This window comes from Tachyglossus aculeatus, chromosome X3 (genome assembly GCF_015852505.1).
Source record: "Tachyglossus aculeatus isolate mTacAcu1 chromosome X3, mTacAcu1.pri, whole genome shotgun sequence".
Taxonomy (NCBI): domain Eukaryota; kingdom Metazoa; phylum Chordata; class Mammalia; order Monotremata; family Tachyglossidae; genus Tachyglossus; species Tachyglossus aculeatus.
Genome location: NC_052099.1, coordinates 599,064 through 656,605, shown reverse-complemented (window position 1 = coordinate 656,605; position 57,542 = coordinate 599,064). Strand labels below are relative to the sequence as shown.

Genomic DNA, 57,542 nt, shown 5'->3' with positions numbered 1-57,542 from the left:
AGCGGAGGTGGATGGGCAACAACTGGAGTTTTTTGAGGAGCAGGATGACATGTCCAGAACGTTTTTGTAGAAAAACAATCCATCCAGCAGGGTGAAGTATGGACTGGAGTGGGGAGAGACAGGAGGCTGGGAGGTCAGCAAGAAGGCTGATGCAGTAGTCCAGGAGGGATAGGATAAGTGATTGTATTAAGAAACTGAATCCCAAGGGAGCTATGTAACTTGCCTAACCACACAGCATACAGATGGCAGAGCTGGGATTAGAACCCAGGTCCTCTGATTCTCACATTTGGGCTCCACGAGGCTGTGTTGTGTGGGGACTTATGATGTCCTAACTTACATAGCATAAATTGCATTTTGATTGTTGCTTGTGCCAAGATTAACATGAGAGCAGTTTTCTTTTTGGTTACTGTGGTGACCCAACAACAAGTTGCCTTGTTAATGATTGCTTGTGATTGTGCGAACAAAAACAAGAAGGAAGAGACTGGTGAAGGCACTAATGTGCTCTACCTGAGGCAGGTGATTGCGGGCCTATGGGGGCAGAGCATGGAGGGAGGTGTGGCTTTCTTTCCCTGCTCTACCCAGAAACGGCCCTGGACCACTCAATGACTGTCAAGTAGAGTTCCAGCTGTGCCGCCTAAGGCAGATAAAAGGTGCTCATTTTAGGGCACCTAGAGACACAAAGAGGCAAACATCAGGAGCAGAAGCATGCAGAGAAGCAAGAAGGAAGCATGCTGAGAACAGCAGAAGAGACCAGGGGAGCCTCAGTAACACAGAGTAGACTTCAAACCACACCTCTAATCACCAAGGTTACTGTGGAAAGTTTTTTACTTTGTTTTACCAGCGGGCAAGGGAGTGACATAGACACACACTCACTCACTCCACCACCTAAGGGTCCAAATACCAGTCTGTGGCCAAAGGAGCCCATTCTGCCACTACTTCTTTCTGCTTTCAAGTGCTGCTGCCTCCGAGTGCTGCTCTCCTACTGCTCTCAGTGTGCTTCCTTCTTGCTTCTCTGCATGCTTCTGCTCCTGATGCTTGCCTCTGTCTGTCTCCAGGTGCCCTAAAATGAGCATCTTTTATCTGCCTTGGGCATTGCAGCTGGGGATCTACTTGAGTCACTGATGGGTCCAGGCCCGTTGCTGGGTAGTGCAGGGAGAGAAAGCCACGCCTCCCTCCATGTTCTGCCCCCACTGGCCCAAAATCACCTGCTTCAGGTAGAGCACAGCAGTGCCTTCACCAGCCTCTTCCTTCTTGTTGCTGCCGTTCACGGGATCACAAACAGTCCCTAACAAGGCAGCTTGTTGTGGGCTCACTACAGTTACAATAGCAAAAAATCCCTGAACCTTGTCAGGACTGGCATTCGCAGTTCTGCCATAACTCAGGTTCATTACACATGACACAGGGAGATTGGGTGTAGTATGAAGCTAGTAGAAAGAACATAGGTGTGGGATGAGTCAGGAGTCCACCAACTCTGTTGTATTGTACTTTCTCAAGAGCTTAGGACAGTGCACTGCAGACAACAAGCACTCAATAAATATCACTGATTGACAAGTGTTGTGGGTTCTAATTCTGGCTCAGTCACCTGCTGAGTGACCTTGGGCAAGTCTCTTGGCCTCTCTGGGCCTCAGTTTCCTCATCTGTAAAATGGGGATGAAATAGCTATTCTCCCTCTCCCTTAGACTCTGAGCCCCATGTAGGACAAGAACTGAGTCAAATCTGAGTGTATTGGATCCACTGCAGTGTTTGGCACATAATAATTACTTAACCAATACCACAATAATAATAATAATAATAATTTTTATGGCATTTATTAAGTGCTTACTATGTGCAAAGCACTGTTCTAAGCACTGGGGAGGTTACAAGGTGATCAGGTTGTCCCACAGGGAGCTCACAGTCTTAATCCCCATTTTACAAATGAGGAAACTGGGGCATGGAGAAGTTAAGTGACTTGCCCAAAGTCACACAGCTGATAACTGACAGAGCCGGGATTTGAACCCATGACCTTTGACTCCAAAGCCCGTGCTCTTTCCACTGAGCCACACTTATATGTAAAAAATTAGGGAATGCTCTTCCCACAACTGGAATCTGTTTTGGTATAACACAAATTCACAAGTTAGAGCAGATATATTGGGTGTAAGAAGAAGTGGTTTTGTCCAGGGGTGTACTTTCCAGCCTCTGCTTCAGCCTTGTTGTACTGAATAGTACTTTTTGTTACTTTGTATTTTCACAGTTTTAGGATATTTGATACAGTAAATAACGAGTGGCACATATTTAAAGTATTCTAAGAGTGGTGGGCATAATGAACAATAAAGTGCTCCATTGAAAAAATATCAGTCCCAAGGGTATCTTTGAACCAGTCATCTACCTCCTAACCCATAATCCCCATTGAATCAATGTTTTGTCTAATACTATTTTACCATAACGTGAAGTTCTTTAAGAGCACAACCTCGAGGTTATGAGAGGACATTCTGTAGTTTACATTATTTTTGTTTAAAGACAAATGTATGTGTTGTGGAGATGTTGTTGTCACAGTTCAAGGTGGACTAGCCCCACACCCTGAGGACAGGGCAAGTTAGAAGTTTCTGGCAGTCACTCACTCACTCATTCCTGAACAAGGGGAAAGCTCATCTAAATAGGGTGAGAATCACTTACCTGTTGGCATCAGTGGGAATGACATCAGTCTACTAAAGGAGAGAATTAAAGAACCGGAAGGGGGAAGGCCTAGGGGAGCCATAAGGAAGCTCCAACTCCATTTTATGGTGCAGAGGGTAAGGCCCAGGGAGCAGGGTCTCTGCTGCAAAATCAGCTGGAGTCATTCACAGAGCAGGGGGTGGGCCAGGACAGCTGCAGATAAGAAGGACCACCGGGAAAGGCCAGGGGACGGTGAGGAGAGAGGGAGAGATGGTTCAATTCCAGACATTATTTAAAGCCTATGTCATAACAAATGAGTGTTAACAGTAAATCCCCAAATCATTCAAACCTGGTTATGATTCATAACCCTTAGAGTCAGTGTTTGGTGGGGAGGTCCGGTGGGGGACTGGGGAGGGACGACAGAGCACTTTGGAGACAGAGAGGGCAGGGAAAAGAAAGGTTTCCTTGAAACCCAAGGAATTGGCCCTCGGGAGTAGGACTGGCTAGCTTGCTTCCCATGCGGTCTGGGAGTGGTATCCTGATGACCGGGGAATGATTGCAGCAACTTAAGGGGTGCATTTTGTGGGGGATGCCCTAGTGGGAGTCCCAAAATCATTCCTTCCTTGGCAGGAAAGACTGAGGGTGCTTAGGACCCTGGGGACTCCTCTGGGCATTCCATCGCTTAGAAGGGGCTTGGCTAGGGAAGTGGCTGAAGTCACCTATGGGTTGCCCCACGTTGGCAAAGTGGTGTCTGGAATCCTTTGTCCTGCCAGTGAACACCCTGTTGCTGACTCACTTGGGCTGTATTTAGTCCCATCCTTAAGGTCAACAGTCACTACCATTGAAACAAGTGAGAAAACATTCTCAATGCTTGGAAACTGGGACAGGTGGGCAGGAGGTGTGGACTGGTATTAATAATTTACAAGCATTGTGCTAAAAGCTGGGGAGATAGACTCAAATCAGACATGGTCCTAGTGCTACATAGTGCTCACAGACTAAGGGGGGAAGAGAACAGGTCTTTTGTTCACATTTTACAGATTAATTAATGGTATTTATTGAGCTCTTACTGTAGGCAGAGCACTGTACTAAGTACTTGCAGCGTGGCTCAGTGGAAGGAGCCCGGGCTTTGGAGTCAGAGGTCATGGATTCAAATCCCGGGTTCACCACTTGTCAGCTGTGTGACTTTGGGCAAGTCACTTCACTTCTCTGGGCCTCAGTTCCCTCATCTGTAAAATGGGGATTAAGACTGTGAGCCCACATGGGACAACCTGACCACCTTGTAACCTCCCCAGCGCTTAGAACAGTGCTTTGCACATAAGTGCATAATAAATGCCATTATTATTATTATTATTATTACTTGGGAGAGTACAATACAACAGAGTTGGTGGACACCTTCTCTGCCAACAAGGAGCTTACAGACTAGATGGAGAGACAGATAGTAATATAAAGAACTGAGGCAGAGTAAAATCAAGTGACTTGCTCAGGATCACACGGTAGGCAAGTGGCCAAACTGAGATTAGAACTCAGGTCTCCTGACTGCCAGTCCTGTGCTTTCTACTAAAGAGGTGGGGTGTCTAAGCTCATCTCTTCTGCCTTATTGCTGTGAGCTAGAGACCCAGTGCCCTCTGCCCCACCACCCACCCCACCCCTCAATAGGGATCATTTCTGCTGGAGCCAGGAATGAGGAGAAGTTTGCTCTGCAGGGCAGATGGAAATTGGGGAGGAGGTAAGGTATAGCCTGCCCCAGATTGCCATGCTTTGGGGGCAGGATTCAACATAGAAAGGGCAATGCTTAGCCCAAATTTGAGGATGTGAGTCCCAGGGAGTGGCAGCCAGAGTCCATTGCCAATTAACTCCCTGGCATTCCAAATTACCATTTGGGTTTGGGTCTGGATTGACACTGGCCATTTGGGATCTCTAGTCTACCCTAGATTAGCACCCTGGCTCTAAAGTGAAGAGCTAAAGTTAGTTGTGGGTTACTTTGAGATTTTACTCCACTATGCCAAAGGCTGAACTGGACCCCCTTGGGCTAGTAGACCATAGAGCAGAATGAGCCCAAAGCTCTGGAGTCCTTGAGATTTGGCATCTGGCAGGATCAGTGCAGAGCAGAACCACTTCCAGGGCTCTGGACTTCATGGGTCTCAACCTAAGAGTATTGAATGAAACTAGACAAGCGTCAAGGCTGCAGTGGTCCCAGATGGCAATCTGATGGTCACTTCACTCTCTGCAACCAATTCCCAAGCAGACACAGTTCATAATCTCAGTGGGTTTCCTGGAGGAGGGATCTGTTGTGTAATAAGGCTAGGAAAACAGCTAGACAGATGGAAGTAAGAAGTGATCTCATACATGAGGAGGTGCTTGGAGGGAGGAGGGATGTGGGGGGAGGAGAGACTAAGAAATTGTGGGTAAAATCAGTGCACCTTTTCACTAGTGGTTTGCTCCACAGGTTAAGAGCCAATTCCCTGAAGCTGTTGTTCAAACCAAGGCTAGTTATACCTAAAGAAAAATTGAGTGTGGGGCTGACAGGTAGCCAAACTCAGTTTTGTCCAATCGTCTGAATAGTCTGCTTCCTACAGAAATAGGAAGTAATAGCCTCACTAAGTTAACAGTGTAATGTGTAGGCCCAGGTCAGGTTGAGGGTCTCTTTTCTCCAGTCCAAGAGAGAACTCCAGGGTCTTCTCCTCCTTCTCTGGCTGCTCTTTTTGCAGTTGTTTTCACGGGCTCCTCTTCACTTTTTCAGTCCCAACTATGGGTAGCCCTCAGAGCTGTTCTGTGTGTCTTCCTCTTAGTCTACACTCACTCCCCTAGGGGTTCAACTATCACCTCTATGCAGATGAATTCCAAATCAACCTAAGCCCTGACCCCTCTCATCTGCAATTTCACATTTTCTCCTCCACCGGCACCTCAAGCTCAATATGGCCCAAACAGAACTCTTCTTCCCTCTCAAATCCTCTCCTCCACCTAATTTTTCCATTATAGTTGACAATAACACCACCCTCCCCAGCTCTCAATCCGTTGTATTTATTAATTACTGTGTGCAGAGCACTGTACTAAGCACTTAGAAGAGTACAATGCAACAGAGTTGGTGGACACATTCCCTGCCCACAATGGCCTTACAGCCTTGTGAGGGAGACAAGCATTAATATAAACAAATAAATTATGGATATATACATAAGTGCTGTGGGGCTGAGGATGGAGTGAACATCAAGTGCTTAAAGGGTAAAAAGCCAAGTGCAAGGGTGATGCAGAAGGGAAAGGGAGTAGGGGAAATGTAGGTTTAGTTGGGTAAGGTCTCTTGGAGGAGAAGGCACAGAGAAGTTAAGTAATTTGTCCAAGCTCATACAGCAGACAAGTGGTAGAGTCAGGATTAGAACCCAGGTCCTTCTGACCCCCAGGCCAATGCAGTTTCCATAGGCCACATTGCTTCTTGTGAAACAGGGAGGGTAATGATGGGAAAGACGGGGGAAGGGAACTAATGTAGCAGCAGTTTGGATGGAGAGGATGTAGTGAATTCTGGAGATGTTGTGGAGATAGAATAGGCAAGATGTAGTGACTGACTGAATATGTGGGTTGAAGGCAAGAGATGAGTCAATGATAATGCCAAGGTAGTGAGCTTGTGAGACAGGAAGGATGGTGAGCCTCTTTTTCGATTCTCAAATCCCGTCTATTGCTATTTCCTGTTGGGTTTTCCTCCACAACATTTCCCGGATTCACCTCTTCCTTGACATCCAAACATCCACCACCCTTGTTCAGACACTTGTCATTGTGACTTGATTGTGGTATTTGGTAAACGCTTTACTATATGCCTAGCACTTTATTAAATAATCAGATCAGACAAAAATCTCTGTCCCACATAGGGCTCATAGTTTAAATAGGCAGGTGAATTGATTTTGAATCTCCATTTTATAGATGAGGAAATTGAGACAGAGGAAATAAAGTGATTTGCCCAAGGTCACACAGCAAGCAAGTGGTAGAGCAGGGAATTTAGAACCCAAGTCCTCTGATTCCCAGGCCTATGCTGTTTCCACTAGGCCATGCTGCTCCTGACTTAATTACTGTGCCAGCCTCATTATGGGGTCTTCTTGCCTCCTGCCCCCGACCCTTCTCCAGTCCACACTTCACTGTGCTGCCTTGATCGACTTTTTATAATGTCATTCTCTATCCACCTCCCCACTCCTTACAATATCAAGTCATTCCTCTCCATGTCAAATCCCTAGGTGATCCCTCCAAACTACCACCCCAGCACTATTGTACTCATTCCTACTGTAGTAATAATAATAATAATAATTGCGATATTTGTTAAATGCTTACTATGTGCCAGGCACTGGATTACACTCTGGGGTGGATATGAGCAAATCAGGTTGGACACAGTCCCTTCTCCATATGGGCCTCCTGCCTCAATCCCCATTTTACAGATGAGGTAACTGAGGCACGGAGAAATTCAGTGACTTGCCAAAGGTCACACAGCAGAGAAGTGGTGGAGCCAGGATTAGAACCCATGACCTTCTGCTTCCCAGGCCCATGCTCTATCCTTTGCACCATGCTGCTTCCTACAGAATAATACCTTGGTATCAAGCCGTGCTTTTATTATCCAAGCATTCTCACATTAATTAGTTCATTTCAGCCCTCAACAACCATGTGAGATAGAGAGAGATGGCTGATATTATTCTCCCCATTTTACAGATGGGGAAAATGAGGTAAGGGGATGTTAAGTGGCTTGCCCACGATCATACGGCAGGCTAATAGCACAGCTCAAACTTGAACCCAGGTCCTCTGGCTTCAAGACCGGCACTCTGCTGCTTCACCACACCACTTCATCATCATCATCAACTGTATTTAATGAGCAGAGTATGCAAAGCATTGTACTAAGCACTTGGGAGAGTACAACAAAATTGATAACCATGTTCTATGCCCACAACAGACATTAATTAAAATGATTTATAATATATAATTTATAGATAATAATAATAATAACCACCTTGGGCTTATCCTTGACTCTTCCCTCTCTTTCAACCCACATATTCAATCCGTCACCAGATCCTGTTGGTTCCACCTTCACATCACTAAAATTTGCTCTGTCCTTTCCATCCAAACTGCTACCACATTAATACAATCACATCCTATTCTACCTAGATTACTGCATCAGCCTCCTTGCTGACCTCCCAACCTCCTGCCTCTCCCTACTCCCATCCATACTTCACTCTGCTGCCCAGATCATCTTTCTAAAGAAATGTTCAGGACATGTCACCCCCCTCCTCAAAAATTTCCAGTGGTTGCCTATCCACCTCTGTATCAAACAAAAACTCCTCACCGTTGGCTTTAAAGGAGAAGTAGTGTGGCTCAGTGGAAAGAGCACAGGCTTGGGAGTCAGAGGTCATGGGTTCTAATCCTGGCTCTGCCACTTTTCAGCTGTGTGACTTTGGGCAAGTCACTTAACTTCTCTGTGCCTCAGTTCCCTCATCTGTAAAATGGAGATTAAGGCTGTGAGTCCCATGTGGGACAATCTGATTACCTTGTATTCCACCCCCCCAGTGCTTAGAACAGTGCTTGGCACATAGTAAATGCTTAACAAATGCCATTATTATTATTATTATTTAAAGCACTCCATCACCTTACCCTCTTCTACTTCACCTCACTTTTCTCCTACAACCTAGCCCACACACTACGCTGCTCCGGTGCTAATCTTCACTGTGCCTCCATCTCGCCTAACTTGCCACCAACTCCTGGCCCATTTCCGGCCTGGGACACCCTCCCTCCTCAAATCTGCCAATTACTCTCCCCCACTTCAAAGCCCTACTGAAGACACATCTCCTCCAAGAGGCCTTCCCAGACTAAGCCCCTCTTTTCCTCATCTCCCACTTCCTTCTGCATTGCCCTGGCTTGCTCCCTTTGCTCTTCTCCCCTCTCCCCGCCCCACAGCACTTATGTATATATCTGTAATTTTATTTATTTATATTGATGTTGGTTTATTTGTACTGATGCCTGCCTCCCCTCCTCTAGACTGTGAGCTCATTGTGGGCAGGGATTGTCACTCTTTATTGCTGTATTGTACTTTCCAAAGAGCTTAGTACAGTGCTTTGCACACATTAAACACTTAATACGATTGAATAAATGAATGAATATAATTTGTAGAAATGTACATAAGTGCTGTGGGGTTGAGCGTGGGGCAAATATCAGAGTGCTTTACAGGTGGGGAAACTGGGGCCTGGGGCACTTACTCATCCACACATCCAACTTTCCATTCTCCCTCCTATCTGTAACTTATTTTAGTTTGTCACCCTGTTAGACTGTAGACTGTAAGCTCCTTGTGGGCAGGGAACGTGTCCACCAACATCGTTATATTGTACTCTCCCAAGCACTTAGTATAGTGCTCTTCACACAGTAAATGCTCAATAGATATAACTGATTCTAAGGTCTCTGTGGGCAGGGTTCAAGTCTTCTTCCTCTACTGTACAATCTCAAGTGCTTTGTATAATGCTCTGCACAGAGTGTAAGGTCCTTGAGGGCAGGGCTTATGTTTACCAACTCTATTATACTCTCCCAGTGGCTTAGTGCAAGTTTCTGCATACCATAAGCACTCAATAAATACCACTCAGTAAGCATTCAGTCAGTATTATGGATGGATTGATAGACTACTTCACCTGCCCTGAATCAAGACTGTCCCTGACCTGAATGATCCAAGGTCAAAGAGGCAATGGAGAAACTACCAAACCCCAGGACTGACTTCAGTGAGGAAGGTAAGCGGTTAAACTGCAGCCCACTCTCCCAAGATGGCAGCCACTTGCAATTCTCAAGATGGCACCTGTATCAGTGCTCCTTAGCAAGATGGCTGCTGCTGTGTGTGTGCCAAGTCACCACTGTCCCCCTACTCCCTCTGAATATGCCTGACAGACATCTTGAGTTGTATCCTTACAAGGTTCCTCTGCTTCCTCACCCTTAAAAATCAAGTAGTCTTTTAAAGGTTTAAGGCTGAGGAGCATGCCTTCCATTGTTCCTTGGGTCCCTGGGAAAGCTGGATGTCACTTGATTTGGAAGGCATGGAAAGTCTCCTTCTCTGGGGCTGGACTGGCTCCTTGCCCTGAAGAGGGAGGCAGATAAGCCATTTGGACTTAGGAAGCAGGGCTTAGAGAAGATGAGATTAGATGGGTGGATGACAGCAGCGGAGGAACATGCCTTACCCAATTCACACTGGGGGACACTGAGGCCTGGGAGAGAGGGGGTGAGGGTTAACTCTCTGAGCTTGGGAGGGGGTGTGGTTTAGGGTCATCTGAAGTCAACTTGTCCATCTGAGGGTGCTCAGAGCCTGACCAATCTGCACTCCCTTGCTGTCACCAAGACAGAAGCAGCTGAGGGGAGTGAGTGGAAGGTATGCCGGTTGGAGCCTTGAGATTCCAACCAAGGTATCCTTCTTGCCAAATCCAATCCATTCTAATCCTCCTTGACCTCTCAGCTGCCTTTGACACTGTAGACCACCCCCTTCTCCTGGAAACATTATACAACCTTCACTTCACTGACACTGTCACTTCCTGGTTCTCTTCTGATCTTTTTGGCTGCCCATTCTCAGTTTCCTTTGCGGCCTCCTTCTCTGCCTCCCATCCCCTAACTGTGGGGGTCCTCAATGTTCAGTTCTGGGTCCTCTTCTGTTCTCCATCTACACCCCTTGATAAACTCATTCACTCCCATGGCTTTAACTACCACCTCTATGCAGATGATACCCAAATCTACACCTCCAGCCCTGATCTCTCTCCCTCTCTCCTGTCTCACATCTCATCCTGCCTTCAAGACACTTATACTTAGATTTCCTCCCATTATCTCAAGCTTAACATGTCCAAACTGAACTCCTTATCTTTTCACCCAAACCCTGCCGTACTCCTCCCTTTCCCATCCCTGTAGATGACACCACCATCCTTCCTGTCTCACAAGCCCATAACCCTGGAGTTATCCTTGACTTCGCTCATTCAACCCACATATTCAATCCATCAGTAAATCCTGTCGGTTCCACCTTCACAACAATGCTAAAATCTGCCCTTTCCTCTCCATCCACTTTAACACAATCTACCGCCTTGATTATCCTATCAGCCTCCTTGCTGACCTCCCAACTTCCTATCTCTCCTCACATTAGTCCTTACTTCACTCTGCTGCCCAAATTATTTTTCTATAAAAATGTTCCGGACATATTTCCCCACTCCTCAAGAAACTCCAGTGATTGCTCATCTACCTCCGCATCAAACAAGAACTCCTTACCATTGGCTTTAAAGCACTCACTAACCTTGTCCGCTCCTACTTCACCTCACTACTCTCCCACTACAACCCAGACCACACGCTTGCTCCTCTAACACCAAAGTTCTCACTGTACCACAATCTCATCTTTCTTGCCACTGACCCCTCATCCACGTCCTGCCTCTGGCCTGGAAGGCCCTGCCTCCCCAAATCCAACAATTACTCTCCCTGCCTCCAAAGTTTTACTGAAGGCACATCTCCAAGAGGCCTCCCCTAAGCTCTCCTTTCCTCTTTTTCCACTCCCTTCTGTGTTGCCCTGATTTGTTCCTTTTATTCATCCCCCTTCCCAGCACCATAGCACTTGTGTACATATCTGTAGTTTATATTAACACTTCTCTCCCCCTCTAGACTATAAGCTCGTTGTGGGCAGGGAATGTGTTCTGTTTATTGTTATATTATACTCTCCCAAGTGCTTAGAACAATAGTCTGCACACAGTAAGTGCTCAGGAAATACGATTGAATGAATGGTGTCCCCAGGCCTGGGTCCCTGGGTGGGGAGCAGAATAGAGAGGGAGGAGCATTAATGGGCAGAACTGAGGGCAGTGCAGTCAAGCCCATGGGAATTGATGCAAACGATTCAGAGACCTGAGGAACTCCAAATGTGAGTAGCCAGTAAATCAGTAAATGGAATGAGCTCCCTCTCAGCCCAAATTTTTAAGTCTTTTTGGCTTGGCAAAGAATTTGGGAAGTGTCATGTTTGAGTTAATATGGAACTGAGAAATCTCATGGGGAAGGAATTTGGGCATTGTGGGAGGGCTACCTTGTGATATGAGTAAGGGCTAATAATTCTCCTGGCTGAGGGACTCTCAGTGAAGAAATAATTTCCACTTCAGAGACTTTAGGATTTAGAGGAGACAGCTGCATCCCTCTGGACTGTAAGCTCCTTGTGGACAGGGAATGTCAACTCTGTTGTATCATTCTCCCAAGTGCTCAGAGCAGGGCTCTGCCTACAGTAAGTGCTCAATAAATAGCAGTGACTGTTGTAGTAGTATCCCAAGTAGAAGCTGGCTTATGCATGGGGTGTGGGGATGAGGAGGTTGGAGATGGAGGTCTTTCCTAGAGTGACTCACCAGGGAGAACTTTCACCTCCGCCCCCCACAGCAAGTGGGCTACAGAGTCACCCTCAAAATTGGACAAATCCTGGCTCTGTTAGTTGCTTGCTGTGTGAGCTTGGGCAAGTCACTTTACATCTCTGTGCCCCAGGTTCCTCAACTGTGAAATGGGGATTGAATCCTCCTCCCTCCAACTTAGACTGGGAGCTCCATGTGGGACAGGGACTGTGTAATAAATAATAATAATAATAATAATAATAATAATAATTCTGGTATCTGTTAAATGCTTACTATGTGCCTAGCACTGTACTAGATCTACAAAATTATCAAGTTCCACAGGGGCTCACAGTCTAAGTAGGAGGGAAAACAGGTATTGAATGCCCATTTTGCAGATAAGGGAACTGAGGCAGAGAGAAGTTAAGTGCCAGAGCCAGGATTAGAACCCAGATCCTCTGACTCCCAGGCCGGTGCTCTTTCCACTAGGCCACGCTGCTTCTCAACCTGATAAACTTGTATCCACCCCAGTGCTTAAAACAGTGCTTGATAATCAATCAATCAATTGTATTTATTGAGTGCTTACTATATGCAAAGCACTGTACTAAGTGCTTAGGAGAATACAATACAACAGAATTAGTAGACATGTTCCCTGCTCATAACAAGTTTATAGTCTATAGGGGGAGACAGACATTAATATAAATAAATACACCATAATAATAATAATTTTGGTATTTAAGTGCTTGCTATGTGCCAAGCACTGTTCTAAGCACTGGGGGAGATACAAGGTGATCAGGATGTCCCACATAGGGCTCACAGTCTTAATCCCCATTTTCCAGATGAGGGAACTGAGGCACAGAGAAGTTGTGACTTGCTCAAAGTCACACAGCTGACCAGCGGTGGAGCTGGGATTAGAACCCATGACCTCTGACTCCCAAGCCCATGCTGTTTCCACTGTCACACTGCTTCTCTTTCCATGGTAGGGGCTTAACAAATGCCATACAAAAAAAGAGGAGAACCAGGAGAGGACGGAGTCTGTGAAGCCAAGGTTGGATAGCGTATTGAGGAGAAGGGGGTGGTCCACAGTGTCGAAGGCAGCTGAGAGGTCGAGGAGGATTAGGATAGAGTATGAGCCATTGGATTTGGCAAGCAGGAGGTATTATGTGCCCAATGCTGGGGTAGATACAGGGTTGTCCCACGTGGGGTTCACAGTCTTAATCTCCATTTTACAGATGAGGTAACTGTGAGGCCCAGAGACATGAAGTGAATTGCCCAAGGTCACACAGCAGACAAGTGGAGGAGCCGGGATTAGAACCCATGTTCTCTGACTCCCAAGCCCATGCTCTTTTTACTAAGCCACTCTTCTTCTCTTAATGTGCATAATTAACGAGACACAGACTGGTCTGTTATTATTATCACTTCCTAGAGAGGTGTAGCCCATCAGTAGTTGCCGCCATCAGCGTCCACTCCACCCTGTCGGGATCACTGCCACAGGGCCAGGGTCCCGCCTCCAGAGTGTGGGTTCCCTCCACCACGGGGCTGAGCGCTGGGGGGTGGGAGGGAAAGAAGACCCTCAGCAAGTTCGAGTCAACCTCCTCCCACCGCTCGACTCCAGCACGTGTCGGAGCAGGGGAGAAATGGGTGAAGGGGTTGGATCACCGAGGAGAAGGGGCAGGGGATGTCCCCCACCGTGGCAGTGACAGCCCGAGCTCTCCCGGTGATGAGTGTACCCCCTCCTACTCCCTGTCTTCATACTAGCCCTAAAGAAGGCAGAGAGACTCCCTCCATTAACTCTCCTGCCACAGTCACCACCATCTCATATCCCAGACCTCAGAGAGAGTGAAAGCCCTTCCTCTTATCTTTCCACCACGGCAGAGTCCGCTTACCTGTACGCCAGGAAAGCTGCAACCTCCTACTTCTCCTCTATGCAGCTGCAGGTTCTCCTTCAGCATTATCATTATTATTATTATTATTTTTGTTAAGCACTTACTATGAATCAAGCACTGTTCTGAGTGCCGAACCCAGTCAGATTGGGATCCTGGGTTCTGCCTGAAACTGAAGCCAGCACATTTTTGGTGGATGGTCAGTGCCACCCTCAAAATCGGACAGCAGTTATATTTCCTGATTAATTGCTGTTTCTGGAATTGCAGTTTAGCAAATAGTGGGAATGAAGGGCCCGTTAGCTCATCTTTGAGACTTTCCTACAATTACAGGTACACACAAACCCAGGTACAGGTGAAGACGTTTGACAGCAGTGCCGTTTTTTAGTTTTTAGTTTTTTAAATGTACTTTTAGAATACCATTGGCAGGGGAATATAGTTCACTCCAAGAGAGATACAATTTAGCAATTAAGTGTTCTTCTCAAGTCTTTTCCTCAAAACAGTAATTATGATGACATGCTGTTTAGGGAAGATGTCAAATTTAATTGCTGAAATATTTTTGCTTCACACAGACATTTCAAGCTTTAAAAAAAATCCCTTATGTGTTTGTACTGTAATGTGGCATCTAGACTTGATTTTAAAAAAATGTTTATTTAGCATTAATTCTTTTTCTATAAAAACTAATCAGAGTAGATCAAATCTATGTCTGACAGATAACTGACATGAAGAGGCATGATTTTTGAAACCTGGGTTATCATTCCACCTCCATCACTAGTCTGCTCTGTGACCCTGGGCAAGTCCCTTAACTTCTCTGCACTTCAGTTACCTCATCTGTAAAATAGGGATTAAGACTGTGAGCCCCATCTGGGACAAGGACTGTGCCCAACCTGGTAAACTTGTATCTACCCCAGTGCTTTTGTACAGTGCCTGGCACAAAGTAAGCACTTAAAAAATACCATTAAAAAAACCCAATTTATAGGTTTCTCAGATATATAATCAGGTGGGAAGGTAAGGTTCATTTACTCTACTGATGAGAGAGATCTCTAGGTAAACCATCAATTATGGTATGTATTGAGCACTATGTGCAGAGCACTAAGCTAAGTGTTTGGGAAAGGATGATAAAACAAATTGGCAGACAAGATACCTGCCCATAGGGAGCTTGCTGCCTACAGAGACTGTCCTTGATTGCCTGCAGTCAGCATGGAGCATTTTATCAGAGCAAGGACGAGTGTCTTGGAAGGTGGGCCTTTGGACACCAGTCCCCTGGGTGACTGAGTTGCACTGTTGTAAAATAGGATGACCACTGATAGCCCTCGTGACTACCAGCCAAAGAGATGTCCTTAGGAAGGCAGTACAATGACATGACGGTGCCATTTTGTGGAAGTTCACTGAATTTACCTGAAAGCATTTCTCTGAGGGTTTCCAGTGACCTTCTTAAATTTCTTCCTCTCTCCTTTCCCCCTTCCCATTCAAGAAGCCATGCCTCCTGCTTAAGACAGGACAGCCCAGGAATATGTAGGTCTCTACTGCTTCCTCTTTTGGAGTCTTCAAAGATGGCCTCTGCAAGGGCCAGCCTTGGGGTGAGCTATGGGGTTTCTGAGGGGCCATACCTTGAGAACCTGTGCCACTGCCCTGGCCTTCCAGCAAGTATCTGTCCTCTCGCCCCTTCCTCCCACGTGCCCCTCCCCAGCTGCACACTCTAGGTAGGAGAATGTCCTCAGAGATGTCTGGAGCTGCTTCTCCCTAGGCCATGCTGCTTCTCGTAATGTGCACTCTCTCCCTCTCTCTCCTCCCTATACCTCTCCTTCTTCCTCACTCTATTTCCCTAGCTGGGCCCGGGAATGCCCAGGAAATACACGTGGGAGGGCACTTATAGAACCAGGTGGTATGTTTGGTGAGGAGGGGTCCCTGTGCGCTACACTGAGAAGGGGTAAAGCAAAGTTGGCATGGATTTTGGCAACCCGTGGTGAAGAAAAGCACCGTGGCCTAGTGGAAAAAGCACGGACTTGGGAGTCGGAGGACCTGGGTTCTAATCCCGGTTCTGCCACTTGTCTGCTCTGTGACCTTGGACAAGTCACCAAACTTTTCTCTCCTTCAGTTATCTCACCTGTAAAATTGGGATTAAGACTGTGAGCCCCATGGACTGTGTCTAACCTGATTATCTACCCCCGCACTTAGTCAGTGCCTTCCCTAAACCCTCCTCTCCTCTTCTGTGACGCCCTGACTCGCTCCCTTCATTCATTCTTCCTCCCAGCCCCACGGCACATATGTATGAATCTGTAATTTATTTATTTGTTTATATTAATGTCTGTCTCCTTCTCTAGACTGAGCTCGTTGTGGGCAGGGAATGTGTCTGTTGTACCCTCCCAAGTGCTTAGTACAGTGCTTTGTACACAGTAAGCAGTCAATAAATATGATTGAATGATTGAAAAAATGAATGAACATGTGTCAGTCACCCCCACCTCTGACCTAAATATTGCTGTCCAACTGAATAACGTTTCTCATGGCACTGCCAGGAGCAGTTTTGTGATTTGGGGGCCATACCATAGAAGGGAAAATTCCTCCTCACGACTCTTTGGTGGAGGCGGAAGCAGATGTCTGAGCATTCAACCCCAGAGGAAGGGCAAGAAATCTGCCTTATCTTTAGATTTTTCAAAGAAATGTCCAACATTACTACAGTTAAAATTTAGATATCTATGAGTTCTTTGCTGTTTCAGGTTTCATGAGAGGATGGCTGGAAATTGGCTTGATTGTAGTATTCGTTAAATACATGTTTTGCATAGAGCACTGTATGAGGTGAGATGCTGGATACATACAGAGTATTGTGGCAATTTATTGCTTTGCTTTAAAAAAACTAACTGTAAAGACTGGTATCTCACTCCAAAATCTCCCTCTTCGGCAGAAATCACTCTTTAAGAGCAGTGCCAAAAGCAAAATCACTTTATACACGCTGTAGTTTCCTTGAGAAATATTTCAAAAGATCATTTGGACTTGGGACTGCCAGGCAGAACTATTTCTCCTCCCTTATTGACACCCACGACCATCATCCCTGTCAGCTCTTCCATACATTTAACTCCCTTCTCAGGCCCCCTGTTCCTCCCCCATCCCTCACCCTCAGTGATCTGGCCTCCTACTTCATTAGTAAAATTAACTCCATCAGGTCTGAGCTCCCCAAAGTCACTCTTCCCCCTTCTCCAACCCCCCTGCTCTCAACCCGCTCCACTACTCTCCCATCCTTCCCAGCAGTATCTTAAGATGAGATCTCCTCCCACCTCTCAAGTGCAACTCCATCCATCTGTGCTTCAGACCCCATTCCCTCTCATCGTATGAAATCTCTCGCCCTTTCTCTCCTCCCCTCCTTAACTTCCATCTTCAACCGCTCACTCTCCACTGGTTCCTTCCCCTCTGCCTTCAAACATGTCCACGTCTACCCCATCCTAAAAAAACCCTCTCGACCCCATCTCCCCTTCTAGTTATCACCCTATCTCCCTCCTACCATTTGTTTCCAAACTCCTAGAATGGGTCATCTACACCTGCTGCCTCGAATCCTCAACGCCAACTCTCTCCTTGACCCCCTCCAATCTGGCTTCCGTCCCCTACACTCCACCGAAACTGCCCTCTCAAAGGTCACCAATTACCTCCTTCTTGCCAAATCCAACAGCTCCTACTCTAACCTAATCCTCCTCGACCTCTCAGCTGCCTTCGACACTGTGGACCACCCCCTTCTCCTCAACACACTATCCAACCTTGGCTTCACAGACTCTGTCCTCTCCTGGTTCTCCTCTTATCTCTCTGGCCGTTCATTCTCAGTCTCCTTTGTGGGCCTCTCCTCCCCCTCCCATCCCCTTACTGTAGGGGTTCCTCAAAGGTCAGTTTTTGGTCCCCTTCTGTTCTCTATCTACACTCACTCCCTTGGTGAACTCATTTGCTCCCATGGCTTCAACTATCATCTCTACGCTGATGACACCCAAATCTACATCTCTGCCTCTGCTCTCTCTCCATCCCTTCAGGCTCGTGCCTTCTCCTGCCTTCAGGACATCTCCATCTGGATGTCTGCCCACCATCTAAAACTCAATATGTCCAAGACTGAACTCCTTATCTTCCTTCCCAAACCCTGCCTTCTCCCTAACTTTACCATCACTGTAGACGGCACTACCATCCTTCCCATCTCACAAGTCCGCAACCTTGGTGTCATCTTCGACTCTGCTCTCTCGTTCACCCCTCACATCCAATCCATCACCAAAACCTGCCGGTCTCGCCTCCGCAACATCGTCAAGGTCCACCCTATCCTCTCCATCCAAACTGCTACCTTGCTGGTTCAATCTCTCATCCTATCCTGACTGGATTACTGCATCAGCCTCCTCTCTGATCCCCCATCCTCCTGTCTCTCCCCACTTCAGTCTATACTTCACGCTGCTGCCTGGATCATCTTTGTGTAGTAATGCTCTGGGCATGTTACTCCCCTCCTCAAAAATCTCCAGTGGCTCCTTGTCAACCTACACATTAAGCAAAAACTCCTTACTCTCGGCTTCAAGGCTCTCCATCACCTCACCCCCTCCTACCTCACCTCCCTTCTCTCCTTCTACAGCCCAGCCCGCACCCTCCACTCCTCTGCCACTAACCTCCTCACTGGACCTCATTCTCACCTGTCCAGCCGTCAACCCCCGGCCTTCCCCTGGCCTGGAATGCCCTACCTTTGCACATCCACCAAGCTAGCTCTCTTCCTCCCTTTAAAGCCCTACTGAGAGCTCACCTCCTCCAGGAGGCCTTCCCAGACTGAGCTCCCTTTTTCCTCTCCTCCTCCCCATCCCCCCCGCCCTACCTCCTTCCTCTCCCCACAGCACCTGTATATATGTTTGTACAGATTTATTACTCTATTTTACTTGTACATATTTACTAGTCTATTTATTTTGTTAATATGCATCTAGCTTTAATTCTATTTGTTCTGACGACTTGACAACTATCCACGTTTTGTTTTGTTGTCTGTCTCCCCCTTCTAGACTGTGAGCCCACTGTTGGGTAGGGACCGTCTCTATATGTTGCCAACTTGTACTTCCCAAGCACTCAGTACAGTGCTCTGCACACAGTAAGTGCTCAATAAATATAATTGAATGAATGAATGAATGAAGGACCTGGCCTACACCCAGAGCCAGGAGCATTGTGGCCCAAGATGGGACTAGTGCTGTCAAACTCACTGCTTTGCCATGAAGTAAAACAGTGATTTTGATGGCATTGCATGGTGCCCTGTATGGCAAAACTACGTGGTTTGATGATGTCACATTTCACCATGTGACATCATCCTAAAATGCCTGGTTTGGGCCACGGCATCACATCATCTTTCACATTAGGGGCAGCAGCTTGAACTGTCACATCAGAGCGCAGGGCCAGCTGAAGACGTTCCTGCAGATCCCTTCATTGCTCCTTCCGATCTGGTCCCAGCAGGCGCATCCTGCCCCGCCCCCCACCCCCCTTTCGCAGCTATCATCCCAAAGTCTTTTCTGAAAGAGGCCCTCCTATAGATGGGCAGGGGTGCCCCATGAATCAGGTCTACCCCCTCCTGGGGTCCAGCAAATGAGGTTGGGGAGAAATTTCAATCCTAACTTGTTTTTAATGATATTTGCTAAGTGCTTATTTTATGATATGAACTATACTAAGCACTGGGTTAGGTACAACCTAACTGGGTTAGAGAAGCAGCGTGGCTCAGTGGAAAAGAGCATGGGCTTTGGAGTCAGCGGTCATGGGTTCAAATCCTGGCTCTGCCAATTGTCAGCTGTGTGACTTTGGGCAAGTCACAACTTCTCTGGGCCTCAGTTACCTCATCTGTAAAAAATGGGGATTAAGACTGTGAGCCCCCCGTGGGACAACCTGATCACCTTGTAACCTCCCCAGCGCTTAGAACAGTGCTTTGCACATAGTAAGTGCTTAATAAATGCCATCATCATTATTATTATTACAAGATAATTAGGTTCAAAATGGTCCATGTCCCACATAGGGCTCAGTCAATCCCCATTTTACAGATGAGGTAACTGAGGCACAAAGAAGTTATGTGTCTTGACCAAAGGTCACACAGAGGGATTAGAACCCAGGTCCTCTGACTCCCATGCCCAAGCTATTTCCACTAGGCCAAACTGCTTCCCCTAATGGCTAATCTTCATCTTTGAATGCTGTGGAACCATTTCTGACCCATAGCGACTCCATGGATGCACCTTCTTCAGAACATCCCACATTCTGTCAAAGTCATTCTGGTATGTGTATCCATGCCAGTGGATAGAGCACGGGACTGGAAGTCATAAGGTCATGGGTTCTAATCCCAGCTCTGCCACTTGTCTGCTGTGTGACCATGGGCAAGTCATTTCATTTCTCTGTGCCTCAGTTTTATCTCATCTGTAAAATGGGGGTTGAGAATGTGAGCCCCTGTATGGGGCAGGGACTATCCAACCTGATTAGCTTGTATCCACCCCAGTGCTTAATACAGTGCTTGGCACATAGTAAGAGCTTAACAAATAGCACAATTATTACTATTATCTACAGAGTTTTTCTTGGTAAAGATACAGAAGTGGTTTACCATTACCTTCTTCCGTGGAGTAAAAAAGTCTCTGCCGTTGCCTTTGATCAACATTTTGATCACCCCCTTTAGACACTCTCATGCTGCTGCTGCCCAGGACCGGTGAAGCGACTTTCGGGCGCTTCAGCCTAGACATTTCCATTATGGGTAACCCTATATGGCATAGCTCTAAGCTTCATCAACATATGAAAAACTCTCCTGCCACGATAAAGCCTCGATTAATAGTAGCTAATCCAGTTCCCCAAACAATAGAGTGGTCTGCTGGTTCCCATTAGCACTGAAATCACCATCTCTGTATAGTTCTCACTCCTGAAGTCTGAAGCCCAAGGCTCATCCATCTCACTGAGTCAGCAGGGTTCATAGCATACCAAAACCCCGGCACGAACTTTATTCATAACACAGGGACTTGGCTACAGAATAGGATCAGTATAGAATTAAGGTAGCAATTAGGATGTTACAGTGGTTACTGACAGCCCAGTAACTGAACAATTAGAACATAGGATGTCCTGCACCTGGACATTTCTAAATCACACCCTGTTTCAGTTTTACAGGACTGAGGCTGACTTTTTGGCATTAGCTCTATTTACTGTCTACAGTGAATCACTAAAGCCAGGTGGGAGTACGAACTTTGTTTCTGGTGATTCAGTTTGGTGACCAGGTGTCTAAGTAGCATAGAAAAAGTGGTATGGCATACTGGTTCTAATCCCAGCTCTGCCACGTGTCTGCTGTGACCTTGGGCAAGTCACTTCACTTCTTTGTGCTTCGTTATCCCATTTGTAAAATGGGGATGTAGACTGTTGAACCCCACAGGTGACAGGGACTGTGTCCAACCCGATTTGCTGGTATCCACCCCAGCGCTCCGTACAATTCCTGGCATGTAGTAAGCACTTCAATGCCATCATTTTTTTAAAACTCTTCCCTTCCTGTTCCACAGACTTTCTCACCCTGCCCTCTAATTCCTCTAAAAGCTTCTTTCCCCTTTCCGCCCAATATTTTCTCATTTTCCAGCAACTGTGCACAATTGGGCCTCCTTGACCCCCCCCCCCCCCCCCCAACCCCTTCACCCTCCTCATCCCCTCTTCTCTCCTCTCCTGCCCAGAACCTCAGTGGTACATGGCCACCACCACTGGTCTCTGGCCATCCCTATTTGTAGCCCTTGGGACTACCACAGCCATGGGAAACGGCCTGGAACAGGGACGGGATAGGGAGGAGGCACAGCATGGCCTAATGGAGAGCATTGACCTGGGAGTTAGAAGGACCTGGGTTCTAATTCTAGACTGGGTTCTTCTAGACTATGAGCCCACTGTTGGGTAGGGACCATCTCTATATGTTGCCAACTTGTACTTCCCAAGCGCTTAGTACAGTGCTCTGCACAGTAAGTGCTCAATAAATACGATTGAATGAATTGAATGGTTGAATAATCCCTGCTCCACTTGTCTCCTCTGTGACCTTGGGTGAATCACTTAACTTCTTGGTCTCTCATTTCCCTCATCTGTAAAGTGGGGATAAAGACTGTGAGCTCCACATGGGACACGGATTGTGTCCAACTTGATTAGCTTGTATCTATCCCCAAAGTTAATACAATGCCTGGCACATAGTAAGTGCTTAAATAACATTAAAAAAAAAAAAAAAGAGGGAGGTGTTGGTGCGCTCCGCGCGCCCCCCCCCCCCCCCCCCCCCCAACCCAGGCCTCCTCCCCTACCTGGACTGGCTGGTCCCCAAGGCTATGGCAATTTCAGCGGCTTCAAGCTGGGCCGAGGGGCAGGGGAAATCGTGAAGAGCAATCATTCAATGGCATTTATTGAGCACTTACTGTGTGCAAAGGACAGTACTAAGTGCTTGGGAGAGTACAATATAACAGACACATTCCCCACCCACCACAGACTCACCCTTCGTCCCCATCCCCACTCCCCCGGAGCCAGGCCAGCCCTTGGAATTGTGGTGGGGCTACAGCTAGGGGTTGTCCCAGGTGGGTACAATCATCTCTAAGAGAAAAGTTCCAAAAGCAGAGGTGGGGGAAAGGGGCAGTACGCAGGACTTACACTGAAATGGAGAACAGATTCTTCCGCAATCACCACTGATGGAAGAGATCCAGCTGGCAATTCTCCTCCCTTGGCCTCTGTGCCCTCCTCTCGCCCCCTCCCCAACTAAAGTGTTGGTCGACAATGGGACCCCACCAGTGACACACAGCCCCAATCTTACCCCTTATAAAAGTGGAGGCATGGTACTGGCAAAAATCCGCCATAAATAGCATAGAATATTTGTTTTTAGTAACCCAGGGAATTGTTCAGAGATGATACAGGACAACCTAATTCAATGTGCTTGTAATAAGTGCACCAAATGGCAGAGTAGTGAATTTCTCTTACCCTTATGCTCTGCCATCACCCCTATCTGTAGTTTATTTTAATGCCACTCCCCACCTCCCCAATATACTGTACGCTCCTTGTGGGCAGGGAATGTGTTTACCAACTCTGTAACAGCCTGTCGGTACCTGAGCAGGGGATGTCAACCACATGCCAGGTCCAAGGGGGTGGGGAGAAATGTCCCCGGCCCTGGAGTTCTCAACTCGTTGAGCCTATTGCGTGCAACACTGGGGAGAATGCAATAGAAGTACCCTCTAACCTTTCTCTTCCTTCTCCCCAACTTTTCCCCTGCTCCCTTCATTGCTAGACTTAATTCCTGGCATAACAGCCCCTCCCCAACTTTGGGTTGCAAAAATTATAGCAATTATGCAGGTGGATACAGTACTTTATTGGCCATAGGTATATAAGTACCATCCTAGCTGAACTGCAGTTCTGTGATGACAAAAAGCCTGTTGGATGTCCATCTGTGTGTAGGCTGGCTCTCCTTTCCACCCAGAGAGGATGTTCTGGTTTCCATACACTCATGCATTACTGGAGTGTATGGAAACAGCATGTTGCTATTGCACACTGCTCAAGCAGAAGTAATTTTTTGGCAGCTTATATGATAGCCACATATATAGCCACACACTATCAGTGTGACTGAAGCATGACTTTTTCATATTGGTCAGCCTTTAAAAGTTTAGCCTTTCCTGCTTTGGAGAGTGATGGCCATAGTGCACAATCATCAGCAAATATTATCCCAAAGGTGAGTCTTTGCCATTTCTGCCTCTGCCCAAGTCACCGTGAATTCAAGCATCCAGCGGTGATCCTGTATGTGGACCCCATGTTCCATGCCTTTGGACTCTTCACTCAATAAGGCCAAAAAAAAAATGGTGAAAAGCTCCAGTCCACCACCACAGCCTTTTGTGAATGGAAAGGGGGTTCAAAAAGCAGCCTTGAACCACAACTCTGACCATCATTCCATCGTGGAGCAATGCTAATAGCCAAACTTGTGATGAACATCCCACAGGCCCTAGCGATTTATGGAGTCAAAAGTTGGTGCTTTTCTTACATCTGTGTACACTGGGACCAATCTACCCCACACATCCAATCCGTCACCAAAACCTGCCTGTCTCATCTCCACAACATTGCCAAGATCCATCCTTTCCTCTCCATCCAAACTGCTACCTTGCTGATTCAATCTTTCATCCTATCCTGACTGGATTACTGCATCAGTCTCCTCTCTGATCTCCCATCCTGTCTCTCCCCACTTCAGTCTATACTTCACTCTGTTGCCCGGATTATCTTTGTACAGAAACGCTCTGGACATGTTACTCCCTTCCTCAAAAACCTCCAGTGGCTGCCTGTCAACCTATGAATCAAGCAAAAATTCCTCACTCTCAGCTTCAAGGCTCTCCATCAGCTCATCCCCTCCTACCTCACCTTCTTCTACAGCCCAGCCCACACCCTCCGCTCCTCTGCTGCTAACCTCCTCACTGTGCTTCGTTCTCGCCTGTCCCACCATCAACCCCTGGCCCACACATCCTTCCCCGGCCTGGAATGCCCTCCCTCCACACACCCGCCAAGATAGCTCTCTTCCTCCCTTCAAAGCCCTACTGAGAGCTCACCTCCTCCAGGAGGCCTTCCCAGACTGAGCCCCCTTTTACCTTTCCTCCTCCCCATCCCCCCTGCCTTACCTCCTTCCCCTCCCCACAGCACTTGTATATATTTGTAAAGATTTATTACTCTATTCATTTTACTTGTACATATTTACTATTCCATTTATTTTGTTAATGATGTGCATATAGCTTTAATTCAATTTGTTCTGATGATTTTTACACCTGTCTACATATTTTGTTTTGTTGTCTGTCTCCCCCCCTAGACTGTAAGCCTGTTGTTGGGTAGGGACCGTTTCTATATGTTGCCGACTTGTACTTCCCAAGGGCTTAGTACAGTGCTCTGCACACAGTAAGCGCTCAATATGATTGAATGAATGCATGAATCTCATAATTTAGCTCGCCTACCTTCCCATTCCCCCATTCTTCAAGGAATTTCACTAAAAATGATCCTGTCTCTTGAGTCATGCTAACAAGAGTATTGTACTTTTTGTTCCAGGAGTCATCTCACTTGTAGAAATACGCAACTCAAAGTCATTAATTCATCTATTAGAACACTTGAGTTAATATGCCCTCGATTTCTAATCCTTGAAATGCTGAGATCCAAAGACTCAAGTGAAACTGGAGTCTTATTTTTGAATTGCAGCATCCATGTTAAAATAGCAAGGATCTAGGTTTGAACTATTATGAAATGAAGATGTCATTTCAACAAGGTCATTAGTGCGAAGGGCCTTTTAACTGAGTAGGAAGTTTTGTGTGAGTCTTCAGAAGTAATGTCAAATATATCTTCATTTAATTTGGTGGAGGGAAGCAGTGTGGCCTAGTGGAAAGAGCATGGGCCTGGGAGTCAAAGGACCTGGGTTCTAATTCTGGCTCTGCCACTTGCCTGCTTTGTGACCTTGGGCAAGTCACTTAACTTCGCTGTAATTAATTTACCTCATCTGTAAAATGGGGACTCAGTACCTGTACTCTCTCTTCCTTAGCCTATGAGCCCCATGTCAAACTTGGTCTGGGTCCGTACAACTTTTTTTAATAGTATTTATAATGATGGTATTTGTTAAGCGCTTACTATGCGTGAAGCACTGTTCTAAGCGCTGGTATTTGTTAAGTGCTTAAGTGTTAAGGCATCGTATTAAGTACTGAGGTAGATATAAGCTAAGCAGGTTGGACACAGTCCCTATCCCACCTGGGGCTCATAGTCTAAATAGGAGAGAATAGGAGAACTGAGGCAAAAAGAAGTTAAGTGACTTGCCCAAGATCACACAACAAGCAATTGGCAGAGCCAAGATTAGAATCCAGGCCCTCTGATTCCTAGGCCCGTGCTCTTTCCACTACACCATGCTGCTTCTCATCTTGCATCTGATTTTATTATCTACCCCAATACTTAGTATAGTGCTTGACACAAAGGAAGCACTTAACGAAGACCACAATTTTTATTACCAGATGAAGCCTGTGCTCTTTTTCCTTAGGTCACACTGCTCCTCAAAGCCTCAGGAGTGAGAAGTGGAAGTCTTATTTCTCTATTCAAAGAGCAGATTTTAATTTTCTTTGGACTATGCACATTGAGCAGGCACACAATACTAGTATGTTGTAAATGATGAGTACCAACATTTTATAATAATTAATATATTACCGCATCTTTGGCTTCATAAAAGAAAGCACTGTGACATGAGACAGATCCTCAACACATGTCAAAGACTTCCAGGACACATTTTTCATTAAGGCATGCTACAAGGAAAAACCAGGTTTTATTCCTGAGTTCTTCCTGGGCAAACATATCTTCAAGGACAGTTCTTTCACAGTCCAAAAGTTGGAATGCCAGAAAAAAACATTTTCTGAATTCTAGTTATCTGAACCACTAGTGAGCCAAATCAATAGTGAACGTCCAATTTTCTTAATACTTGGAAATTCCAATTACTTTTAATTTCCCAGACCCTACTCCCATCAAGAGCCAAATTAAATTTTAGTCTCCACTCACTCCTCCAAAAATCAAGATGCTATTTCTTAAATGCCTCAAAACATCCAGGAAGAATTCTTGGAATCTGGAGGCTCTCATTATTTCCCTTCTTAGGATCGCGCCTGGAGAGTTTCCAGTCTCGGCTATGGGAGGGAGAGTCAAGCAGAGACATACCCATTCCAGTCCTAGCTTGGGCAGTGGATAGTGAGTGGAAGGCAATCTGCTACAAGTCAAAACTCACCTGTGCTGGGCAGCAGCAGCAGCAGCATGGCAGAGAGTCAAGGGCAGAGACTCATGGTTGCTGTGTGGAAGGAGGCAATGGAAACCATTTCCGTGCTCTGAAAAAGAAAACCCTATGGGTACAGTACCAAAACGATTGCAGGTGGAGGTGGGGTGTCTGGGAGAGATGTATCCATGGAGTTGCTATGGGTCGGAGAGGACTCGACAGCATAAGACGAGACTTTCCTCTTGTTTCTTCTCAGTTTTTTTTCTTTGTGCTCACTTCGCTACAACCATGGCCCATACACCTTTTCTATTAACTTCCTGTCCTCCCCATCTCCATCCCATCACTCTTCTGCTCTCCCATAGCTGCTCCTTCCCCATCAACATAGAAGTGTTGTCTAATGTATCCATGTCAGAAACACCAAGCCCACCTATCACTTACATTGTGAGAGCCCCGGCTAACACTGTTGTCAATATCCTAAGAAGGCACAGATTGGGCCACGGCTACAATATACACAGCAAATCACAAGACATTTGCAAAGCATTTAATGCTTCCATATATTGTTATTTTTTATGAATACTAATAGAGTATGACAAATCTAAAATTTGATCCTGCCAAAAGCTTGCAAAGGCATCATTATCATTTCCACTAAATGCTACTCTCTTCATTTTTACCATCTTCCTTATCTTTCCACACTTCCTAAAACACAGTCACACCTAGACTCCTTCTCCTTACTTCCTGTCTTCAGAGTCCTCCCCGTAGGAATTTTCTTACTAGTAGCTCAAGCTCTTGGCTCCATCTTTCATCCCAGATTTGGGGGGGGGAGGGGGGAAAGGGGGAGCAGCAGCATCTAAAATCATTCACAGCCCCCCACCCTTCAGTGAACATGCAAATGCTCAGTTACCTTCCATCAATGAATGACATTTATTGAGCACTTACTGCGTGCAAAGCACTGTACTAAGTGCTTGGGAGAATGCGATACACCTCCTGTGCCTCCAAATTAGCTGCAGTAGCTCCAACAAAAGCATACTCTCCCTGCATCATCTGGGACTTCAAAAGAGCCTGGCTGAGAAGATCAAAAGTGGTAGAATGGAGAGGAGGCAAAGGAGGGGTAAGGGGACAGAGGAAAAGAGAGGAGGATAATGAAAGGTGCCTGGAGAGAGTATGTAGCCACCTGAACTTTAAAAGATGAAAGGTTTCAAAATTTATTGGGACAGGGGATCAAACAAGATTCACTACAATGCCTGCAATTCCTTCAATTTCCACTTTAATACTATGCTTCATTTTTGTGTGCTAAAAAGTTCAATTCACAGACACTTCAATTCACCTCTGGCCTTATACACCCAGACAGCCCCCTCCAATCTCCCTAAGGGTTAACAGATCAAAATTTGGAGGAAACTCTTAGGAGAGTACCTAGACATTTTATAGCACCATAAAATCAATGACAAACCTATTAAACCTGTTATCACAGACTGTGAAAGACAAGCAAAGGGGTTGACTCAGCCAGAAAACAAATTCCAGGTCAAAACTCAACTTGAACTTCTCAAGCAAAGGCTTTGATTTCAAGTGTCTTGTCTTATGCTATCGAGTCATCTCCGACCCATCTCCGACCCATAGCGACACCACTCCAGATAACCCCCTGCACTATTTAGGTTAAGATATTTTAAGATTAGGCCCTTTTTTTGTAAATATATACACACCAAACCTGGAATTAAATTCTACTTACTTTTCACTTATGTTTTTGTTATCTCTCACTACAATCCGCTTACTAAAATCCAAGTTTTGCATATTGGCTGGCAACAAGTACAGTAGTTTTTAAATTACCTTTCATACTAAGATGAAAGCTAAAACATTTTGCATTGACGGAGGAAAAGTTCATGACAAATACCAATACAGGCAGCACAGCATCTTAGACCCCATTTTAATCCACTTGGGCAGAAATGAGTCTGAAAATATTATTTGTCACTGGCTCAGCTGTTCAATTCTTTCAGAAAAGGATAGGAGAGCAGCAGGGAAAAAGGAAAATAGGAAACAAAGCAGAGAAACAATTAAGCCCCCATGTTCCTGCTCCTACTAAGGGGAATAGAGGGAAAAATGGCTTCAGAGTCATTTTCTTCCTTTAGCTTCAGCCTTTATTCAGTCAATCCCAATAGCCTTAGTGACAAGAAACAAATGACCTTCAAACTAGGCCATGGAGTAAAGCACCCATGCTGTTATGTTCAAAAAACTAAGGCCAAATTAAAAAAACAAAAAACAAATCGAGGCCCAACATGTCACGAGTTAAATTTCCAGTACATTAGTCAAGTACTTTTTACTACAAAGATTTTGCAGGTAAAGTTAAAGTACACCTAAAAAAGACTACCCATAAAATATGCTGGGGGGAGGAGGAGGGGGACAGCATGGGGGAGAGGGAACTTGCTCTTCAAAAGCAAACAAAAAAGGAAACCAAACAAAAAAACCCTAAACAGTTTGCTGGTACTCATTCACATTTATGACACTAGTTTGGAAGAAATCTCAAGTGTTTTTTCTTCACATTGCAGTTTGAGCCCCTGTTCAAAATACAGTTTGGGAAATTCCCTCAAGTGCTCAGTTACACATAATGCAATTTCTACATGAGAGTTTTTTGTTAAGGGAAAAATCTTCCCATATTTATAAATACTGAAGAGGCCTAAAAATCTTTCAACAGCTATTTCTCTGGTCAGAGGCAACATAATTAAGACAGATAAAATAATCCAGCACGCTTTAGGGTGCTATTTTCTCCATTTGTTTTAAAAAGTTATTCCTTATATACCAATTTCAGCAGAAACTTTCATGCTTCACAAATTTACTGCTGGAGAAATCCTGTATCTATGCCAACTCATGTGACCAGTATAAAGAAGTTTTCTTAATGTGCACATTACAGTAAACAACAGCAAAACCCCCCAAAAATGTTATATTGCTAAAAGCAGTTTCCTGCTTGGGCCTAGCTACACAGTGTTTTTTTTTTAAAAAAAACCCAAAAAACCAACCTAGAAAATGTGTGCCACTGTTACTAAATTAGAAACTATGGGAACTATTCAAATAGAATAGTTGATGGTTATTTTGATACATAACTTCTAAGTATGACATTAAAAGGAGAAACTTATACCATCAAATTAAGTTTTCTGGAAAAACAAATCAGAAACTTTAGTACTCCAAAGGCACATTTTAGGTAGCATACCAATGAAAGACCAATTGCTTACACATCTACAGATCGCAAGGTTTAAAAAAACCCAAATTTGTTTCTTTACAAAAAGGAATGCAGCGTGTTTACAGCAATGTTAACGCCACAGATTCTGATTGCTCAGTGCAAACGTTTAAGTTGTAGATTCTTCATATGTGGATATGGCTTCTATGCACAAATTCCCACCAGGCCCAAAAAATGAGGACAAGTTTAGTAAATGTTGAATTGTTGCACAAATTAGGATTTACTCATCCGAACCCACGGCTCTTTTCTGTACTCTTTTCCGGGGCAACCGCCTCGGTGAAGCTTTATCTGCAAGGAGAGAAAAAGGAAACTGAATCAACAACTGCCTAAAGTGTCAAATTAAGAAAAAAATAAAAGGCACATATCATGTACATCTGAGTTTATGCTTCCACTGAACATAAAGATTACCACATTTTTTTTTTACAGAAACACACTCATAGAAGATGGCTTCCTAGAAATAAAAGGCACTTTTTAGACTGTGGTTTGGAGGAATTCCATCCTTTAAGATATGATCTTATTTCTAAACAAAGGCAAACTATTTCATTTAAGTGAAAACAGACTGGCCTTAGTGGTTTTATGTACCCTACTCAGCAATCCACTTATTTAACTGGAAGAAACAAGCTAAGGGAAGTGGGGAAAAGTGCCTTAAAAGTACTGGAAGGATATCTGTGAGGCTCACTGAGCCAAGTGTTGTTGTTGTTGGTTTTTTAAAAAAATTTCTTCTTTGCCCATCCCCGTAACAATGGCAACTAGATACCTCAGAAAGTCTCTTTAGCAGTGATGACATGTTAGCAGCCAACTCCTCTCCCCTCTCCCATAACACCGGAGATCATGCCTAGAAGGAGGGCCTAGGCAGTGGCAACTTTGGTCTTGCCTTACTGTCCAGTTTTTATTTTATCGCAGACATGCAATACATAATTAATGTTAGCCTTTAATAGTAAAAAGTTATCAAAGGAAGAAAAATGCATATTTTAACTTCCTTGGAACTGCCTAAACGGAAAACAAACTTACAGCTTTTCAATTAGTAAGAGGGTTGAACTATAATCCTATATAGTTATAATTTTACAGCTGAATGCCTGTTTAAATTGAACTTCCATATAAAAAACATGCTTTAAACTGTTCATCTAACTCTATATTTAATATTTTAATATTCAGTACTGACTTCAGTGCTCACAGGAAATACAAATAAAGCAGACAGGTGGTAGATGCTTCCCTTTGGCCCCCTCTGACCATCACCTTCAACTGTTTATTCTCCAAAGGCTTCTTGCCTACTGCTTTCGACCCCTTCCTGGACCCATGTTCCAAGGTGAACCCGGGGTACCCACCATCTCAAGGTCAAATGCGATCTCGTATAGGCTGAGCCGGCAAGGCCAAACTCAAAAGTGCCGGTGGGACATGACCAAAACCACTAGATTGACAGCCCAAGCTGGGAATACAGAAGGTGTCCCTCACTCCCGGGCGAATCAAATTAGGTATGGAGGAGGGGGAGGGTGGAGAATGGATACACTGAGGCCAGAGGGTAGAATGGCCTAGGAGCACAAATAATAAATACCTACAGCCTCTGACCTTCTGGGTAGTAGATCTAGACTTGCAGCACTGGGCTGCCTGACACCTGTGCCCAGAACATGGGATGCCTGCTCTGTGTGTACCAAGTGAGAGGAGCCGTGGGATGGGTTAGTGTCCCGCCGAACACTTGTCGGGCTGGATGCTAGGGCGCTTCGCCACGGGTGTATAATGCATAAATGGATTCCTCACGGGTGAGATGCGTTTCTGGGTGGTAGCTAGCTGCCTCACCACACGTGAATAAAGCATAAGTGAATTCCTCTTTCGTGGGACCTAGGTGTTTTGCCACAAGCGAGTAACACATAGGTATATTCCTCCCACTAGAGAAGCTCCAGTATCATTAATCATATTCCTCCCAAAAGGGGCCTCCCAAAACGGAGGTTCAATTTGCCACGTCCAAAATAATCAAATAATTCAATTTGCCTCACGGAATATATTTTGCATAAAACTCAGGTTTTCTGGCCCTGGTCTCTCTCTCTCTTCCGTCACGTCTATTCCTGAACGAACCTGTCCCCGGGTGACAACTGCATGACTCCCTCCAGTTACCGCCCCATCACTTTCCAACCTTTCCTCTCTGAATTCCTTGAGCGAGTTGTCTACACCTGTTGTCTCCAGTTCCTCCCCTCCAATTTTCTCCCTGACCCCCTCCAATCTGGCTTCGGCCCCCTTTACTCTATAAAAACGGCCCTATCAAAGGTCACTGATGATCTCCTTCTTGCTAAATCCAAGAGCCTCTACTCCATCTTAATTTATTCATTCAATCGTATTTATTGAGCGCTATGTGCAGAGCACTGTACGCTTGGGAGAGTACAACAACAAATGGAAACATTCCCTGCTCACAATGAACTTACAGTATGGCGGGGGGGGAGACAGACATTAATATAAATAAATTACAGTTACGTACATAAGTGCTGCAGGGCTGGAAAAAGGGAAGAACAAAGGGAGCAAGTCAGGGTGATGCAGAATGGAGTGGAAGAAAAGGAAAGGGGGACTTAGGCAGGGAAGGCCTCTTGGAAGAGATGCACCTTCAATTAAGGCTTTGAAGGTGGCGGGGGGAATGGCAGTGATTGCCTGTTGGATTTTGGGTGGGGGGGGGGGGAGCGCGGTGTTCCAGACCAGAGGCAGGCAATGGACTAGGGGTCAGCAATGAGACGGAGGCAAAGTGAAAAGGTGAGGAGCGAAGTGTGTGGGCTGGGTTGTAGTAGGAGAGTAGTGAGGTGACATAGGAAGGGGTAAGGTAATGGAGTGCTTTAAAGCCAATGGTGAGGAGTTTTTGTTTGATGCGGAGGTGGATGGGCAACCACTGGAGTTTTTTGAGGAGTGGGGTAACATGCCCCCAACATTTTTGTAGAAAAATGATCCAGGGAGGAGAGTGAAGAATGGACTGGAGTGTGGAGAGGCTGGAAGGTCAGCAAGAAGGCTGATGCAGTAATCCCAGGTGGGAGAGGATGAGCATGTATGTGGTAGCAGTTTCGATGGAGAGGAAAGGGCAGGTTTTAGTGATGTTGTGAAGGTGGAACCGACAGGATTTAGTGATGGATTGAATACGTGGGTTCAAAGAGAGAGGAGTCAAGGATAATGCCAAAGTTACAGGCTTGTGAGACAGGAAGGATGGTGGTGCCATCTACAGTGATGGGAAAGTCGTGATGGGGACAGGGTTTGGGTGGGAAGATAAGGAGTTCTGTTTTGGACATGTTAAGCTTGAGGTGACGGGAGGACATCCAAGTTGAGATGTCTTGAAGACAACAGGAAATGTGAGACTGTAGAGAGGGAGAGAGATTAGGGCTGGAGACGTAGATTTGGAGAAGCAGCATGGCTTAGTGGAAAGTGCACGGGCTTGAGAGTCAGAGGACATGGGTTCTAATCCTGGCTCTGCCATTTGTCTGCTACGGAACCTTGGGCAAGCCACTTAACTTCTCTGAGCCTCAGTTACCTCATCTGTAAAATGGGGATTAAGACTGTGAGCCCTACATGGGACAACCTGATTTCCTTTTATCTACCTCAGTGCTTAGAACAGTGCTTGGCACATACTAAGTGCTTAACAAATACCATAATAATAATTACTATTATTATACCCTAATCCTCCTCAACCTCTCAGCTGCCTTCAACACTGTCGACCACCTCCTTCTAAAAACATTATCCAACCCTGACTTTACTGGCATTGTCCTCTCCAATAGTCCCTGTCCCACAGTGGGCTCACAGCCTAAGGGAAGAGAACAGGTATTGAATTACCATTTTACAGATGAAGAAACAAGTCTAGAATACTGAAGTGACTTGCCCAGCAATTACACAACAGGCAAGTGGCAGGATTAGAACCCAGGTCTCCTGACTTCCAGGACTGTCCGCTTTCCACAAGGTTGTGCTGCTTTGCAATACATTCTTAATGCATTAACGCATGGACAGACTAACGAGCAAGAGAAAGGGTTTTGGACTTTCTCACCCTTCTAGGTCCCAGAATTTCTAACCTAGAACCTATCAAATTTGATATTAGAAACCAAGTTCACTCGGTTGGTTTGAGTCTGGAAGGCACTTGGTTTGCTAAAATTCCAAAGTGTTCCCCAGGCAGATTGTTTCTAGGTGGGTGACCCCCTGCCTGATGCTGAGGGTTGAGGGCTGTGCTGCCAGCTGGAGCCCGGGAACTAGAGGCCAGGAGCATGTTCACAGGACCCGGGGTGGGGGAATTGAGGGGTTTCAGCTTTCCTGGGATGCTGGCAGTGTCAGCAGCGGGGGTCGGGGGGGTGGCCCTGAGTCCGGGAAGCAGGTGCGAGTGCATCACATGTTGAGAGCTTGGGTTGCTGCTACCCGTCACCTCTCTTTGGAGAGAGGGACACCGGATTCCAACCCATGCCCAAACAACCCCATGCGGCCTGCAATCGAGCAGCAGGCAGAGCTTAGCCCGATCCTCCCAGATGGTCTCCTTCCCCTCCTGCTCCCCCAGCACTCAATCCTGCAGTGGCGGGGACCAAGACTCCAAACCCCTGCGCTCTAGAGTCCGGCAGGGGTCCGACCCCGCCACTTCGCCTCCACCCAGCACTCAAGCCCCTGCTGCTGATGGCAATGATCCCAGGATGGAGGGTCCAAGCGTGTCCCACCAGGAGCAGTATACTCTGATGGCAGTGACCACTGACTGACTACTATAACAAACTGATGGAAAGCTTGGGAGGATTTTTGAGCCAGCATGGCTTTGGGGGAGGGGTTTATGTAAATGGACAAAGCTGTAAAAAGCCAGCTTTGTAGGTAACAAGAACTCAGTGCTTGGCCCTGCGGACATGTGTTGGGACCTCTCAGCAGGGAGAGAGAATAAAGGTGTTTGGACTGTAATGAGCTGCTGTTCGGGTGTTTTCTACACTACCCTCCTCTGGGGAGTGGCAGCGCTTATGCTACAATGGAAGGGACAGAAAATGCCAAGCAGTAGAATTTGCCAAAATTCTAAATACTCAGAAGCAAGAACCTGGGAGTCAGAAGGAACTGGGTTCTAATCCTGACTCTGCCACATTCATTCATTTATTCAATCATATTTACTGAGCACAGAGCACTGTACTAAGCGCTTGGGAGAGTACAACAGAACAATAAACAGACATATTCCCTGCCCACCACCAATTTACAATCTAGAGTCTGCTCAATGACCTTAGGTAAATCACTTACTTCTCTGCGCCTTAGTTACTTCACCTGTAAAATAGGGATTAAGACTGTGAGCCATATGTGGAACATGGACTATATCCAACCTGGTTAGCATTTATCTACCCCTGCACTTAAATCCCCTCGTGCCCCCCCCGCCCCCCACCCCACCGCCCCCCAAAAAGTAACACCCTGGGTTGAAGAAGGGAAGGGAGAGCATTGGCCACCTGGAGTTGGTACTAGATGGGACAAAGGCACTAGGATTGTCCCCCATAACTTTTTGGGTAGGATGGCCATCTACACAGCTAGCCAGTTCAGCCCCCTGGAACCAGAAATGGACTGGAGGTAGGGCCAAGATGTTGGCTTTACCTTTTGCCTGCCCCCTGCCAGCAGAAGGAGGATGACATTACCACTGCCACTATTCTTATCCTTACTGGGCATAAGAGGCCCCTCTCACCTCCACATCACCCATGTTCAACTACCCCAGGTTGCCTGGAGCTTTGAAACTTTCCCCATCCCCATGCCCCCCACCCTTCTGCAGGCTTGGGCAGATCAGATGGCAGGGTGCAGGAGGCAAGCAGGGTGAGGCTGGTGCAGCTCTTCGCTAAGGGGCCTTGGGGATGAGTAGTCTTTTGCGTCCAGCTCTGGCAATTGAAAAGTGGCAGCAGCAACGAAGAGAGACTGCAGATACCTCTTCTTTTTTTCCCTTCTTCCCCTTTCTCTTTTTTTCATCTCCTACCCCTCCTCCCCACTGCCCAACTCCCTTCTCCTGACATGCGCCACTCCAGAGTTCAAAACAAAACATTTTGCTAGGCCTGAAAATTTGGGGGCAAACTTAAAAATAGAATAGGAAGTCACCTTCCCCCAATACAAAAGAGTGTCATTTTGGCAGGCCGGGCATAGACACTCTTTTGTGTTGGGGGAAGGTGACTTTCTATTCTATTTTTAAGTTTGCCCCCAAATTTTCAGGCCTAGCAAAATGTTTTGTTTTGAACTCTGGAGCGGCGCATGGCAGGAGAAGGGAGTTGGGCAGTGGGGAGGAGGGGTAGGAGATGAAAAACATAGACACTCCTTTGTGTTGGGCGAAGGTGACTTTCTATTCTATTTTTAAGTTTGCCCCCAGATTTTCAGGGCTCCGCATGTTGGATGTAATTGCACAAACAGGGAAACTCTTCTAAGAATGGAGGGTACCCATGCATACCCAGTGACATTCGAAATAGCATACACACTAGTGATTAAAGAAGGGAAGCTCTGGGCTAAATCACTAAATTTAAGGCAAACCTTAATAAGAAATGTTCTTCTAGAGGAAAAAAAGATTCCAAACTCGTAAGAATAGCACAACTGTACATCGCCATGCCCAAACATCTCCAATTAAAAGTTAAGTTATAGGTTTCTATAAATTCTGGTAATTTGATCAATACCCTGTACCAAATTATTGATGGAAAACTGCATGGAATCTTGAGTTAGAAGTTTGCAATTAATTCAATTAATACGTTGTGATTTGGACAGAGCTTCCATTACTACACCAAACACCACCGACAATATGTAATTTCCTCACCTCTTCTACTGTGCACTGAAGCAGCAGAAAAGAAAAACAAAGACAGCAAAAAGATTAGGAATATATAGGTTCACACAATCTTAAATTATATACAGAATTCAGATTCATTTTCTCTAAAGAAAAGTAAAACTGGATGTTTATAGTGTTTTAAATCCCATATTACTATTTTTTAAAATTTAGGAAAGAAACCAAACAGAAACGGGCATGATTTCAATCCTACAATGCTCACTGTAAGATCCAGGACAATGCTGTAATAATAATAATAATGGTATTTGTTATAATAATAATAATAATAATGGTATTTGTTAAGTGCTTACTGTGTACCAGGCACTGTACTAAGCTCTGGGGTGGATATAAGCAAACTGGGCTTGGCACAGTCCCTGTCCCACATGGGACTCAGTCTCAATTCCCATTTTACAGATGAAGTAACTGAGGCACAGAGAAGTGAAGGGACTTGCCCAATGTTCCACAATTGACAAGTGGTGGAGCCGGGATTAAAACAAATGACCTTCTGACTCCCAGGCTCTAGCCACTTCGCCATGCTGCTTCTCTAATGATATGTGCCATTCTTAGTCAATAAGCCCATTTATTTTTTGAAGGCTTATCACTGCATTCCTGCTTCCTCCCCCCTCCTTCTCTGTACAGTCCTGACCTGCCTCCCCTCCCCGCCATCTGGTCCTGACCTCCCACCTCTTCTCTGTCTGGTCCTGACACCGCCGCCTCCCTCCTGCCACCCCTACTCTGGTCCTGCCCAACCCCCTTGCACAAGATCCAAGAATTCCCATTGGGAAAAAGCTGGTTTGTTTCCTTCACTCAGTACATTAGGTAAGCAACAAGAAGCATTTTAGAACATAAAATCATTCCAAGGTATTTACGATTACTTACTGATTTGATTTAAAGTTTCCTGAGGAATCCAGCTCATATCAACATCATTCTGATTTGAGGTACCCATTTCTACTTTCTGTACCGGTCTCTTCCTCTGAAGAAAAGAGACAATTCAAAACATTACATGAAGTCAGCAACAATACAACTTTCCCAGTTCACAGACACACAAATAGTACTTGACTGGCCAGTTTTACGTTTGAATAGAAACTGGTATTCCAGCAATTTCCACTTATTAGAAAATTCTTCTCAGATGGCAAGACAAGATCAAAAACAATGAAGTTCTGGAACACAGCATCAAAGCTATGTTCGGCCAGGCTCATCTAGGTGGGACATGTGAGGAGCCTGAGTGATGGCGAGATGCTGAAAGAGCTGCCGGACGGAGAGTCAAAATTGGGAAACCAAAAGTAAGGAGAGCAGAGGAAGCATTTCAAGGACACGGTTAAACAAAGGCTCAGACAATGCTACATCCCAGCTGAAAACTGAGAGTCGATTACTGAGGACAGGCCTGCATGGCCACTGCCATTAAGAAAGGAGGCAAGACAGAAAATGGCATCAGGTGTTACAGACTTTAAGTGCACCACAACAAAGGACAATCTTTTTGTGTGCCCAATGTGGCCGAGACTGTAGACCCCACATTGGCCTTTTCAGCCACACACACCCACACAGCTGAACTTCACCATCAGTGTTGTCTTCAAATACAAAAAGCAACTATACACAGAAACACATATGGGCAGAGTTGAAGATTAAATGGCTTATTAAAAGCATCACGATGATTATTGAGAATTAAACCCGCTAAAGTGACCTTTGTCTCAAGACTACTGAGTCCAAGTCAAGAATTATGTAACACAGTGGTTAATTAGAGAAGCAGCAAGGCTTAGTGGAAAGAGCCCGGGGTTGGGAGTCAGAGGTCGTGGGTTCTAATCCCAGCTCTGCCACTTGTCAGCGGTGTGACCTTGGGCAAGTCACTTAACTTCTCTGTGCCTCAGTTCCCTCATCTGTAAAATGGGGATTGAGACTGAGCGCCCTACGTGGGACAACCTGATTACCCTGTATCTACCCCAGCGCTTAGAACAGTGCTCGGCACATAGTAAACACTTAACAAATACCAGCATTACTATTATATTATTAGCTTAGAAGAACTTAGAAAAGAAGGCTCTGCAAGTTTTAAAAAATTTGTTCATTTATTCAATTGTATTTAGTAAGTGTGTGCACAGAGCACGGTACTAAAAGCTTGGGAGAGTACAATACAACAACAGACACATTCCCTGCCCACAACAAGCTTACAGTCTAGACAGGGGAGACAGACATTAAATAAATTACAGATATGTACGTAAGTGCTGTGGGGCTGGGAAAGGGGAATAACAAAGGAGAAGTCAGGGCGACATAGAAGGGCGTGGGAGAAGAGTGGTGGGGGGCTTAGTCAGGGAAGGCCTTTTGGGGGAGATGTGCCTTCAATAAGGCTTTGAAGACAGGGAGAATAAGTGTCTGTCGTATTTGGGGAGGGAGGGGTTCCAAGCCAGAGGCAGGACATGGGCAAGGAGTCGGCGGCGAAATAGATGAGATCAAGGCACAGTGAGAAGGTTAGCACTAGAGGAGCGAAGTGGGTGGGCTGGGTTGTAGTAGGAGAGTAGCGAGGTGAGGTAGGAGGGGGCAAGGTGGTGGAGTGCTTTAAAGCCAATGGTGAGGAGTTTTTGTTTGATGTGGAGGTGGATGGGCAACCATTGGAGTTTTTTGAGGAGTGGGGTGACATGTCCTGAATGATTCTGTAGAAAAATGATCCAGGCAGCAGAGTCAAGTAGGGACTGGAGTGGGGAGAGACAGGAGGCTAGGAGGTCAGCAAGGAGGCTGAAGCAGTAATCCAGGTGGGATAGGATGAGTGACTGCATTAACACGGTAGCAGTTTGTGTGGAGAGGAAAGGGCAGATTTTAGCCACGGTGTCAAGATGGGACCGATGGGATTTACTGATGGATTGAATATGTGGGTTGAATGAGAGAGAGGAGTCAAGGAAAAGGTCAAGGGTACGGGCTTGTCAGACAGAAAGGATAGTAGTGGTTTCCAGAAGGTTGGTCAATGAAAAAATAAAAGCGAATACCCCAACATTTCCCCACCTTATTCATCTTCCCCAGTATCACCTATGCATTTGGGTAAGGATCCCTTAAACACTTTGACACTCACCATATTCCCACAGCACTTATGTGCATATACATCCTGCTACTCTGTCACTTCCCATATCTGTAACTTATTTTAATGTCCACTTCCCTCAGACTGTAAGCTCCTTGTGGGCAGGGAGATAGTGTCTATCAACTCTACTAAATTGTACTCTCCCAACAACTTAGTACACTGCTCTGCCCACAGTAAGCATTCAATAACTACCACAGATTGACTGAATTCACAAATGAGATATCAATACTGAAGAAACTAATTCACTGTAGTTTCTCTCCCATACAATTTAAAGACCCCCCCCCAAATCATTCATTCAGTCAATCGTATTTATTGAGTGCTTACTGTGTGCAGAGCACTGTACTAAGCACTTGGGAAGTACAAGTTGGCAACATATGGAGATGGTCCCTACCCAACAGCGGGCTCACAGTCTAGAAGGGGGAGACAGACAACAAAACAAAATATATTAACAAAATAAAATAAATAGAATAGTAAATATGTACAAGTAAAATACAGTAATAAATCCATACAGAGGAGGGGGAGAGGAAGGAGGGGGCTCAGTCTGGGAAGGCCTCCTGAAGGAGGTGAGCTCTCAGTAGGGCTTTGAAGAGGGGAAGAGAGCTAGCTTGGCAGATGTGCGGACGGAGGGCATTCCAGGCCAGGGGGAGGATGTGGGCCGGGGGTCGACAGCGGGACAGGCGAGAACGAGGCACGGTGAGGAGGTTTGTGGCAGAGGAGCGGAGGGTGCAGGCTGGGCTGTAGAAGGAAAGAAGGTAGGTGAGGTAGGAGGGGGCGAGGTGATGGAGAGCCTTGAAGCCGAGAGTGAGGAGTTTTTGCCTGATGCGTAGGTTGACTGGTAGCCACATGCCCAGAGTGCTTCTGCACAAAGATGATCCAGGCAGCAGCGTGAATTATAGATTGAAGTGGGGAGAGACAGGAGGATGGGAGATCAGAGAGGAGGCTGATGCAGTAATCCAGTCGGGATAGGATGAGAGATTGAACCAGCAGGGTTCAATCCAAAATCTCTACTTCAAATGTAAGTGAAATAAGCTTTATATTGAATTTAATGAACAAGCATTATGTGACTTTTCATTCACTAATGTTACTATCAAAAAACAAATAATAATTACCTTCCTAGATTCTAGAAGTTGATGCAGGCCAACAATGACAAGTAACCCAAGTCCAGCAAGGAACATGTACATGAAGATCCTTATTCAAAAAGAAGAAAAACAAATAAACATAAAAAGATGAACCCACTCTACTACAGTAAGCTACACTCTCAAATAACTGGTAAAAAAAAATAAGGAATTTAAAAGTATTTTAATTTAGACAAAGAAATGGCATTTAACACATTATCTTTAACCTCTTTAAAATGCCTAGTGCCCAGCAAAATACATTCACCAAAAGAAGCGTATTTTATACTTTTATATGTGATATAGTTAAAGCTTAGTGACATTTAAGTTTTAAAATAAATAACTCCATGAAGAATTCTCTCTCTCTCAACTCCCAGCTGTTTCCCCTTGGTTTAATTTGATGAAGACAGAGCCTTACTGTCACAGGCAATCAAGACCACCTTATAGATGCAAAATTTGTCTTACGTTTCTCCATCCAACCCATCCTCTTTTTCAACGATTGTGACTGTTTGATTGAAGACAGCATCTTGGAAAACATTCCCCTATTCAAATAATAAAAAGGTTTAACTTTTTTTCCCCCAAATCTTTATTATTCCAGTATATTTCAGACCCGCAACACAACAGGTGATCTCATGGCACCTGTATTTGAGGAACGAAAGCACATCCAGCCAGGGCTCAAGAAAACCAGTGCCATCCTTGACAACACAGACACCCCTGACAGAAGCAGCATGGCATAATTATAATAATGATGGCTGTTAAGCCCCGCTCAGGGGCTCACCTAGAGAGTTTCCAGTATTCTTACCAGTCTCAACTATGGGAGGTAGAGTCAAGCGAGTGGAAGGCAATCTGCTACAAGTCAACACTCACCTGTGCTCGGGCAGCAGTGCATGGGAGACAGTCGAGGGTGGAGACACAAGGTTACCGCACGGAAGGAGGCAATGGTAAACCACTTCCATATTTTTACCAAGAAAATCCTATGGATACACCACCAGAATGAGTGGAGGTGGAGTGTTCTGGGAGAGATGTGTCCATGGCATCGCTAGGAGTCGGAGACGACTCGATGGCATAAGACAAGACTTGTTAAGCGCTTACTATGTGTCAAGCACTGTTCTAAGAGCTGGGATAGATACAAGGTAATTGGGCTGGACATAGTCTCTGTCCCACATGGGGTTCACAGCCATAATCCCCATTTTCCAGATGAGGTAACTGAGGCACAGAAAAATTAAGTGACTTGCCCAAGGTCACACAGCAGACAAGTGGCAGAGCTGGGATGATGCAGAACTTTGGCCTGGGAGTCATTAGGACCTGGGTTCTAATCTGAGCTCTCCCACTTGTCTGTGTGACTTTGAGCAAGTCATTTCACTTCTCTGGGCCTCAGTTATCTCATCAGCATAATCAATGACTTGATTCTGACACCTGTCTACATGTTTTGTTTTGTTGTCTGTCTCCCCCTTCTAGACTGTGAGCCCGTTGTTGGGTAGGGACCGTCTCTATATGTTGCCGACTTGTACTTCCCAAGCACTTAGTACAATGCTCTGCACACCGTAAGCGCTCAAAAATACGATTGAATGAATGAATGAATCAGCAAGACTGAGTCCCATGTGAAACAGGGACAATGTCTAACCTCATAGTAAGCGCTTAACAAATGCCACAGGTATCATCATCACCACTTCCATTCCTGAAGTGGGTCACTGACTGCATGACCACCAAGCTAGGCTAGCCCCATACCTAGAGAAAGAGGGATGAGCCCCAAAGTTTCTGGAGCAAGGAATTAACAACTCCGCAGTAGCCCTTTGGTGCTTAAGGGGTATGGACTCAAGTCTGTGGTGATCCAGCAGGGAGGGGAAAAAAAGTGGGGAGGTGAGAGATTAGTTAAGGAAGGACTCCTGGAGATGTGATTTTAGTAGGGCTTTGAAGATGGGGAGAGTGCTGGTTTCCTAGTCACGTGATATGGGAATTACAGCTAAAGAGTAGTGGTTTTCTGAGCAGAAGTGAGCTTTGAGGTGGGTGAATTTTCAGTCTTTTCCTCTTACCAGACACAGAAACAAGTTAAGAGGGTATCAGAAATAATAAGATTATGATGTTAGAGGTGTCTGCCTTGATTCAAAAAAAAAGGTCCAGAATTTCACAATAATCAGAGAAGCATTTTCTGTCCTATTGAAGGGAAACCCACATGGCAGACATTCTTTCTGTCAGTTGGCAAAGCCTAAACTTACTAACATGCAAAGTAGAGCCAAATACTATTCCAAATAATGTTATCCAAAGGGTAACTTCTCTATTTTTTTGCTTATTGAAATACATCCAAAATAACGTCTTTAAGTGAAGCTCAACACAGAATTCCATCTGTCATTAGATGAATAAAAACAAATAAGCACTTATATGAGGGAGACCTCAGAAATTTCTGGTAGTCATGCCAGAAGGTTGTACTCTAAGCACTCTCCCTAACACCCTCGCCTCTGGTAAAGCTGCTGTGAGCTGCCAACCTGGAATTCTTGTTTCTGCCTGTATGGTCACAGATCCTCTGCCCCTCTCCCCTGTACACTATTGCCCATTTGGATGGTCCAAGATTCAGAAGACTGGCCCCAGGGAAGTGTTTCCCAGAAGTTAACAAAAAAACTCAGTCTTGGGAGAGGGGGAAGCTGCTGCCAAGGCCAAACGCAACGATGCTTACACTAAGTACTTGGATGAAAATACCAGGAAGCACTAATGAAGAGTGAAATGGCCAAAAAGCAAACAATTTAGATTGATTGACTAAAACCCAAGATCTGGATCTTCCTAAAAAGGATTATCAGACCTTGAATAATAGCATGGGCCATTAAATTACCTTGATATGATTTCAACTAGAAGTTAGGAAAAGCTAAGCAATAGGCTTACATTCAAATCCTTGTAGTTCAGATTGATAACTAAACCAAATGGGCGTCCACCCATTGGCTCCGCAGGGATGAAAGAGTACTCAAATGTAGCCTGCTTCTGGGGTGGCACCACAGTGTTGAGAGGAAGAGCTGTAAAATTCTGGATAAAAAATTGGTAATCCTGAGGATAGCGAAAAGAAGCATCCAGAGATTCAACCACAAAGTCTTCGGAACCCTTGTTTGTGAAACCCACTAGGAACTTCACAATGTTGTTTGCAGGAAAATCTGGAAAATAAAATATGGAAAAACTTGAAAATTCCCAACCGATACCCAATGAAACGCTAAATTATTACTTTAACAATCTTGCTAGTATGGCACAAAAATTTCATCAATATGTGATACTAATAAAATAATAACACTAAACACTAATACTAAATACTAATAATACTAAAAAACCTACACAATGAGCTGTCCCAAGCACCTTACTGGATTCACTATCAGAACTACTTTTGAGAACATAGAGGACATGAATCAAAATAACTGACATTTTCTCATCCTGGGCCATCACCATAGCTCTCCTTATCTCAGATAGGATAGTATGCGGGGGGGGGGGGGGAACGGGCTCATGTGTGTACACAATGATTTTGTTATTTATAAGGAATATTTATATTTTACCTTCTCCTTTTACAAACAAGATAGTTGTATCAGCATTTGGTGAGGCTTTAGGTTCACCCGAGAGATCTTCTTCCTCTTTATCTTCCGTCTAAGAACAACAAAAACGTTTACTAGGATTAAAAAACAAACTCATAAATGTTTTTTTTTTCTAAAAGGAAAAGCTGTTGCTTCTTCTAAGCCAATTTGAATTCTGAATGTGTGATTTGTACTTTGAAGCAGTGTGACCTAGTGAAAAGAGCACAAGCCTGGGTCCTCATCCTGGTCCTGCCTTGCCTAACCCCAGGCAACTCACCTACCTGTAAAATGGGGAAGAAACACTTGTTTTCCCTTCTACTTAGCCTGTGAGTCCCATGTGGGACAGGGCCTGTGTCCAACTGGAACATCTTCTATCTACCCAGGCGCTTAGTATAGTGCTCAACACATATTAAGTGCTTAATAAACAACACAATTATTATTATTATTGTTGTTGTTACATAAATTCACTCAGTTCTGCCATGCTTTCCTTATGGGTTTTGGTGAGAATGTTGTTGGGGAATAGAATGTTCTTCCAAAGATCCAACGCAAGTCCACGCAACATGGACAAGAAAGAAATGATCACTTGTAAGTGGTGCCTTATGGATGTGAAGGTTGAACTGACAGGATGTGGTGATGGACTGAATATGTAGGTTGAATGACAGAAGAACTGAGGATAATGCCAAGGTTACGGGCTTGTTGAGATGGGGAGGATGAAAGTGCTGTCTACTGTGATAAAGTCAGGGAGAGGATAGGGTTTGGGTAGGAAGATGACTTCTGTTTTGGATGTATTAAGTCAGAGGTGTTGGCAGGATATCCAAGTAGAGGTTGGATACAAGGTAACCAGGTTGTCCCACATGGGGCTCACCGTCTTAATCCCCATTTTTCAGATGAGGTAAAAGGCACAGTGAAGTTAAGTGGCTTGCCCAAGGTCACACAGGTCCAGTGCTTAGAACAGTGCTTTGCACGTAGTAAGCGCTTAATAAATGCCATTATTATTATTATTACACGGCAGAGCCGGGATTAGAACCCACGTCCTCTGACTCCCAAGCCCGTGTTCCTTTCCACTAAGCCACGCTGCTTCTCTAGAATGAGTGGCCAGAGAGATAAGAGAAGAACAAGGAGAGGACAGTTTCAGGGAAGCCAAGGTTGGATAATGTTTCCTGAAGAAGAGGGTGGTCCAGTATTGAAGGCAGCTGGGAGGTCAAGGAGGAATAGGATGGAGTAGCAGCTGTTGGATTTGGCAAGGAGCACATCATCAGTGACCTCTGAGCAGACAATTTTGTTGGAGGGAGTCAAGGGGGAATTGGAGGAGAGAGAGTGGAGGCAGTGCATGTAGACAAGCTGCTCAAGGAGTTTGGAGAGGAATGGTTGGCAGAAGATGGGGAGATAACTGAAGGGAGTCATGGAGTTGAGGGAAGATGATTTTAGGATAAGGGATATATGTTTGAAAGCAGTGGGGAAGAAGTCACTGGAGAGTGAACAGGTGAAGATGGAGGTCAGAGAGGGAAGAAGGAAGGGGGCAAGTGCTTTGATAAGGTGCAAAGGGATGGGGTCAGAGGCACAGGTGGAAGGGGTGGATTTTGAGAGGAGGCAGGAGGTCTCCTCCAGAGATCCTGCTGGGAAAGATAATAATAATAATAATAATAATAATAATAATAATAATAATGATGTTGGTATTTGTTAAGAGCTTACTATGTGCCAAGCACTGTTCTAAGCACTGGGGAGGATACAAGATAATCAGGTTGTTCCATGTGGGGCTCACAGTCTTCATCCCCATTTTACAGATGAGGAAACTGAGGCCCAGAGAAGTGAAGTGACTTGCCCAAAGTCACACAGCTGACAGGTGGCAGAGCCGGGATTAGAACCCATGACCTCTGACTCCCAAGCCTGGGCTCTTTCCACTGAGCCACGCTGCTTCTCATGTATTACAGGAGAGAAGTGTGTGGGTTGGTTTGTAGTGGGACAGAGGTGAGGATAAGTAGTGGGGGGAGAGCTGATTGAGTACTTTAAAGCTGATGGGGAGGAGTTTCTGCTTGACACAGAAGTGATGGGCAACCACTAGAGATTTTTGAGGAGTGGGGAGTCATGTCCTGCCTCTGTCCTGGAACACCCTCCCTCCCCAAATCCAAGACAATTATTACCCCTACTTCAAAACCTTATTGAGGGCACATCTCCTCCAAGATGCTTTCCCTGACTAAGCACCCCCTTCCCCTTCTCCCACTTTCTTCTGCGTCACCCTGACTGGCTCCCTTTGTTCTTCCCCCCTCCCAGCCCCACAGCACTTACGTACATACCTGTAATTTATCTATATTAATGTCTGCCTCCCCCATTCTAACTGTAAACTCCTTGTGGGCTGGAAAAATGTCTGTATATTGTTGTGTTGTACTCTCCCAGGAGCTCAGTACAGTGATCTGCACACAGGAAGTGCTCAATAATACAACAATGAATGAACATGCACAAAAATGTTTTAGAAAAGTGATCCGGGCAGCAAAGTATGAACTGGTGAGTCGAAAACCTGGAAGCAGGGAGATCATCTAGAAGACTGATCCAGTAATTGAGATGGGATACAACAAGTGTTCACACCAGCGTAGTGGTGATTTGGATGGAAAGGAAGTGGCAGATTGTACATATGTTGTGAAGAAAGAACAGGATTTGGTGAGTAACTGAATATGTGTTTGAAGGAGAGAGAAGAGTCAAGAGCACAGTGCTAACATAGTAAGTTCCTAATACCATTGATTGATTGACAGAGGTTGCGGGCTTGAGAGACGAGGTGGTATTGTAAATGGTGATGTGACAGAGAGAGGAAAGGGCTTGGGAAGAAAGATGAGTTCAGGTTTACACATGGTAAACCCAAGACACTAGTAGTGTTAAATCAAAACCAGCCACTGGAATTCTGGTTAATCTGATACAGCTATATTTTATCCCACATACTTTTTCAAACCCTTTATTCTGTGTAAGATTGGAAAACAAATGGCAGTACAAATAAAACATGTAAATAAAAATAAATCTTAAGTGTTTCTTTAAAAAGAATAATCCAGATTTCATGCTTCAATTCAAAATATTAGTGATAACTGAACACTCACCAAATCTGTAGGTTCATCTTCTTCAACCTCTGCTTCATCATCCTCATCTTCAACTACTGTATCTTCTACTGCTTCTTCGTCTTCTGTAGCATCTTGGGCCACTGCTACTGACCCTTATAGCAAGAAAAAATAGAAATGCTAAATGTTTCCATCATTACTTTCAATTTAGAATAGCTTAAGCATTTCCCCAGATTTTAAAAAACTGCATATGACAGCCAGATCTTTGGTTGTGCATTCAGGAAGAAGAGAATGGATTGATGGATATATGGATGAGTACGCAGAGTAAACTCTCGCCCCCTCCATTCTTCCCTCCCTAACAGCCATCTTCAACCGTTCGCTCTCCAATGGCCTCTTCCCCACTGCTTTCAAACATGCCCAAGGCCCATCTTAAAAAAAACCCTCCCCCGACCCCACAGCTCCCTCCAGCCATCACCCCATCTCCCCCCTACCATTCTTCTCCAAACTCCTTGGGCAAGATGCCTACACCCGCTGTCTCAAATTCCTCTCCTTGACTCCCTCCAATCTGGCTTCCATCCCCTTCACTCCACAGAAACCGCTTTCCCAAAGGTCCCCAAATATCTCCTTCTTGCCAAATCCAACGGCCTCTACTCCACCCTAATCTCCCTTGACCTCTCAGCTGCCTTTGACACTGTGGACCACCCCCTTCTCCTGGAAACATTACCCAATCTTGGCTTTACTGACTCTGCCCTCTCCTGGTTCTCCTCATCTCTCCGGTCGTTTATTCTCAGTCTCCTTCGCGGGCTCCTCCTCTGCCTTCCACCATCCCCCTCAACTGTGGGGGTCCCTCAAAGTTCAGTTCTGGGTTCCCTTCTATTCTCCATCTACACCCACTCCCTTGGAGAACTCATTCACTCTCATAGCTTCAATTAGTACCTCTGTGGATGATACTCTAATTTCCATCTCCAGCCCTGATCTTCACTCTCTCATCTGGATCATTTTCTAACACGGTCATTCTGGACACATATTCCCACTTCTCAAAACCCTCTTACAGTCACTCATTGAAGCAGCATTGCGTAGTGGATAGCGCATGGGCTTGGGAGTCAGAAGATCATAAGTTCTAAATCCCAGCTCTGTCATTTGTCTGCTGTGTAACCTTGGGTAAGTCAGTTTACTTCTCTTTGCCTCAATTACCTCATCTGTAAAGCAGGGATTGAGACTGTGAGCCCCACGTGGGACAGGGACTGTGCCCAACCCGATTTGCTTATATCTACCCCAGTGCTTAGTACAGTGCCTGGCACATAGTAAGCACTTAATACAGCACCTTGTATCCTCCCTAGCGCTTAGAACAGTGCTTTGCACACAGTAAGTGCTTATCAAATACCAAAATTTATTAATTTTTATTCATCATATCAAGCAGAAACTCCTGTCCAATGGCTCTAACACACCCATCCCATCAGCTCTCTCCTCCAACTTACACACTTTCTCATTCCATTACACCCGGCTCACTCTTCATTCCCCCATGCTTCCCTCTTGACTCTTCCACCTCTGACCAGGTGCTCTGGCCTTTCCTCTTAACTGGAACTTCCTCACCCTTCAGATCTCCAACTGAAATCCCATCTCCTCTGGGAGGCCTTCCCCAATTAACTTTTCTTCTCCCCACGTAATACCACTTCAGCATTTTTGTGTCACCTCCACACTTATAGACTTTCTACGCAAATATTTGCATACTCTACCATTTAAGCACTTACTACTACTAATAATGATGATGATGGCATTTGTTAAGCACTTACTATGTGCAAAGCACTGTTCTATGCACTGGGGTAGATACCAGGTAATCAGGGGGTCCCAAGTAGGGCTCACAGACTTCATCCCCATTTTACAGATGAGGGAACTGAGACCCAGAGAAGTTAGGTGATTTGCCCAAAGTCACACAGCTGACAAGTGGCAGAAACAGGATTAGAACCCATGACCTCTGACTCCCAAGCCCAGGCTCTTTCCACTAAGCCACGCTGCTTCTCCAACTCATCTATCTACCCAGTGCTTAGTACAATGCTTGGTACATAGTAAGCACTGAAATCCCACAATTATTATTAATCAATCAATGGTATGCATCGAGTGCATACTGTGTACAAAGCACTGTACTAAGCACTTGGGAGAGTGCAATACAAGAGTTGATAAACACATTCCATGCCCACCAGGAGCTTAGAGTCTAGAGGGGAGAGAGACATTAAAATAAGTTATGGATAAGCAGCGTGGCTTGGGACTCAGAGGTCGTGGGTTCTAATCCCACTTCTTCCACTTGTCAGCTGTGTGACTTTGGGCAAGTCACTTAACTTTTCTGGGTCTCAATTACCTCATCTGTAAAATGGGGATTAAGACTGTGAACCCCACGTGGGACAACCTGATTATCTGGTATCTACCTCATAGAATAGTGCTTGGTACATACTAAGTGCTTAACAAATACCATCATCATTATTATACGTTATATAAGTGCTGTGGGCCTGAGGATGGAGTGAATATCAAGTATTTAAAGGGTAAAAATCCAAGTGCAACGCAGAAGGGAGAGGGACTGGGGAAATGAAGGCTTAGTGGGAGAAGGCATCTTGGAGAAGATGTGATTTTAATAAGGTTTTGAAGGTGGGGAAAATGGTGGTCTGCCAGATATGAAGGGGGAGGGAATTCCAAGCTAGAGGCAGAACTTGGGCAAGGGGTTGCCAGTGAGCTAGACGAGATCAAGATACAGTGAGTTGGTTGGCGTTAAGGGAGCAAAGTGTGATGTCTGGGTTGTAGTAGGAAATCAGCAAGGGGAGCTAGCTGATTGAGTGCTTTAATCCAAATTGTACTTTCCAAGCGCTCAGTACAGTACCCTGCACACAGTAAGCATTCAATAAATATGACTGACTGACTGAATGAATGAATGAAGCCGATGGTTTGATGTCAAGGTGGATGGGCAACCACAGAAAGCTCTTGAAGAGTGGGGGAGGCATGGACTGAACTTTTTTTTAGAGAAATGATTGGGGCAGCAGAGTAAATTAAGGCCTGGAGTAGGCAGAGAGAGAGGCAGGGAGGTCAGAGAGGAGGCTGATGCGGTAATCAATGAGGATATATGTGCTTGGATCAGCATAGTAGCAGTATGGATGGAGAGGAAAGGGCTGATTTTAGTGATGTTGTGAAGGTAGAATCGACAGGATTTCGTGACAGACTGAGTGTGTGGGTTGATTGGGAGAGATGAGTCGGGGATATTACCAAGGTATGTGAGACAGGGAGAATAGCGGTGCTGAATACAGTGAAGAGAACGTCAGGGAGAGGACAGGCTTTGGGTGGGAAGACGAGGAGTTTCTTTCCTCTCCATCCAAACTGCTACTATGTTAATCCAATCATTTATCCTACCCCGCCTTGATTACTGTATCAGCCTCCTTGCTGACCTCCCAAGTCCAGTCCACGCTTCACTCTGCTACCAGGATTATTTTTCTACAAAAACGTTCAGGACATGTTTTCCCACTTCCCAAGAACCTCCAATGGTTGCCCATCCACCTTCACATCAAACAAAAACTCCTCACCATTGGCTTTAAAGCAATCACCTTGCCCCCTCCTACCTCACCACGCTCCTACTTATAACTCCATCCGCACACTTCACTCCTCTAATGTTAACCTTCTCACTGTTCCTCTGGCTCGTCTATCTCACCACTCACCTCTCGCCCTCCCACCTCATATCCAACAATTACCCTCCGCCCCTTCAAAGCCTTACTGAAGGCACATCTCCTCCAAGAGGCCTTCCTTAAGCCCTCTTTTCCTTTCCGTCAACTCCCTTCTGCATTGCCCCGACCTGCTCCCTTTTTTCATCCCCCCCCAGCCCCACAAGTGCTTACGTACATATCTGTAATTTATTTATTTAAATTAATGTCTGTCTTCTCCTCCACACTAAACACGTTGTGAGCAGGGAATGTGTCTGCTTATTGTTATATTGTACTCTCTCAAGCACTCAGTACAGTGCTCTGCATGAGTAAGCACTCAAAAATTACGACTGAAAAGGAAAAAAATGATCCTTTTTGAAGTTCTTGAAGTGCACAAAAATCTAAAAATGTATGCTAATCATTTAAGTATAAGAATGTAAACACAATTTCCAGACTACAGATTCCTCCCATAATTTCAGGAAGAATGATGATGTGGCAATTCACTAAAAAAAGTGGGGGGGAACATATGGGCACAGAAAAAACAGTATGCAAAAGATCCCGCATCCTAAAATTGGTGGCTGCTTTCCTGATCTGCCTGCTCAATGCTGGCAGTGAAAAAGTATAAGAACTCTGCAAATTTCATCCAAACACTATACTATATTATGCTAGTCATAGGTGCTGAGGAGTAACAATCTACAATTTTTCCAATCAGACTTATTTAAAGTAGCGGCAATTTCAAGTTTCATTTCTACCATACACTTAGTGGCCTCACATCATTCATTCACTTTTATTCTTGATGGACTTTAAGATGCCTTTAATTTGTTGTTAAAATAACAGCTTTATTTTCATAAGCTCAAAAATTAAAAAAAGATTGAGGAGGAAAAAAGTACAGGCAAACTTGGGGTTATGACTATCCCACAATAAAGGGAGGCCTGGGGAATACATCCTGTTCCATTTGTCAGTACACCCCAAGATTCATAAACCCCACACCCGACATCCTGCCCAATCACTGCAGGTGAATCCATTCCTTCCCAGGCCCCACTCCCTCCTAATCCTCTGGATCCTCCCCTGTTCCGAATAATTTTTTCCTTCCAACAGCATTTATCAGGGACTCACTTTGAGAAAAGCACTGTACTAAGAGTTTGACGAGTGCAATATAACTGGTCGACACGATCCCGGCCCACATGGCGGGAAACTGACACGGAACATGTCTACCAACTCTGTGTATCCTTCCAAGTGCTCAACAAACACGATTGATTAAAATACATTACAGGCAGGGAAAATGGAAACGGCACCCCTTCTGATTACAAAAACCAAACTGGACCAAGCTCCCTGGTGATCACTCACATTGGCCACTGCCTACTTTCCCTCCCTTGTGTCCCTCCTAATTCTGATTTCTTTAAGCACTACTCCTCCCTCCAGCCTGGCCTAGTAGCGAGAGCAGGGACCCGGGAGTCAGAAGGACCTGGGTTCTAATCCCAGCTCTGCCACATACCTGCTGTGTGACCTTAGGCAAGTCACTTCACTCCTTTGTGCCTCACTGACCTCATCCGTAATATGGGGATTAAGACTGTGAGCCCCATGTGGACATGGACTGTGCCCAATCTGATTGCCTTGAATCTACCCCAGTGCCTGGCACATAGCAAGCACTTAAAAGATACCATTAAAAAAAAAAAAAAAACAGTCCGCTGCTACCACCTGTAAGAAATATTCGGTTATCGAGAATTTACTGGATCATGGTAAAATGAAGGGGCAAATTATAAACCGAATGCTCTGGGCCTGAGTTGAAGGCTGCAACCCAGAAAAATCTATCCTCAGCTTCTTGGGCAAAACCCGAGCCCACCTCCCTGGAGGAGCCCTGTCGTTGCCTAGAGATCGAGGAACCGAGAAACTGGCAACTGGAGCCGGGGCCTTTAGGTTTGGGGAAGCAGAAGGAGTTGCTGGGCGGCTGCAGATTCGGTGGCGAGAGGGGGAGGGGGCTGCCAAGAATGAACGGGCCCGGCATGCAAGCTAGTGACACGTCAGCCTTGCGGCCGGCCCCGTGCACTGGAAGGCGGCAGCGCAGGCGTCGGCCGCTCCGCTGTCTCCCGAGGCAACCGGGCACACGTCCCGTCCGTCCCCTCACCCACCCATCTCCGGCACACGCCGAGCCCCCGGTCGGTGCGGAGCACTGCGCTATACGCGCCGGCAGTTCCCCGTCCCCTTCTCCCACCCCGAGGAGGGGCGGCGTGCCGCGGCCGAGGGGACGGGCTCCGCTCCCCGCCTCACCTCCGGCGCCGCCCCCGAGAAGCACGGTGGCGGGGACGGCCAGCAGCACGAGCAGGAGCAGCCGCGGAACGAGTCTCATGGCGCCTCAGGGACCTCCGCCGCTTCACGGAACTCCGCCACGGCGAGTGCCTCCACCGTAATGGCGCCCCTCACACCCGCTACATCCGGGCCTCGGGAGGGGGCGGGGCGACGCACGCCGACGTCACGCCGTGGCCACGCCCCTCCCTTCTCGCTCGAGCAGCGGGCCTAGGCCTGTGGCGGGCAGACAGCGCGATGGACTCCACTGCCCGTCTCCCTCTATGACAGGAATAATAATTGTGCTACTTGTTAAGCGCTTCCTCTGTGCCGAGCCCCGTTCTAAGCGCTGGGGGTAGAGCCAAGGTAATCAGGTTGGACCCAATCCCGGTCCCACGTGGGGCTCACGGTCTCAGTCCCCAGTTTACGGGTGAGGTAACTGAGAAGTGAAGTGACTTGCCCAAGGTCACACAGCAGGCAGGTCTGCTGTGGCGGAACTGGATTAGAACCCAGGTCTTTCTTACTCCCAGGCCCATACCCTCTCCACTAAACCACGCTGCCTTTCTAGACTGTAAACTTGCAGTGGGCGGGGAACCTGTGGGCCAACTATGTTTTATTGCACTCTCCAAAGCGTGCCCTGCACATAGTAAGTGCCCAATGACTGCTGATGATGATGATTGCCACAGACCATACTCTTCCTTTTGATAATGCTAATAATAATGGCATTCGTTAAGCACTTACTATGTGCCAAGCACTGGGGTAGATACAAGGTAATCTGGTTGTCCCGCGTGGGGCTCACAGTCTTAATCCCCATTTTACAGATGAGGTGACCGAGGCACAGAGAAGTCAAGTGACTTGCCCAGAGTCACGCAGCTGATCAGTGGTGGAGCCGGGATTAGAACCCACAACCTCTCCCAAGCCCGGGCTCTTTCCACTAAGCCACAAATGGGAATACCTATTCTTCCTACTTCTTAAACTGTGATCTCTGGTTGGGACAGGAACTGTGTCTGATCTAATTATCTTGTATCTACCCCAGGACTTGGCACAAAGGAAGCACTTACTAAATACCAGCCTATTCCAATATATAGATTGGTAATGTTCCTTGTAAATAAGGCTGTACTGTGGGAGATGTTTTCCAATAGATTTATGTGTTATCAATTTAAGATCCAATCAATCAATCAATCAATCGTATTTATTGAGCGCTTACTATGTGCAGAGCACTGTACATCCATTCCAGAAACCCTGGAAAAATAATGTAAAATTACTTTACATGCTATATACTGTAATGATAAATATCACAAAAACTTGTGTTTCATTTTTATTAGAGTAATTAAAAGCACATCATCACAATTTTAAATAAATGAGATGTTTTAATATGATTTTGAGTCTTGGCAGGAGCCTGCAGAAATAGAATTTGGTTTTTCAACTTTGGTGAAGAGTTTGTCCAATTTAGGTTGAAGCAGCAGTGTACTGTGAAGTCCCTTTAAACACTGTGCGTAACTTTGGACACCTCCATTAGGATTTTCTGTCTTAATCATACTCGCACATTCACCTGCTCCTTAAAAATTGATGCAATCATGTTTAATCCCAAAGGGTTAGCTGGTGATGGGGAAACCTTAATCATCATCATCATCAGCAGCAGCAGCAGCAGCGACATCATTTTGATATTTGTTAAGCACCTATTTGTGCACCAGTGAGTGTACTAAGATCTGGGGGTAGATGCAAGATAATCAGGTCAGACACAATCCCAATCTCACATGGGGTTCACAGTCTAAGTGGGAGGGAGAACAGGTAGTGAATACCCATTTTACATGTGAGGAAAAGGAAGCATAGAGAAGTTAAGTGATTTACCCAAAGTCATACAGCAGTCAAGTGGCAGAGCTGGGATTAGAACCCAAGTTCCGTGACTCCCAAATTCATGTTCTTTCAATGAATCAATCAATCATATTTATTGACCGCTTACTCTGTGCAGAGCACTGTACTAAGCACTTGGGAGAGTACAATATAACAGAGTTGGTAGAGCTGTACCCTGCCCACAACAAGGGGGTAGATAGAAATTAATATACATTACGGATATGTACATAAGTGAACATATGTACATAAGGGTGGGGTGAATAATGGGTGCAAATCTAAGTCCAAGGGTGATGCAGAAGGGAGAGGGAGTAGAGGAAAAGAGGGCTTAGTTTGGGGAAGACCTCTTGGAGGAGATGTGATTTTAATAAAGCTTTGAAGGTAGGGAGAGTGCTGGTCGTGCTGGCATGAAGGGGGAGGGAGTTCCAGGCCAGAGGCATGACATAGGCCAGGGGTCAGTGGTGAGATAGATGAGGTCAAGGAACAGTAAATAGCTTGGTGTTAAAGGAGTGAAGCGAGCATGGTGAGTTGTCATAGGAAATCAGCGAGGTAAGATAGGAGGAGGCAAGGTGATTGACTGCTTTAAATAATGATAATAATAATAGTGGCATTTGTTAAGTGCTTACTGTGTACTGTGTTTAAAGGAGATGTTAAGGAGCTTTTGTTTGATGCAGAGGTGGATCTGCATTGGAGGTTCTTGAGGAAGGGGAAACATAGACTGAGTGGTTTTGTAGAAAGTTGGTCGGGCAGTAGAGTGATGTATGGATTGGCGGTGGGGAGATCAACAAGGAGGCTGATGCAGTAATCAAAGCAGGATGGGATAAGTGCTTGGATCATCAATCGTATTTATTGAGCACTTACTGTGTGCAGAGCACTGTACTAAGCGCTTGGGAAGTACAAGTTGGCAACATATAGAGACAGTCCCTACCCAACAGTGGGCTCACAGTCTAAAAGGGGGAGACAGAGAACAAAACCAAACATACTAACAAAATAAAATAAATAGAATAGATATGTACAAGTAAAATAAATAAATAAATAGAGTAACAAATATGTACAAACATATATACATATATACAGGTGCTGTGGGGAAGGGAAGGAGGTGAGATGGTGGGTGGAGAGGGGGATGAGGGGGAGAGGAAGGAAGGGGCTCAGTCTGGGAAGGCCTCCTGGAGTAGGTGAGCTCTCAGTAGGGCCTTGAAGGGAGGAAGAGAGCTAGCTTGGCGGATGGGCAGAGGGAGGGTTATTCCAGGCCCAGGGGATGACGTGGGCCGGGGGTCGATGGTGGGACAGGCGAGAACGAGGTAAGGTGAGGAGATTAGCGGCAGAGGAGCGGAGGGTGCGGACTGGGCTGTAGAAGGAGAGAAGGGAGGTGAGGTAGGAGGGGGCGAGGTGATGGAGAGCCTTGAAGCCCAGGGTGAGGAGTTTCTGCCTGATGCGCAGATTGATTGGTAGCCACTGGAGATTTTTGAGGAGATTTTGGATCAAGGTGGTAGCAGTTTGGATGGAGAGGAAAGGGTGGATACTAGCAATGTTGTAAAGGATCTGTCACAGGATTTGGTGACTGACTGAATATGTGGGTTGAATAGCAGAGATGATTCGAGAATAATGCCAAGGTTATGGGTTTGTGAGACAGGGAGGAAGGTGGTGCTGTCTATAATGAAGGGAAAGTCAGTGAGAGGGCAGGGTTTGGGTGGGAAGATGAGAAGTTCTGTTTTGGACATGTGATGTTTGAGCTGTTGGCAGGACATCCAAGTAGAGCTGTCCTGAAGGCAGAAGGAAATACGAGACCACGGAGAAGGAGAGAGAGCAGGATTGGAGATGAAGATTTGGGAATCATCCACATGGAGATGGTAGTTAAAGCCATGGGAGTGAATGTGTTCTCCAAGGGAGTGGTTGTAGATGGAGACATCCTGGGGAAGCCTCTGGGGACGAGGTAGACTGTGAACCCGTTGTTGGGTAGGGACCGTCTCTATATGTTGCCGATTTGTACTTTCCAAGCGCTTAGCACAATGCTCTGCACACAGTAACCGCTCACTAAATACGATTGAATGAATGAATGAATGCACCACGTGGCCACTATCAGTGGAGCCAGGCTGGGAGGTCATAAGTTGACTGGGTGATCCCATGGGGTTTAAATGACCACCACAGCAGTGCTGGAGTCCCAGCCACCTGCCTGCCTCATCCCCAGAGTCCTTGCCTACCTCTTGGAGCAGCTTGGCCTGGTGGAGAGAGCACGGGCCTGGGCCCGGCTCCACCACTTACCTTATTTGTGACTTTGGGCACATCATTTAATTTTTCTGTGCCTCAGTTTCCTCATCTGGAAAATGTGAGTAAAATACCTGTCCTCCCTCCTACCTAGCTGTGAGGCCCCTGTGCTTGGCACATAGTAAGTGCTTAACAAATACCATTATCATTATTATTGTCTGGGTGGGCCAGGGGTGAGGCAGGCAGTGGGCTCATCCTC

General features: G+C 45.7%; 1 protein-coding gene across 2 annotated transcripts; it reads right to left on the bottom strand.

The window, feature by feature from the left end:
- Positions 1-28,649: 28,649 nt before the first annotated feature.
- Positions 28,650-53,353, bottom strand: SSR1 (signal sequence receptor subunit 1). Of its 2 annotated transcripts, XM_038770231.1 has the most exons (10): positions 53,213-53,353; positions 47,310-47,422; positions 44,212-44,299; positions 43,559-43,821; positions 41,150-41,226; positions 40,682-40,760; positions 37,391-37,484; positions 36,506-36,520; positions 34,975-34,998; positions 28,650-30,054 (listed from the first exon to the last, which is right to left on the bottom strand). In XM_038770231.1, the coding sequence occupies exons 1-10, from the start codon at positions 53,289-53,291 to the stop codon at positions 29,987-29,989; spliced, it is 900 nt and encodes a 299-aa protein (XP_038626159.1). In that variant the 5' UTR covers positions 53,292-53,353; the 3' UTR covers positions 28,650-29,986. The 2 variants fall into 2 exon arrangements, with proteins under 2 accessions (XP_038626159.1, XP_038626160.1); XM_038770232.1 differs by lacking the exons at positions 34,975-34,998; positions 36,506-36,520.
- Positions 53,354-57,542: the final 4,189 nt, after the last annotated feature.

Excerpts from the sequence above, each read along its gene's own strand:
- SSR1 (XM_038770231.1), bottom strand. The coding sequence starts at position 53,291 with ATGAGACTCGTTCCGCGGCTGCTCCTGCTCGTGCTGCTGGCCGTCCCC. Across the intron at positions 37,485-40,681 it reads AACTTCTAGAATCTAGGAAG|AGGAAGAGACCGGTACAGAA; the intron begins GTAATTATTATT and ends TCTTTTCTTCAG. Across the intron at positions 30,055-34,974 it reads AGTAACTAAGGCGCAGAGAA|ATAAAGCTTCACCGAGGCGG; the intron begins GTAAGTGATTTA and ends CTCTCCTTGCAG.